The sequence below is a fragment of the Acanthochromis polyacanthus genome, chromosome 18 (genome assembly GCF_021347895.1).
Source record: "Acanthochromis polyacanthus isolate Apoly-LR-REF ecotype Palm Island chromosome 18, KAUST_Apoly_ChrSc, whole genome shotgun sequence".
Lineage (NCBI taxonomy): Eukaryota > Metazoa > Chordata > Actinopteri > Pomacentridae > Acanthochromis > Acanthochromis polyacanthus.
The window spans coordinates 11,262,573-11,334,661 of record NC_067130.1 but is presented as its reverse complement, the minus strand read 5'-3'; the positions used below and the strand labels follow the sequence as shown (position 1 = coordinate 11,334,661).

The 72,089-nt window shown below is 39.7% G+C and overlaps 3 protein-coding genes across 5 annotated transcripts; 2 read left to right on the top strand and 1 right to left on the bottom strand.

Moving 5' to 3' along the window:
• Window positions 1-557: 557 nt before the first annotated feature.
• LOC110957581 (zinc finger and BTB domain-containing protein 7C) lies at window positions 558-21,111 on the top strand. 2 transcript variants are annotated; one of them, XM_022203672.2, is made up of 4 exons: window positions 558-690; window positions 17,266-17,992; window positions 18,099-18,772; window positions 19,237-21,111. In XM_022203672.2, exons 2-4 carry the CDS (start codon window positions 17,276-17,278, stop codon window positions 19,856-19,858), a joined length of 2,013 nt encoding a protein of 670 aa, XP_022059364.2. In that variant the 5' UTR covers window positions 558-690; window positions 17,266-17,275; the 3' UTR covers window positions 19,859-21,111. The 2 variants fall into 2 exon arrangements, with proteins under 2 accessions (XP_022059364.2, XP_022059354.2); XM_022203662.2 differs by lacking the exon at window positions 558-690 and adding an exon at window positions 10,674-11,090.
• A 19,189-nt stretch (window positions 21,112-40,300) lies between these two features.
• Window positions 40,301-43,211, top strand: LOC110957592 (sphingosine 1-phosphate receptor 3). Of its 2 annotated transcripts, none has more exons than XM_051938414.1 (2): window positions 40,301-40,474; window positions 40,915-43,211. In XM_051938414.1, exon 2 carries the CDS (start codon window positions 40,984-40,986, stop codon window positions 42,130-42,132), a length of 1,149 nt encoding a protein of 382 aa, XP_051794374.1. In that variant the 5' UTR covers window positions 40,301-40,474; window positions 40,915-40,983; the 3' UTR covers window positions 42,133-43,211. The 2 variants fall into 2 exon arrangements, with proteins under 2 accessions (XP_051794374.1, XP_022059390.1); XM_022203698.2 differs by having other exon boundaries at window positions 40,303-40,526.
• Window positions 43,212-44,715: 1,504 nt separating this feature from the next.
• shc3 (SHC (Src homology 2 domain containing) transforming protein 3) lies at window positions 44,716-70,672 on the bottom strand. The gene is made up of 12 exons (XM_022203686.2): window positions 68,003-70,672; window positions 62,784-62,854; window positions 59,210-59,273; window positions 57,149-57,268; window positions 55,317-55,370; window positions 53,799-53,850; window positions 53,585-53,714; window positions 53,328-53,481; window positions 52,409-52,499; window positions 52,116-52,307; window positions 48,147-48,472; window positions 44,716-47,975 (listed from the first exon to the last, which is right to left on the bottom strand). The coding sequence occupies exons 1-12, from the start codon at window positions 68,639-68,641 to the stop codon at window positions 47,847-47,849; spliced, it is 2,022 nt and encodes a 673-aa protein (XP_022059378.1). The 5' UTR covers window positions 68,642-70,672; the 3' UTR covers window positions 44,716-47,846.
• Window positions 70,673-72,089: the final 1,417 nt, after the last annotated feature.

Sequence of the window (72,089 nt, the reverse complement as noted above, 5' to 3'; positions counted from 1 at the left end):
AAAGACCCACCCACTGGTTCAACTCTGCATTATGCTGCAGCCACCTCTACCCCACTTTTTCACTCTAACCTGAAACCTCAGCTCAGTCGTGCAGCTGCACATCAGCCTCAGTGTGGCTGTTCTATTACCATCTCCAGTCTCACTGCTTTGATTTTCTAGCCCTCGCTCCTGGCTTGGCCTTTCCCCCAGCTTTGCAGTGCTGTCTCCACCTCCAGACCTTCAGGCAGTGGTCAGGTCTACCAGCCCTCCATCATCTCTGTCCTCGAGTTTTAGCCCCAAGGCTCGGCTCTGTCTATTCTCAGCCATAACCATACCACCCAGTCCAAGCTCTCAAGCAGGTTTTTAGGCTTGGCCTGTGAGTGTTAGTGTGTGTCACTCCCCTCCCCTAAGCACAGGTGGACTTGTAGGGAACGCTGCCAAATACTTTTGGTTTAGAAGGAGGGAGGGGTGTTGGCTGAGGCTGGTAGGTGTAGCAGTTTTTTGTTTTGTTGTGTTTCTTAGATAACCGTTTCGTGGAACGGTACCTATTCACTCCCCCAAATCACTGACACACCTTCAGAGCAAATTTGAGTCTCTAGCTTGCCCGCTCTCACTTTCACAAGTCAGTCAGTGCTGAGACAGTGTTGAGTTTCCTGACAGGGAGTGAGTGCACAAGAGAGGAACTGAAATCAAAACTTCTCTTCTTAAAAGGTCAGTAACATCTTGCTGTCTTTTTCACTCTTACCTTTTCCTGTTTCTTTTTTCCTCTTTGTGATACTAGTATTTCTCATATTCTAAAAAAGCCACAATGAGAAGTTCACATTTTCTCTGTGTTGTGGAAAAAATTTCAAAGCCTGAAAGAACTGTCGGCTGCCCACTGAGCACCAGAATCCAACTAAAGGATGGCTGACCTTTTGTAGAATCTGATTCTTCTGTGTTCCCATTTCAAGCTTCAAATCCAAGTCTCAAACCGTTTTTTTAATAGGACATGAAACGATAAAGGAATGTCCAGCTATTCTCAGTGCTATCCTGAAACTTTCTTGTGCATATCTTGCAACAGATGTGCGCACAGTGAAAGCCTTCCTCCCCCTTCACGTAACAGCCACACACTGAGGAGGAAGCAAGTGAAAGCATGACAAAGCTGGAACAGATTGAAGGACTGAAATCATTTTTACTTGTTAATGTAGCAGCAGCTTGTATAACGACACAAAGATTTATTGCACGTGACTCCTTACTCTATATGTTGGTTTTCCTTGTCGTCCAAGTTCCTGTCATGAAGAGGCTGCACACGTGACCGTAAGATTAAACTGAACACCGTCTGAGTATGTGAGGTCTTTAATTTACAAGGAGGCAATGGGCTATGTAACACACGAGATAACATCTGCCCTCCAGGGATCTATTTAATCAGTTCGTTACCATACGTTCACATTTAACTATGATTTTAACGTCAATTTCAGTTTGTCTGAGCAGCAGATGTGGAGGCAGAGGTGTGACATTCAAATTATATCATTTTATGTGTAACTTCCGATCCAGCGGTAGGAATAACTGTTAACCTTTAACATCATAACTAAAGGGTGATATGTTTCATTTTCAGACCTGACATGGTGTAGCTAAGCGATAGAAACTACTTTAAAATTATCAGAATGTCAGAAGTGTTGTGTGCAAAGGAAGTCTGGGAATATCCTACCTGATGAGGCTTAAGTGATTGATTGAAACGGCTGACTGATTTTAATGACACTTGCAGTCACTTTACATGTAGAACTTCATATCATCTAATTGCAGATATTCACCAGTCATTTCCCAGTAGTGATCTAAAAACAGTCCGTTGTGGTCTAATGCAGCTTCACAGCGTGTGAACCACATCATTATCAAGTTCTTCATTTAGACGCGCTGTTTGTTTCCGTTATCAAACACTTGATGGATGACATGAAAATGATGGGCGAATATTAAATTCCTCAAAATGGAGAGTAAACAGGCCAGAGTAGACTTGTAAGATAATAAAATGTAACATAAATCTGCACTTTCTGTTAACAAATACCACAGCACAGAATGTATACAACAAATGCGCCTCAGCCTGATATCTTATCAGCCTTCATCATAATTGAAAAAAAAAGCAAGCAAAACTTATAGAGCTCTCTTCCTGTTGCTGTGGGGGTTAGATGGGGATAAAGTCAAGTATACACCACCACACCTATTCTCGTCACACACCCTGACTACAGCTCTCTGTCTGCCTCTTTCTCCCTCCAGGATTATCTGAATTGAACCTGATCCTCGCTAGTCTTTTGTTACAGGGCCTCTTTTTGCAGCAGTGTGTTTAACAAACATTACCTGAGGCAGATTTCATTCATGTTTGTACAGTCTCACCTATAGTTCACTGCTGAGTACACGACAAGCCAATATTTGAGTCTTTGTGCAAAGGAAGTCACCGGACGAGTGTGTAAATCCGTGTGAGAGCGTAACTAAGTGCTTGACTGAGAGACTTAAGTGTTGTGGACGAATGTGTCAAATGAATAAGGATGTGGCTTCATAATTGCAAAATTATGCAATGTGTTCATTATGAGACTGACAGAGTGAATGAGTCCACACGCCTTCTTCCCTCCTGACAGCGTGTGGGCATGCCCATGTAACAGCATTTATACAGGGATACACAATCTGATCTTAACCTCCCATGACACAGATGTCATCATGATAGCTGTAAAAAAGAAAAAAAATCGGGTTCACAGTTTTAAGGACTTCTAGGACAAAATCCGATCCGTGCCAAAAGTATTGCCGAATCAGTTTATACGCTCAAAAGCTCTGTTTGTGTTGAAGTTAACGCATGTATGTATGTGTTTGTATGTCTGCAATGGCCGAGCAGTCGTTTGTGTGTGCATGCATGCGTGTCCGCCCTCCTCCGTAGGATCGAGGTCCAGGTTTTGTTGTGTGGAGTTGGGCTGGGTGAGTAAGCCGCCCCTCACAGATGAATAGAGGATGGGAGGAGGCTTGAAGAGGCTGCCGTGGGTGGGAGGCCCGAGCCCTGCCAAAAAAGCTCCTTCTGTGGGATTTGTGTACTTTTGCGTTCCTCACGAAACACAGCGCCTGGCTCCAACGACAAAGCAGCCAGGGAGGCAGGCACTTGGACTCCCAGAGGTCGGCTCGATCGCACCCTCTCTGCTTTTCAAGCTATATTCTTTCTTTCCGTTTACAATTTTCACAACTCTCCACTCATTTTTCTCTTCTTCCCTAGTGCTGCTTTTTTATCACTTTTTTAGTGTTTTTCTTCTTTTACTTTAATAAACTAAGCCACCTAGGAGCTCCTCTTGTTGCCCCACACTAACTGTTTACCGCCCACCCTGATGGAGAACGCAAATCAAAAAAAATTGTAATTGAAATGTGCTCACTTGTTACTGGTTTGCATGATCATTTCTGGAACAATTAGTCATTATTTTGAATTATGTTTTATAATTTTAAAGTTTTGACAAGCTGCAAAACAATCAGATGATAATAGATGGTAACTTTTTACTTGATAGATTATCTCTTATTTAACCTTTTTTTAATGAATTAATTCCTAATAATACTACAGCACTTTATATTTACTAAAACACAGAAGAAATGTGTCTTGCAATCACTTTTGTTTTCCACAATGGGGTCAAAGTCATCAGAGGAATATTTCTTGTCATACATTTCAGCATCTGAAATGTCAGTGGTAATGTGGTTGTGCTGTGAAGCGTTTTACATACAAATTGTGGGTGTTTCCTGAATGTTACCTAGATAATACAAAATAAGCCCCTGTAACCACTGGCAACCCACCTAGCTTTAGCCTAGTGACAAGTACAAAGAGACGTGATGTTCAGCTTGGCAATCAGGCAAAATAATCACTTAGTAAGTTAAAAAATTGGGGCTGTGCTTTATAAAACACAGCTGCAAAGATGTTGCAGGAAACGTATAGAGCCGAATGTCATTCAGCATCAGGGAGTTAGATGAAGAAAAGAAGAAAGAGAAAAAAAGAGCATGATTTCATAATGTCTAAAAGAAAGATCTGGGTTGAATAAGTGGGTCCACCCACCTGTGTGTGAGAGGCAGCGAGAGAGAAAGCAGGGCTGGATGGCAGTTTTAGAGACATGAGTGTGTGGGTTAGGCTAGCTGGCCTGCTTATGCTATCTAATCACTGGGAGAGAAAGGAGAGCAGCATGCCTTGATCCACCCACCCACCCCAGACAAACAGCAGTTAGCCTGCTAAGTACTATATGTGGTCGCCTGCAGCTCTAGGTTGTACATGGGGGAGCGGAGATAAAATGTGACAGAGTCTGCAGGTAACAGACATTCCGCACAATTATGTCTCATTCTGTGCTGGGGAGAAAGAGAGATGTGTCAATCTGGAAGCCACTATGGGTCACGATTGCATGTGAGAGAGTGTGTGAGTGTAAGCCATGCTTCATCGGTGAACACGTTGGTCATAATCCAGCAGGGTTCAGGTAGAAGCAAAACTAACAAGAGTTCACTGTTTTTTTTTAAAACCAAATTAGCCAAATTTGTTTTAACCTAAGGCTAACCGTTGAAAGCAGTAACACATTCAATGATGAAACTAATATATACACTCAGTGGCATCCATGTATGCTAAAATGTTCTTTGTCTTAGAATATTAGCGGCCTCATTAATGGGACTTGCTTCGCAGCTGTGTTGATTTCGCTGCTTCTCGTCTGTCATTTGGGTCAGAAACAGATTAGTTACCTGTGTGATACCTGAGTGGGTGGGATGAGATTGGGTTTGCATCCAAAAATAGCTGACCTACGCATCACACTTGTGTATTTGTGAGTGTGCATGCGGTTCAGTGTGGTCCGCCACCTCGTGCATGTGTGTGTGTGTGTGTGTGTGTGTGTGTGTGTGTGTGTGTGTGTGTGTGTGTGTGTGTGTGTGTGTGTGTGTGTGTGTGTGTGTGTGTGTGTGTGTGTGTGTGTGTGTGTGTGTGTGCATGTGTGTGTCATGACAGGCATCTGTCTCCCCTGCCCTGCAGCCTGACTGGTTTTAATTAGGAGGTGCCAGAGTGCCCGAGGGCTCTCCTGCTGACACACACACGTACACATGCTCTCACACACACATACACACACACAAACATGCATACACACACGCACACACACACTCTACCTGAGGGCAGACAGAGGCTGTCCCACCAAGGCTGGCCTCCTTCTCGTTATCACCATAAGGAGTTGTCCTCATTCACCTGACGACCCTCACAACACTCGCACACGCTCACTCACAAACACCGACACCAAGCCAATCAAATGAACACAGCACAACACTGAAATCCATTGTGAAGCTACATCTTGCTAGCGCTGGTAAGGAGTTTTGACTCCTTGGACATTTTGTTCATAGGTATTTTCACTATTTTAGCGATGGCAGAGAAATAAAAAGAGGCCTCCAATCTAAAAATGAACCATATTCATGTATAAGAAATCATTCCAGCCATTTAAGTTTTCCTCACGTAATACAGCCTCCTGTATAACACTGTATCTCCGTCTCTCGGTACTTGCAGTTCTAAATATGCAGCTTGTGTACTTTACCTCCCTTCTGGCAAAGCTTCCAATACTGATTAGGGTGTTTGAAAAGAAGGCAGACTAGGAGAAAGTTAAAGCACAGACAGACAGGTCAGCAGAAAGGAAACACCCTCACCTCACTCACCCGAATGGCATGCTCCAAGGTGAGTTCTAATGACTTCAGTGCAATGACAGATGGGTGTGTGTCTCTGTGAGTATTTGTCTATGATTGAGCGAAGCAGAGGAGGCCTGCACGCATTTATACATCCCTTTGTGTTTAAGCAACATTGCATCTGTGAGTTCCTATCTGTCCTTGGACCTCTGGAGGCAGGGGTTGTGGACATGGGAGGCTGCTACGATGCCCTATCTCTGGTCTGTGGGGGGAGATGATTGCCTCCCTTTCCTGCTTGTCTCCCACACCAAGCCACACCTGGCCTCGGAGACGCCAGGATAAAGGGTGCAAGTTGGGCTGGTTGTGTTTGTCTGCCTCTACAGTTATTAATCCTGGGAAGGTCTCCTAAGCACTTCTCTGAACTCCCTTTACACGTTATTTGTCCATGGACTCATTGCTACATATTTGTGCACAGTTAGTCAGCATATAATTTCAAACTACCAGTACACCGACTGATACACTTTGTCCGTGTCCAACAATTTCTGCAGCTTTCTGAACCTGAGACTCACTCACAAAGTGCTTGACCACCTGTGTGGAGGTGAGATAAGCTGGATTTAAACTCCTCTCTCAAACTCCCTTTTTTCATTATTTACACTACTTCTATCATATGTATAAGTGAATGCTGCAAATATGAATGTCTTCCAGGAGAGACTGTGTGAAAGTGTGGGCCGGTATTCCAACAATTAAACAACAAAATGTGTTGTTTGTTCGTGGCCTCGAGAATGACAGGGAAACATTTTCGGATCTGATATCATATCGGCATCAACATCATTTCCAAAATTGATGAAAAATACATATGTTTTATGAAATGGTAACATTACAGCTAAACAACTTAGTGAGGTTAGTTCTTTTATAGCCTAACCCTACCTTTATCTATCCTTTGCTTTCGGCTTATTCCATCCCAAAACACCAAATATTCAGGAAGGTGGTTGCAGCACCATCTTCAATTTTACTGTGGGTGCTGGTGGTGAAAGATCATGATTAAAAAAAAAAGCTTTGTGTGCAAAATTACAGGCATCTACTCTCAATAATTTTTGAATTATGGCATTTTCAAATTTTAATAATTTAGGCCAAAATGTCCTCCCTCCAATCCTCGCCTGGAATTTTTAGGTTTTTAAATGCTTATATCTCTGCTTCTGGGTATCACAGAGACTTGAATTTTTTCTCCAAGCTCCCTACATGTTGGTGATGTCCTAGAAACAACACACACACTCAGGAGAAGTCTCTACAGAGCAGGGGGGCTTGCCCAAAATGTATAAATTATTTGTAAAAACACTCGCGAGTAGGGTCAAGGGTGTTAAAAATACCAGAAATTACAGTTACAGACACAGTTACAGATTAGATGCAGTGATGGCTAGAAGTTGGGACTTTGCATGGCTATAGTAAGAGGATAGATGAGTTTCTGTGCAAATTTGCAGATCTCTACCACCTGTGCTACATTGACTTCAGGGTCCTTGAAAATTAGACATTTTTCATGGGGGGCAATGTTCAGCAGTCCATATCTCTCTAAATAATGGGCTTAGAGGGCTCCCCCTGTATAAGTTACAAGCCAGTCTGGTCTAGAGCAATACTAAATGGTGCTAAGACATTAATCTGTAAGATTTCTAGTATTTTTAACACCCTTAACCCTACTCGTGAGTGGTTTTTACAAATAATGTATACATTTTGGGCAAGCCCCCCTGCTCTGGAGAGACTTCTCCTGAGTGTGTGTGTTGTTTCTAGGACATCACCAACATGTAGGGAGCTTGGAGAAAAAAATTTAAGTCTCTGTGATACCCAGAAGCAGAGATATAAGCATTTTAAAACTTAAAAATTCCAGGTGAGGATTGGAGGGAGGGCATTTTTGACTGAATTATTAAAATTTGAAAATGCCATAACTCAAAAACTACTGAGAGTAGATGCCTGTAATTTTGCACATAAAGTTTTTTTATCATGATCTCCCACCACTATCTTCCAAAGCCAAATTGAAAATGGTGCTGCAACCCCCATCTGTGAATTCAGATGGAATCAGTCTTTCTTCTTAAATGTAAAGACACAGTCTGACAAACATTTTAGAGTTGTGAATGTGCAAACAACATTTGAGATACACCATTCATTAAGTAGACAGTCACTAGTTTTTGTGGGCAATGCTGGTGCACTGATGCAGCTCATTACGAAATGACTAGTTCTGATGTTTTGAAAGTGGGAACACTGCAGAATGGGAGAAAGAGAGAGAGGGGGAAATCAACATGAGGGAGTTTGAATAGGTGGATGTGTGTGTGCGCGTGTAGAAAAGTGGTTTATTCAAACAGCAGCGATGGGGCTGGTGTGTGTCAAACAACGAGACCTGACAGTCAAGCAGTCTGGGATCACACAATAGAGCTTTCTGGAGTAAGTGGGGGCTAGTAGGTCTTATAACCTTCAAGGAACTGCACTCATAATAATCAAAGTCTGTAAGTGAGTGTGTCCTTTTGTTCAACTGACACATGCAAATTGGTGCTCTATGATATGCTGCTACAATGAGCTACTGATGAGTTCTTCTCAGAATATTCACCAATTTTAGTCAAGTTCAGATTCAGGATATTTTTCAGTGAGAAATCTGTTTATAATATTGTACAGAAAGCTGAACCGAGTAGGGCATCAAAGTCTTCATGATATCAACTTTATGTAATGATGCTTCACACCCCATCCCCCCTCCAAAGTGCCAATCTGGTGTCCCGGTATCTTGCTGGGAGCAGCAGGTGGCAGTAAACAGGTACGTCGAGACGCCAGTCAGACAGACAGACAAAACAGATGACTCTTACTCAGCCCCTTCAATCCTCATGTCTTGTGGCTGTGAGTATGAAGACTCAGTGTCAAGAGTCGCCACTTCTTCGTGTTGACACGCTCGACACTTGACAAAGACGGAGAGGGGAAATAAATCAGCATTTACACTGATGATTATACTACAAATCTACGAAACACTAAAATATTTGGAGATTTTTTTCGACAACTACTTTTATAATAATAAACTGTGAGCACAATGACAGTTTAATTCTGTGTTTCAGCCTGGCTAAATTGTGTGATTACATTAAATGAAATCGCAAAATGAGCTGCATAGAGAATAGCTGTATTTTACACAGTTGTGTCTGAACCATTAGATGACAGGTTTCCATCAATCGTGGCCTCTGACAGCCTGCAGTACAAAAGCCTGCAGTTGTACCGAGTTTAGAACAAAGAACTCCACACAGGTACCACTTACTGTGTGTTGCTATGACGGCGGCAACGTGTTTAGAACAGATAGCAGATCTTATAGGATGGCAAACGTTGTTTTTCTGGCCGTCTGGCTGGCCTGCTAGCAGTTAGTGGCTAACCCTGTTTATATATACTAGATGCCAATGTGAGCTGGCCTCAGCTCTCACCCCGTACAAAACAGTGTAAACCACCATGGGCATGGGCTGTGGTTTGCTTTAGTCCATGTTTTCCCCAAGGGGAAGTGGGCATAGCAGTCTGATGTACACTCTGATGTCTACTTGTTTGTGGAGGTTAACTCGACACAGTTTGACTGCTTTCACAGTATGATTGTTGGTTATGATATGTGGATGGCTAGACATATTTTAGTAGATCTGAAGGTCCAGTAACCAATAACAAAACAAGTGCTCACAGCATATTCTACCTTATATGATTATTAAATTTAGTTTTATTGCCTGTACAATAACTGACTGTTTTCAGCTCTGTTTGAATCAACACAAAAGCTGCTCTTTTGACGTGCAAAATATATCACTCAGGCGGTAAAACTGAAATTAACAAAAAAAAAAAGTTAAGTATTACAAAGGGAGTGGTTTAATGATGTCATGCAGGAAAGCCCAATGGCTGTTTCAGATCCTGTAAATGTGCTATGTCATAACATTTGGCTTGTCTGAGTGAGCAAAGGAAACACTCATTCCCCCCTTTTCTTTTTCTCTCCTTCCGTTTCTCGCCATCACAAGCACGTCGTGACACAACATAGGAAACAGCTTAATAAGTTACTGTTCAGGTTTTGTTGCGGTAAACTTCTGCGAAATTATCTGTCTGGTTTCCTCATTGTCTTGATGTTGACTGTCTCGTCAAATCTGCTGAAAAACAGGGTTCCTCTTCTCTATTGAAGTCTACATAACATTTCTACACCTTTCTGCATGAACTTCCTCCTCCTCCTCTCCACAGACTGAGGTGGTGGTGTGCTCGCCAACTGCTACCCTGCTTCTGCACTTTCTGACTCAAAAACAGAAATCTAACGTTGGCCTTCTGCTCCTCTTAACCTGGTTTTTGAAACCTTGGTGTAATCAACGGTTCACGAAAGGAGAAAATAAGTCTGTGCTCAGTTGCTTGTGGTATTTCTGTGGTTAAAATTTTCTCTCAGATATAGGCGGCTTTTAAGTAATATTTCCTCTCAGACTGACACCAACGACTGAATCAGCCAGTTTATTGGGTTCTCAATGTAGGGTACGGCGTGCCAGAGTGGGCTTTTTGCTCCGTTTTTCAGTAATTAGTTCTGCACCTCACTGTCTGCTTCAGAACCTATTGTGCCAGAACACATGCACAGAGGTCTCAGTTGCTTGTTAATGTTCATTTTATTACAGGCAATAAAAACTTTTGGGTGATGTGGTATTTAAAAGACAACAAGAGAATAGTAGGGCTCCAATTAAAGCAGGTGTAAGACTGAAACTGACTGCCTCTAAGTTCAGTTGTGTTGCTGCTTATGTACATCTCAGCTTGAGACTAACCAGCGGAGGTGCACAAAACAGTTTTCCAACTTTTCTCTCTCTTTCTCCTTTCCTTTTTTACCCTCCCTCCGTCTCCCCAAACAACCCCTTCGAGTTTCTTTGCCCCGGTCCCTTTATACCAAAATTCACTCTAACACAACTAAAAATTCATTTTGTCTGACCTAAATCAGAGGGTGTCTGCGCCATGGGCTTATTACACACTGCGCTTAAACTTGTGTTGTGGAGGAGGATGGGGTATTATTATCTTCCAGCTACCCACCCTGCTATAAAAACTAGTGGTGCGACATCTCCACAGCGCAGTGCTGCTGCCCTCCCTCCCTTCCTCTCACTCTCTCGCTCGTCCTACATGAGCCACACACAACAGTGAGCCTGACTCTAAACTCCTCACTAGCCACTCTGCTACACAGACAGACCCAAGAATCACACTCTGCTCTCCTCTGTTGCGCCGCTTTGCTTCTCTCCATTGGATATTCTTCCCTGGGTGTTTTTTTTTCTTAAATATTTTTTGTGAATGGGCATCTGTGTCCAGTGTGAGGAGCTTGTGAATGGACTGACTGCTTGGCTGACTGACTGACAGACGGGCAAAGAGAGAGGCAGCTGTGTTTCAATTAAAGAAAGCAATGCTGAGAGGTCAAGTGAGGAGCAACAGAGCCTCTTAGTAGTCTGGAAATACAAAGACACGTGAGGGGAATCGAGAAACTGAAGGTACGGTAGGTGATGGCTGCTGAAAGCTGTGGAATGCTGAGGAACGTATCAAGACATGTGTAAATTTATGTGGATGCCAGACTTGTGGAGCATGCACATGGGTGTGTGTCTGTGTGTATATGTCTGTAATAATTTGTCACAGCGTTATACAGCGTGCATGTGTGTGAACAAGCTTGCACTTGTTCGTTATGTTACAGTGTGCACATGGGCATCACTTAGTGTTTATATGAGTGTTGCAGCTCTCTGTTTAAGACCGTGAAGGCCTGACGAGGTGCATACAGGTCAATAAAATCACTTAACGACGCATGTAATTATTTGGGCTGCAGTGTAAATATTGTGCTATCAAATGCTGAAAATAGCGCAAACATTTATAGCATCACAGCACATCTTGGAAATGTCAAACATAGTAGTTTTAGTGGACTTAAGTGTGTGTTTTGTCTCCAACAGTAATTACACATTTCAGTTTCCGTATCTACACGACATTCTCCTTTAAATCCAAAACAAATACTCAGGTAATTCATAAAGTTACAGGGGGTGTTTGAGAGCGTGGACAAAATCAAAACATGTTATGGATTTCAGGCTAAGCTGTAAATTATTGTTTACAACCATTCAGCTTATGGACCTCTTACCTCATGTAGTTATAAAATGCAATGACCAGTATTACTATTAGAACTGTTTACCAGCTGCTGTTTTCAAGTTTTACGCTTTGTGTGTACTCAGTAAATCCCTTATTGACACTATCAGCAACAAAATATTAATATATATACAGGAGGGTACAATTGAGTAAAAATAGGAATTTAAATACAGGAAATTCATCTGCATAATAAAATGCTAAATAAGGCCCTACTGTATTTTGATATATCTGTCTGTGTCAAATATTTAATCATGTACTAGGTCATTTTAAAGTACACGTAGTTACACACCTTTTCAACAGACTCACAAATTGCCACAGGAAATGAAACACAGATCAGCGTAATATCAATGACATGTTTGCTTAATCACACATTGTTCCTGTCATGTCTCATTGGCTCCTTTCAGTTTTTAATCTACACCTACCTGTGTGCAACAAAAGCATAAAAATGTGTTTTTTAAAAATAGATTTATGGGTCATGTTTATCAGATCTTGCTGTTGTTCTGACCCCCATTTCTGAATATCAAAAAAGTAGAAATTAAGAAGAATAAACCCAAACACAAATAACTAAATTGTAGCAACATTCCTCCTTCACAAATGACGTATTTTTCTTTTTATCTTTACCTCATTCGCTTGTACTACCGACTTCTTTTAATTGTGCGTGTCTTTATTCACAACAAACAAAGACATAGAAAAACACAAGTTGATGTAGAATAAGAAGCAATCTGTCCTGTATTTCGAGTTGAAACAACATTCTTTATTGCTGAACCAATATTCAGCAGTGAATCATAAAGTTTTGTTTACTTTTGGGGTGATGGAGATAATGGTGTGTAGCTGTGGGCCCCCCTGAAGGCTTGAAAGATGACACTCAGTGCAAACAGGCGCTTTAAGGAGCCGAGCGACTTAAATTCACCTCAGACCAGGTCCAGTGTTAACTTCTAACTACATATGATAAACTGTCTATTTAATACAAATTAAATATCAATTAAACACATAAATTGTTGATAATTTCCTGAAGGAATTACGTTAAGTAAATAATGAAATACAACAGTGGATGTTTTGGAATACCTGTTGAAACAATTAGGAATCTCTCTTTTAAAATTTGTTTTACTCTTTCGCAATTGTCTGAAAATATAACAATTCTCAATGTGCATAAGTCTATATTTACAACAAAAATGTGTCCAACTGCACAGTAATTTCCTTAAATCTGTTAAATCTATATCAGTTTAAATTTCCCATGAATAAGTTTGAGGGATCCTCAACTTTTACACAAAACTTACAGTTAAATGCTCAAATCTGCCCCTGACATTTCATCGTTATTGTAAAGAAATATACACCACCCATGTTGTGTAAGTGGCATTATATACCTTCCTCACCTGTTGTAATTGACAGCAATTAAGCTAAAATGATAAGACTCTCCCTATGCGGCCTAAAGGCTCCAAACAAATGACACTCGAAACACTAACCAAGGAAGTGTCTCCTCGAGAAGCAGGTGCACTGGTGTTTTACTGGTGATAATGGACTAGCTTACACAGTAGGTCAAATGAATGTCTTCTCCTAATAAGGGGGTGAATTTTGGCTGTCAATACTATAAATTATTGGCTGTGCAATTGTCCGTCTGTGACAGTTGTTTAGCAGGTGTTTGCTATGGGCAGTTGGTGACAGGGGTAAACTCTTGCTGCTGGTGATTTAGCATGTGGGTCAGGTGGATGCACTGGCCTGACAGGGATAAACTAGGCTTTGGGTGTTGTAGCTTACGGGCCAAATGAGTGTCTGCCCGTGACAAGGGTTGAGATGGACATTAGCTGCTGATTTGTGGCCTGAGCGGTCAGGGTTGGGGACAAGTTAGCCACTCTACTCTGGGCATAATGATGATACAGCTGCAACATGGACAGGGAGAAGAGGAGGAGGAGGAGGAGGCGAGGAGGAAGAGGAGAATGATTAGGAGGAGGTGGTGGTCAGTGCCCGGCAAGCAGATGAAGTTCCCGGGAGAAAGACAACACTGAATGGAGGTGACACATAATTTGGGGTGGGAGTGCTGAGTTGAAAGTGTTGGTGACTAAGTGAAGCATGAGAGGAGATGTGGCCGGTACAGGAAGGAGGAAAGAAAGACAGACAGGAAGGCCTTCACAAGAGGTCAGTTTAATAAATGAGTTGATACTGAGCCTTGTGTGAACAGGCTTCACACAGGTGACAGAAATTCAGAAAAAGCAGTGATGTATGTTTGATAAAAACAGATAATGACTATTGCAAAAAAAAAAAAAAATTACCTTTACTATTTATTTATTCAAATAAAAAACGGTCTCACCTTAAATTAGCAGGTTGGAACAAGCTGACAACTATTTATTGAGTCAGTTTTATTACTAAAATGTCGACTTTGCCTAAAGAAAAGATGGATTATGAGTCAAATAGTTAAATAGTAATTATCAGTGCCCGCACTAAAGGCGTCCCCACCCTGGCTGCTCTGATGAGTGGGTGGGTGGGGTGTGTGTAAAGGGTTAAGACTGTTTGGCTGATGAAATGTCGCTCCAGGACCTTGTGGTGGGAAAGCTGTGCCCTCCTCCCCTCCCTGTCTATGTGGCACATCCTCCTTAGATCCTCTCCACATTGTAATTAGGGGCCGGCCGCTAAGAGCTAGTGCTAGCTAGTGGCAGGCAAACAGTGGGAACAGAGGGGAGTGGTGCTCACTGGGGCACCAGGCGAACAAACAGCAACAGCAGCACGTGTCCCATAGTTCCAGGAGTGGGTGGGATGGATCGAGAGCAAACGAATGACAGTGGGCTCGCCAAGCCCTCCCAGTCAGACTCTTTTTCTCTCCCTCTTATCCACTCTGTGTTGTTCCAAGCTCTGCACTATTGTTTGCCTTGGCAGGCTCTTACAGGGAGGGGCCCCTCCACTGGTGTTTGTGCAACCTGTTAGGGAACTTTTAGGGCCATCTGATCTCTCCCCTGCTCTCTCACTGGAGATTCTCTCACCTTTTTACCCAGGCTATTATTTTTATGGATGTAAAAATATAATAGTAAATGGATATGGTTCCATTCTTTGAAATGTGTAAACTGAATATATAAACTGTGAATCTGGTGTGTGTTGAGTTGATAGTGCAGGGTTTATGCTTCATTGTAGTGTACTTGTGTGATATCTAACACAGACAGAAACCCTTTTTCTTTCATTTTTGATTAGTTTCATGTTGAATATATAATTTAATTAGTTTTCCTGGTCACTGCAACTTTCTCTGTCTCTCTTTTGTTCCCGTTTTCCCATCGAGGTTGGCGCATGGGTCTGGCGTGGGCCTATATCCTATACCACCACCCCCTCTATAGACATTTTAATTATGTCCACACTGTATCAATGGCATGAACATAGCAACAGTTACCTAGCAACAAGATCGACAAGAATAAACTACATGTAAGATTGGTATCCAAGTTGTATACCTGCAGGTGAATTAAGGGATCTTCTGAAATAGTTTTTACTTTTTTTCTTCTCTTTCCTTATTTGCTGCAGCAAGAATGAGAAAGCAAGAGACTCGGTTGTGTGTGTGCGTGTGTGTATGTGTCTGTGTGGCTTTAGCGCTGGCCCATTTAGAGCCAGTCAACAATGCAGCTGTGGTGTGCGGGGCCGCTTCAAAGTATTTATCTACACATGCCTGCAGTGACCACCAAGTGTGGATGGCTAAGTTTAAGCTCTATTCATAGATGTGAATGAATGAGCACCCTGCCAGTGGAAGTTTTATCACTGTAACTGTAAACAACAGCACAGTGAATCAACAGGTAGGAACTCAGGCAGCTGTGGCGAATAGAAACGTTAAGAAAACAGCTACGTGAATAGATGTTCGTCTGTGCATTGAGGCTACGTCTGCTGTATCAGGCTGTTAGTCATTGTGCTGTAAATCAAATGAGTGAGGATAGACTGCAAGTAAGCATTTCGACAGGATACAGTATCTAGAGTACAATCTGACCTCTTTTGTCGTTCTCTTCACTTCTCACCACATCCCAATCGCACACTGTATTGTTCAGACGAAGGTATCGGTTTGCTTTGTGCCCATATCTGGTAGAGAAAGAAAAGAGGGATGAACGTGAAGAACATTATCACAGAACCTCTCACGAACTTATCATCACACCTCAGAGTGTCGAGCTGGAGAAAAAAAAAGTACAAAAAATTCAGATGATGTTTTAGGTCTTTTCATGATGATGGGTTTCCCTAACTCACCCAGTTGCTACACATTTCTACAAGAAATCGTGATAACACATTCAAGAATAAATATTACCCAATGTGATGTTTGCTCAAAATGAGACATGCTGTATTTACCACTTGTTGCCTTTGCTGCACAGATGGCACACAAACAAGCAAGCCTACAGTATATTTTAATAAAGCTTGACTGTCACTCATTGTGTTAACAATATCAGCTTCAGTTAAGAGCCTCCCCTTATTCAGATCTGAGGACTTTCTGAAAATCCTTCTTGTGACACTTCATCTCAAACGGAGGTGCAGGTGTTAGCCGAGCTGTGGCCCACTTGTCGCTCCTGCTGCACTCTTTAAGACGCCGTTTCAGATCCTGTTTCATTACTTTCTCTCATGCCTTCATCATCAGGGCTGGAAGTTTGTTCTCAACAGAATCCCAAATGCAAAGTCAAATGCCGCTCCATCCCTGTGATTACTAAAATGAAGTTTATGAGGTAGATCCTTTGCCTAATGTAGCAAAAAAAAACTACTGTGTGGATTTAAGAGAATTATTATTCACTGCTTTTAGTCACAGTGATAGTAAATGTGACCAATCATCAAATGTCAACCGGAAATCAAACTGAGCCAGCTCAAATTAACGACTGTGTAATCTTCCACACTGTACACTATTATTACATTTATGTAGCAAGACTAAGCATCTGTGCTATTTTCCTTTAAAAGACCCTTTCACAGCATTTTACACTTTTTTGAGGTATTTTCAGATCTCTTCAAGACTTTTCTGGAAATATATTACTTGGCAAGATATTCTAGCTGCTGCACAAGAATGCATAAGAACTATTTTCTTTACCCCTTTTCCAAGCTCTGGCTTTATTGTGTGACTGAGATGGTAGCCGGATGTGACAAATCTTTTTTCAAGATAGTTAGATGTCAATGAGTTTACAAAATAGACCTAATAATACATTGTATAAGAAACGAAATGTAAAATAAATACATTTAAAATGATACTTATTTTGTGCTGTACAAAAAACAAGGAATCACTTAGATTTTTTTGGATAAGTAAACAGTTGTAAATTGTGAAACTATTTAAAAATATAATTTTTGAGCGGTATACAATGTTTTTTATCCAGATATACAGTAAAAATTGTTGTAAATACTAATGTTAAGCCATTGTGGGTTGAAATATTACAAATGCATAGATTTCATCAAAATAAAATGAGAAAAACTTGAGCAAAATTTAACAATGAGACATGGTTTCCAAAAAACGGTACTGTTGAGCATGGAAGGACATTTTTTTATTTCAGTTTGACCTTTTCATTAAGTGTCACTAAATGTTTTACTTTGCCTTTTTATCTCCTTATTCAACAGAGTGAGGAGAATGGTTCATCACAGAGAAGAGGACCTAATTGGGATCCCATTCCCAAATCACAGCAGCGATGTCCTTTGCAGCCTCAATGAGCAGCGTCGCGACGGGCTGCTCTGCGATGTCATCCTCATCGTCCGCGACCAGGAGTACCGCACCCACCGCTCCGTTCTGGCTGCCTGCAGTCAGTACTTCAAGAAGCTCTTCACAGTAGCCACCACTGACGGTGGAGATCACCATCACGCTGCAGCTGTGTACGAAATTGACTTTGTAGCTCCGGAGTCTCTAACAGCCATCCTGGAGTTTGCCTACACTTCCACTCTGACAGTGACAGCGTCCAACGTTAAAGAGATCCTGAACGCAGCTCAGATGCTGGAGATTCCCTGCATCATCAACGTTTGCATGGAGATCATGGACAGTGGCGATGGAGGTGGTGGAGGTGGAGGAGGGAGAGAGGAGGAAGGAGAAGAAGATGAAGATGAGGAGGAGGAAGATGAGGAGGAGGAAGAAGAGGAGGATGAAGAGGAGGACGGGGGGTCGAGAAAGGATGAGCAGGAGGAGGAGGACAACGTCAGTGAAAGGTCCATGCAGTCGTCGGAGAGCAGGGGAGGACAGACGCCTCCAGGGACAGAGGGTTCGCCGCCTCCGAGCACCTCCACGTACCACCAACAGTTTGACCTGCAAAGAGAGTCGTCCCAGTCGCAGTCTCCAGACGCCACGAGAGGAAAACAGGTACAGCTTGTTATACATATTGTTATTTTTGTTCTTTCGCTTGTATTCGTAGCACAAAAAGAAAAGTTTTAAATGGTCAATGCTGATGATGCTGTCTGTTTTGCAGGAAAGCATGGAGAGTCGGGCTCTGAAGGATTTCTCCATTGAATCTCTCCTCCAGGAAGGGCTGTACCCACGCATGTCAACACTGGACCGCAGGGCAAACTTCTCTCCTCTCCTCCCAGGCTTCTACCCCTCCATGTGGGCTGCCGAGTTTCCAGCCTTCCCTCAGCAGCTATTGGACCCTGGTCACCATCAGCATCCTCACGCAGGAGCCTCACCACAAACCAGGCTCCCTCACACCTTCCCTTCTTCTGCACCACTCGAGGCCTCCAGGCCCCTTGATCTAGCTGTGAAAAGAGAGATCGTAAAGGAGGAGATGAAGGAGGAAGTGCCGCCCAGTCTGCTCCAAGGTGACTTCCTGAAGGAGTTTGTCAGCTCGGGTCTGGGCAGCACCATGAACGCTGGGTCAGTGCCATCAGAAGGTCACTCACTGGGTCCGATAAAGGATGAAGCAGACTTCAGGTCGTATCTGAGCTTCCTGAGCTCTGCGTCCCATCTGGGTGCGCTGTTCCCTCCCTGGCAGCTGGAGGAGGAGAGGAAGATGAAACCCAAAGCATCACAGCAGTGTCCGATCTGCAACAAAGTGATCCAAGGTGCTGGGAAACTGCCGCGACACATGAGGACACACACAGGAGAGAAACCATACATGTGCACTATCTGTGAAGTACGATTCACCAGGTAAGTTAAGCAGCACATCTTAACCTCAAGAGTTTCATATTAGTTAACCACACAGAGATAACTCTGAGATGCTGTTTTTCTGTGCGTTTTGCCTACAAAGCAGCAGGTTTTGTAAAACAGCAGAGTTAATGGAAAAGTACCCCATGCTCTTTTGACTGAGGTTAATCTGTTTGAAACTCATCTGAATATCAAAGACTTTCAAGTGGAAAGCCCCCTCCGCTGGTTTCTTTGCATTAGTGGTATCTTACTTACATCCTCCTACTTTGGCATATTTTCCACCTGTATTTTAGAGCAGAGCTTAAATGTAGACACTGAAGACAAATCATCTTTATTGGCTTTAAAAATCTGTTGTTTCTACGGCACAGGATCTAAAAGTGCAAAGGAATGCAGAAGTGTATTTTTTGTGTTAACCTTTACACCCACAACATATTGTGTGAAAGCATGTGGTTTGTTTTTTCTTTCAGACAAGACAAACTGAAGATCCACATGCGAAAGCACACAGGTGAGCGCCCCTACATCTGCCTTCACTGCAACTCCAAGTTTGTGCACAACTACGACCTGAAGAACCACCTGCGCATCCACACGGGCGTCCGTCCTTACCAGTGCGAGCACTGCTATAAAAGTTTCACGCGGTCCGACCACCTACATCGACACATCAAGAGGCAGAGCTGCCGCATCTCCCGTCCCCGACGAGGACGAAAGCCAGCTGCTTGGAGGTCCACACCTACCAGCAACTTCCTGTGCCCCCCTGCTGCTGCAACCAACCGGTTTGAGGAGAACGGGTTAAGCCCTGCATACCAGGGGGTCAAGAGTCACGGACTTGGAGAATTGCTCAGCCTCAGCAACAGGAGTCTGGGATTTAAGAGCGTGGACGGTGTGAGCAGGGAGAGCAGGGAGGAACGGCGAGCAGAGGGGAAGCACGTCGCAGAGGAGGAGAAAGCAGGCGCAGGGAGGCAGAGGGGAGTGTTTGCCTTCGCCCTGGCTGGAGAAGAAGTGCTTACCCACTCTCCATTTTATGCTCCGAGCTCTGACCCCTGGACCATGAGACTGGAGCGTGCTCCACCCATCCCCGAGCCGGCCAAATGAACTCTGGTTCTGTAGAAGAGAGAGGGAAAAAAAAGACAAGAAAATCTCTTTAATCTCTGTGTCTGTTCTGCTCCAGGAAGCTAAAGCACCTTTTAAAAAGTGAAAGAGTGACATCGACGAACATTCTGAAGCCTGCTGATGTGGCAGTGGTTAAACAGACATTTTTCTAAAAACACAGTCCAATTCCATAGTTAAATTAAACTATTGTTTTAGCCCAGAAAATGTTTACAAATACTTCCATAGCATTTAAGAAAAGGCCAACAATTTGACACTGCTAATGAATAAAACATATCGGAATGCTGTTTTAGATATATTATTTGCATTATTTACTTACAAAACTATAAAGTGGTATTCATGGAAAACTGATGTAATTTCTATGTTTTTCATTCGCAGCAAAATGAGGGTTTTGAAATTAAATGCACGAAAATCTAAATCTACACTCAGAGCAGGGCCTCTCAACTGCTACAATTCTGAATTAGTGACAAAGATGAATGTAAAACAAATGATAACATGTAGAAAAATAATCAAGATTTTAATGTATAAAAATGGCCTTTTACCAGTTCAGCCACACTGTAAAGGAAATTGAAGTAGACATAATTAATTCAGTGATTTATATTTTGAATAGTTGTGTTTGTGTTGAAAATAACCAGTGCTTTAGAAAAAAAAAAAGCCATTCAAAATGGCTGGATTATTTCATTGTTATTTAATAATTTTCCAAAACAATGGGAACCCACTTGAAGTCAGAATCAGGATAATTGATAATGTGTTATTATTCTTCCACTGCCTTGTTCTGATTTAAGCTCCTTGTCTGCACTATTGTACATAGACACAAACCTTTGGCCATGGTGGTGTTAATTACGGTTCCGTTGCTGATGATGTAAACAAATATACAAATATATTGCTCTTTAATGACTTCCATCCAAAGATGTGTACTTTGATATTTCACAGACTTGAAAAAGACTTTGTTTTAATGTTTATGAATATGTGTCTTCAGAGGATGTATATTTCTGACTAAATCAATTGCCGCTTTAGCTACACAGTATGCTTGTGTTTTTTCTGCTGCAACAAATCAAGAGGGTTTCGGCCCCATTTTTCATATAATGTTCATCTCTGATTTGTGTATAAAGAAGTTCAAAAATTATTTGAATTGAAATGGGAAAGTATTTTCTTGCTATTTATGCGTATTTAAATGAATGAGCCTTGGCTATATTTTGCAAATCTTGTTTTATAAAGACACTAAGTGTTGAACTTTGCTCTTGTCTGGCCGTATAATTTTGTAAAAATGATAAAATAGTGTGTCCGAGTGTGTGTGTGTGTGTGTGTGTGTGTGTGTGTGCGCGCGCGCACAAATAAGTTCGGCCTTTTCCTTGCCTGGATTGTGAGGGCATTTTAATTAAGTGAGGACATTTTGGTCACAGTTCTTTAAAATGAAGATGTGGCTTTAAAGTTAAGATTAGCATTTAGTTTAGGTGGGAGCTTAAGTTTGCGCTTAGACATGTAGTTATGTTGGTAAAAGTCAGGAGCAAGAGAACGCAGCCCAATGTGTGAATGAGGGTCTTTACATTTCTGGGACAAATATGTGTGTCTGTGTTTGAATAACAGCCTTTATATAATGATAGACACAACATTAAAACCACTGGCAGGTGAAGTGAATGACACTGATTATCTCTTCACAATGCACCATTCTGCTGGGAAACCTTGGGTCCTGATATTCATGTAGAAGTTGATTTGGCACATACCACCCACCTAGATATTGTTGCAGACCAAAGCACATCACCCAAAGCCACTGGTCTCCCCCATCAGACAAACGCACCCTGCCATACTGCAATAACAGCTCGGGAATGACTAAAAGAACATGACAAAAGCTCCAAAATCCCCAATCTGCTGGCACATCTCTAGGATCCACAGAGACCCCATCTTACAACCCACAGGACTTCGATTTCCAACATCTCGGTGCCAGATACCACAAAGTCACACTACATAATATTAGCCAGATAACTAGATAGTTAGATAAACGGATTATTAGAATGTATATACTAAATGAGGTGATGAACTCTAGAATTTGTTTTTTTTTTTGCTTGGGACAGAAAGAAAGAAAGAAAGAAAGAAAGAAAGAAAGAAAGAAAGAAAGAAAGAAAGAAAGAAAGAAAATTATTCAATCAAAAATCATTAAATTTAACAACAAAAATCTCTTGATCTTTTGTGAAAATGATCTAATTCCAGATCCATTTTGAATACTGTCGGTAAAAGTGGCACATACTGTGTTTATTTATTTTTAAAAAAGGTACTTTACAGTTCCCCAGAGACGCTAGAAACCAAGGCACCACCACGTCACCGAGCATTTTAGAAGCCTGGTTATTCAGGCACTCATGAACAAGTTTGATAGCTTATTTAAACAAATTCAAATTTAGCTACTGAAGAACATCACAGTGGCCTGTGCCCAAAAAGGTCCACAACAATTTAAATGTTTTTATTTGCACGAAAATGTTTGTAAAATTAGTTTCATACAATAAAATCAAGTGCATAAGCTCCATTACATGCTATCAGCTCTTTCCAATACCTGCCACTATGCTGTTTATTATTCACACCCACACAAATAACACCACAGAGCTCCTCAGCTGGAGGCTTATAGGTAGGCAGCATTTGCTGTAATGTTGGGTCACACAGTAGTCATATCCCTACTGAGGTCAATCAAGCTTTTCCACCATGAATGCTACACATGAAATACAAATTTGTCATTAATGAGAGTGAGGGTTAATTCATTATAACATCAGAAGTATATAGGAAAAATCACAGAAAAAAGGGAGAGAAAAAAGGCTTAGACAGACAGAGCGACACTGAGCTATGATTGATTGAGCAAATCTGATTTGTTAAACGTGTTACAGAATCAAATAAAATATCAGAGAAAATCTAAACCCAACAAACTCTGAACACCGTGTTTAAAATAAATCCAGTCTGCTTTTTCTGTGCCATTTTACAGTAAGGCAACTCTACTTTAGACAGTGTATGAGAGCTATGTTTAACTGGTTTTAGCTACAAAACAAACCTAAAATGCCAATTACGTGATTTTATCATTAAGTTGAATAAAAAAACATAAAAAGCACACCACAGTGTGAGACATAAATAATATTTCAGTTAACAGACATAAGGTGCAAAGAGGTGGATTAACGGACCAATTAATTAATAAACAGTACTGGTATTGCTGCTGAGTCATAGTGACCCTGTGTATTTTATCATTGTGTATCACATAATCGTACAGTTCATTCACAGTGGTGTTTTCTCTTTTAAATGCATGAATACCACAAAGAAGGTGCTGTGGCCTCTCACAAACTGAAAAACGCATTTAATTCCAGCATTTGGTTACAACCTCAACTTGTTTTCTCATGAAAAACCTTTTCATGACTTCAAGTGCTAATTTCATTAGCTGTGCCTCAGACAGTACAGTTCTCTTCTGTTTCTTTGCCCTGACCTCTAGTGGAAAGTAAAATGTACTGAAACTGACTTGTTTTTGACAGTGCCTGACACAGTATCCTCCAGAGGGCGCCAAAGATTTAAATTTAGTTTCAGGCCCTGTGACACACAATGGGTTTAGAATTAATGGAAGAGGTAATGAATGATGGCTCCTGCATAAGGAACATTATAATGTCCGTCAATTTGTTTAAAAATGCTCTTGTGCAACATTTTCAAAATGTTTGTAATTGTTTTTGAATTTAGTTTTGCTCGTTGAATGCGTTTATCTATGTATGTGTGTATGTATTTTATTTTATTTTTTTAAATTTTTGTACTAACCTATTTTTCTTTATTCAGTTATTATTATTATTATTATTATTATTATTATTAATAATAATAATTTTTTATTAACTTTGAGGAGAGTTAATAGCCCCGTGGGAGTGTGTGTGGGGGTGTGAATGTTTATACGCATGGTGTGTATGTTGTGTGTGGTAGGTGTCTGCTTGTGTGTTGAATAAACTTAAAACTTTATTTTATATGTTTTTCACTTGTTGCAATCTGTACTGTGCAATGCATGTACTGTCTCTGTCTTATTATTTTGTTTAATGATTAGGACCCCCTCGAAAACGAGATGATTCATCTCAAGGGGTTATCCTGTGAATAAAGAATAAAGAATAAATCACATAATATTATTTTGAAAGTAAAGGGAGGGATATTTTTTATGGCAAAGTTTTGGTAGAATACTAAAAAGCTTAACAAAGCACATTAAGTAAGGAGATGCGGTTGATGCTTTTAATGGGACACACAAACCACATCCTCCCAATGTGGGGCAGCGACCATCTGCAGCAGCTGCTTCAAGATGTTTTTTTTTAAATATATTTTTACACGGTTTGTTGAGGAAATGAATGATGTTTTAAACTGTTCAATTACGGTCTAGTAAAGGAGAGGTGATGACTCCGAAAATAACACAGTAAGCATTAGCTTGAAAGTAAGCTTCACAGGTATCTTTACCCCATAAATGAAATCCCATGCAGTAGATTTTTTTTTTTAAAGTTTGCAAACTTTTTTTAAGATGTCTACGGATGTTGACTGACTGAATTGTTCTGATGGAAAATTTTGAAAAGACATTAATGCAATCTGATGCTTCCCTTAAACTTGTATAACTAACACAAGATAACTGCAGATGCTTTAATAAACTACTGGCCGGAATATGTAAATAATTTCAAAAACACTGACGTGTGGTTCAGTTTGGAGGTGATGCTCACAAGATATTTTAAGAAGTGTAACTCATTTCTAGTGTGTTACTGTACTGCAAGTACTGTTATCTTGTCTCTGTTTTAAGTTTCAGTTCTTCATCTGTCTTTTGTCAGCTGTTAAATGTCAACATGTGTCCTGTTTGATTGCAAAGTGAGCTTAATCAAACAAGTCCTAATTCAAACACTTTTTCAAGTGCCGCAAATAAGCAGCCAGCATCATGACAGCAGCGCACTGACAACTTTTTCAAAAGCACAGATGCAGACAGCTGGGTTTCAGATGTAACAAATGTAAAGAAACGATCCTGTCATTTTGTGAGGTGAGGCTTTCTGTACTATTCAGGGATGGAATCAGCAAGTTCTGATTTTAGCGGAAAGTTGTTGACGGGGGGGGGGGCAGTGACTTCCAATCGCTGGGCCGTTTACAAGCGTCGTTAACAAGCTATCGTTAACGTCGTTACCATCGCACGGGAGTATCAGCAACAATAAAGTGTTCAAACTTGTGAAATCAGCGTTCAAATAAATGAAATCCGCGGATCCGCGGTAAATTCCCATCCCTGAAAAAAGCGGAATTCCGCGAGGGGGGGGGGGGGGGATTCCCAATGCTGAACATTTTTGAAGAAGCAACGATGAGATGGCATTTTAAGGCACAAAGAGGAAAAATGTCACTTTGATATACAGAAATGCGATTTAGGATTTTAACCAATGACCGAATGTGGACTTTAAACAAAATAGCAAAAGAAAGCTGAAACGTATCAAGTTACTTCCTTGCTCAAGGCCGTCACTCCGAGCAGCACAACCAGGTGCTAAAGTGGCCTGGCACTAGTGCTGGAAACACAGCAGATGAGTGCTAACGCCCTTCCGCTCACGTCGATGGCAAGAAAAACATTTGTCTGGGAGGGCGAGGGTTGAGCCTCTCGCCACCTCAAGATCAGATCCTGTTCAGTTGAAAGGGGCTTACGATTAGAGGATGCTGGTAGATCTGGACCAAAAGCTCTGCTTCCCACATGAGATCGCATCCACCAACCTACGACCAGACCAATGCTATGGTCAGCTTCACTTAGGCACATCTACATCATTGAGCTCACTGTGCCCTAGAAGAGCTCAGTAGAGGACGCCTATGAGCGCAAGAAGCTGAGATATATGGAGATTGCCGCCAATGCAAAACAGTAAGTCTGGAAGGTGAGAATCTGACCAGTCGAAGTAGGCTGCAGAGGCTTCATAGCCACCTTGACATCCAGGCTTCTCTGGGAGATGGGAGTATGCAGGAAGGCCCACGGCAGGCAATCAAGGACCTCTCCAGAGCCGCTGAAAAGGGACGTCAGAGGGTGTGGATGAAGAGAAAGGACTCCACCTGGGCCTTCAGGTGAGTAGACGACATCTAGGGGGTGAACCTGAGATGCTGGGATTCACTGCTGAACCCTCTGGTGGTGTCGTGAGCCAATCAGCAAAACACCAAGGAAGGAGGGCGCTCACTTGATAACCCAGATGATGCCCTCACTCACTTGAACATCCCACAGGGTCTTAGGTGTCCCATATATGCAAGAAGGGATATCAACATCTAGTCCTACACAACAGAGAAATGAAGATCCAATCTAGAAACTAAAATCTTTGTCTGTGTGGATGGAAGCTTGAGTTCAGTAAAGCTGCACATCCTTTAAGCTGCTCCAATCAATGTTTTTACAATTCATCATGACTTTGTGTAATGTGAAGTGTCTCTCATAATGACAGACTCACAGATAATTATAATCAAACTATGCAGCTGCCCTCAGGTTTACCAAGCTTTTTAGCACCTTCCTGCATGCAGTTCTCTTCACAGATATTTCTGATGTACCACAGCAGGAAAAGCACAGGTGTAAATTATAAGATTAATTGTGGCTGAATTCTATTTGCAGCTCCAGTTTCAGGGTCACTCACACTGTCATGGTTTACTAGAACACGTGAACTGACCAGAACCACTGATTGTGTTACTTGTAAAACCGAAGCTATCCTTCAACGTCCCTGTTGTGAAAAATAACTATTATTTAGCTTTTGAGGTTTACTGTTCTGGTCACACTTACTAAAAATAAAACAAAAAAGAAGAAGAAGAAAAGAACAACCTCCAAAACAGCACCAAACAGCAAACAGAAAAGGACAGTGAGTAGCTGGTGAACATAGTGGAGCTTTTAGCTGCCAAGGCAGCCAAATATTTCCCCCAGGAGTTGGCGGAAACCAAAATAAGGGTAAGATGAGAGGGAATAATGGACTTGCATTCAATCAAGTTGCCTGTAACATTACTCCAAATGAACACCAGTGTTGCTCAGTGTCTGCTGGAAACTGTTTGGCGATAAAGACATTAGCTTTATATCGTGTTTATAGTGTAAACATTATACACTCAGGTATCAGTTAATAGGTGCAGGGTTAAGTTTCTTTTACACCATCATTTATATAAATGAGCGAGACAAAATACAAGGATGCTCTGAAACAAATTACACAAAAGCTGAATACTGTGAAGGTAGGATTGTTTCAGAACTGTCCTAGACTGGATAGGTTTTACTATATACAGCTGGATGTATTTATCTTTACATAGAAAAGATTGTGCATGTCTGTTTTCTGGGATTAAAAAAAAAGACTAATTTAATAGTAAAACTTTTAGTCTCATGTAGTTAGAAAAGCATTAGTGTTAAAATTAATATAACTAATGGTTCTATTCTATTCAACCTTCCATGTCAAGGTGGCAGTGAGCCGGCATGCACCAGGACTCTGAAACTTTCGTTACTGAACAGAATTTAGACGTTATTAATTTCCTACTGTGAAAAGTGAAACTGTCTCCTGTGAAAATTGTTTAGTTTGACATTGACCAGCATAATAATATTAAATTACAGCTGGAGCAAAGTCAGGTTTTACATTGCTTAGATCTATTTTCTGAAATGAACACATATTACTGAAGATGGATTACAGTAAATGCAACTACAGTGTCAGTAATACAGGGGTGGGAAACTGACACCCAGAAGAAACAGTTTAAAATGTACATGCATGTCTGTATGTGTGTGCCTGACTTCCTGAGAACCCAACCCTCCAGAGGTGTAAATTCCTGACCCAATAACCCACAGTCCTTGCTGGGTTCCTCTCCCTGGCTTCACTCAGTCATCACCCTGCCGTTCCTCTGAGGCCTGCGTTGACATACACACACTGGTTTGTTTTGTGTGCGGTTGTGAATGTGTGTGCATTATGCTTGCACACACAAAGCCCTTCTAATGGGACATCCTCTGAGGAAGCGGCGTGACAATGCAGCCACACAATGCAGCTACGAGTTAGACAACAGGGACTGCTGAAGGTAGCACGGTCTGATGTTCTCTGTGGGGTTTCTGAGAGGCCGATGAGGAAACACCTTCAAAACAAAGAGCCTTGAAAAAGCAGTTTTTTTTCCTCTCAAATGCAGGGAACAATATGTACGACATAATCAGAAAGTAGCCCAGTGACATCCACATCAATGACTCCAAATTTACCAAACACTCCAAACATTTTAGTGTCGATAGAAGTCCTTAGAGCAGTATCATTAATGTTATTTAAAGGATTTATTAGCAGAGCATGAGAGGTAATGAATGACTTGCAGAGTGCAGGGAAGTGTGTGCAAAGACTCTTTGTGTGTTGCCAAAAGGCCGCAGCCACTTCCCTTTTGAAACACTTGTAAATAAATCTAAAAAAAAAATGCTTTGTTGCAACAGTCTGATGACGGATGTCAAATTAAAGAAAGCATAAAATATCTGTCCAAACATCTACAAAAGGTGCTTCTTAAAAAGTTGATAAGAAAGGTGACATACTCTTTTTTTTTAACAGAGTTGTTTATCCAGGATATGCAAAGACATATTAGCATTCATTTCAAGTATTTTCTTTGCAAATGTGTCAAATTTTAATTCTCCTTAGAGCTTCACTTTTATTATTCAGCTTAAAATAATCCACTTTCTTTACCAACTGAGCATATAGTTTACTAGTGCTGCAAATTTTCAAAGCGTTTTGCTGAAAGAAAAAAAAACTCCTTGGGAATGCAAAGCAGTAAAGTTGGCTGTAAAAGTGCAACAATGTCCTAAAACATCTGACAGCAAAATAACAGAATAATAATCTCTCAGTGTAAATCACTATCAGCGATGACTTTCAGATCAGATTTATTCAAATGTTAAAAGAAAAATACTGACAACAACCACGTTAACCTATGCAAATGAGGCATTCAGTGAATCTCTTCAGTTTATCTATGATATAATATTAGTCTTGGTTCTCATTTTGCACAAACTCACCAAGAGATTATGCAATGGGATTGTTATATATTGTGCTTTTAAAGTTCTTTGATACCAACTGCTGATCACTTCAAAAGGGCAAACAGATGTCCTTTTTCCATCCTCTCAGTTTTGATGAGCAGGTGGCAAATATGCTGGTAGTATTTAAACCGTTTTATCTCTAAGGAACATATCTTACTATACTGAAGAAAAAGCCAGCCACAGTTTCCTAGACGTCAGATTTGGGTTTCAAAAACTGTTTTATCAAGAAACTCAAGTTGCAGATCAGTTTCCTGACAGTGCCAAAAAAGGTTGTGTTTCTGTCTTTTGCATTTCCTGCGACACGCCTTGTAATAAATTTGCCAAGACATACTAGGAAATTGCCTCACACTAAAATGATCAGTGAAATATAACATGCGATGCTCAAGGTTCCTCTTTTTTTGACTTTTATTTCATACCAATGTCAAAGAGGCTGGTTAAAATGCAGGAATAACACAGTTAGTTTTGACAGGTAGAGAATCCGATAATTTTACAACAGCAGACACAAAGCAAGTTGAATGTTGTTGCTTTTTCTCATAAACTATTAAAACAGTGTTGGGAAAGTGAATTGGCTTAACTGTTTAATGACTGGCATTAAATTCAGAGAAGCTGATAAGTGTTAGATCAGTACATTTGCAGTTGTCTTGCTTTTTTAAAAAAAGGCCCTGTGGAAGGAAGCAGTAAAACGTCAAGTGCTTCTGATTCCTGACATCTGAGGACGGTGGATTATATAAATATTACAGATTAAGCTGTTATATGTAACATACTCCACTCCCTTAACACCTCTAACTTACTGCACATTCTGCATTTTTCTCAGCTGCAGACAGTTTGTCAGCTGCCCGCTCAGGCTTTTGCTCAGACAATCACTCTGACTCTGAGACGACCCTTCTACAGTCATCAATGAAAGGCTGGACTAAAACGTGTGTGAGTGAGTGAGTGTGTGTGTGTGTGTCCTGAGAGAGTCACAGTCAGAAAGGCACCAGTCATACAACTTCTCATGAAATATGTAATACTATACTGTAAGGTTTTACTTCATGGAGCAGCTTTGCAGTATTTACTAATGAGATCAAAGTCTCATTTAACGTATCAACACAAATCACTGCAAAGCTTGCAGCACATAAAGCCACAGCGTAGATATCTACAAGAAAATAATAATATTAAATGAATGTGTTGGTGAGGACTACTACCATTTTAATAGTTTAATCATAACTATTTTTAAAAATGAAGCCATGGAGTCATCTTCACTGACAACACTGTGTGAGGTATTGTGCTCTTTCAGGGAACTGGGCTTAATTTTACCACCTGTATAAAATTGGATTTTTCAAAGAATTAAATTGGACATTTTGATCCACACAAACTCACAAATCGCTCAGGTGAAGTTTAACACCACAGAGTGACATGATTGTCAGATGAAAGAGCGTAAATGGTGGTCTATATATTTGTTTATATCACTTTGTGTCAGCATATACAAAGTAGACTATCTTGTCTTACCCGTGTTCAGAAGGTAGGTGGCGTTCTCCCAGTCTCTGAAAGAAAAACAGTCAAAACATAAGATACAATTAGTATTTTGTAATGTACCACTTTTCTCACTTTGTAGATAAATGCCAAGTGATGTTTAGAAAATCAGCATTTAATAATTATACGTTATATCTTGCGATCAGTGTCCTTATTTCTTTTGAAGTGATTTCAAACCAAACATAAGGGGGGAGGTGCAGGAAATGTGCACACAGATCAAACCACTTGAACATCATTCTGTCTTTTCCAAGTATTCCCCAAAAGATGACAAAAATAAGGCATCTGTTCTACTAAAGTACTAAAGCTGTCAATTCTAGGTAGCATTTTCTTACTTTTTTTCTTGTCATCAGCAGCAGCTTTAAAGCCCACTCAGTGTCTGTTTGAAAGTCTGTGGACATGCAAGGATCATATATTGGCCTGGATGCACAGCTGCTTTGTCGGAAAAATGTATACCTACATTCAATCAGACAGGCTATAATGGTTTCCTGTACACTTACTATGCATCATGGCAAGTTTATAGCAAGCATAAGAGCAGTTTTATTGATTACACCAACAGGAAGAAACACATGACTAATATTTTTTATCTCTCTTAAGAAGAGCCAGCCTACTAGCATACTGGTAATATATTTGAGTTTAAATGAGAAATGAACTTCTACTGTCCCGTGACTTGTGAAAACAGACCAAGGAAAATTTAAATAAAAGAACTGCACACCTTGCAGGCTGTTATCACATCCTGACGTCTGGTGGATGCAAATGGAGATACAGAACATTGATCCAAAAGAACCTTTGCTCGCAATAATCTTATTATATGAAACTAATGTTGTCTGTCTTGTGCAGAAATGCAATATACAGATGCTAACTGAGGCTTTCACTTGTGCATTTCAGACATAACTGGTTTCAAATATGCTCCTAATAGCACTTAGGTTATGAGAAATTAATAAAAAATAAACAGTACTGATGACGGAAATATTGATTTGAAGTGCATTTTAAGCCAAGCAAACAATTCCATGTAGCTCCTTAGCATTTCTTCGCCTGCAGTGAGAGTGCTGAACTTTTTAATGTTAGCACTGGACAGTTTCAGAAGTGGTTGAGGATTAAACTGTCTTGCTATATGACACGAGGAACCAGTTGAGATGTCCGTTGACCTAATTCTGAACCTAGTTTTTGAGATGAGTGGTTTGTGCTGTAGCAATGTGACCTACAGACAACAAAAAGTAACCAACAATAGAGGTTTTTTTCTCACACAGCAGAGGAGCAGAACAGAAAGTGCTGGCTGTAGGTCTAATGTCAAATTTAAAAGAGGAAAATAGAGCTTCTTAAGCCTTTGAAAACAGGTTCTCTATAGATATTCACATTTATTATCCTTTATGTGTTTTTGGATTGTTTTTAAATAAATATGTTTATGTAATGCATTCAAGTTGCAAAGAAGAGAGCTTCAAATAATAAATGAAATGTAAGTACTGTGATATTAAAGGTTCTATATGAACTTAGCTCCACGGTCTACAAACTCCAAATTCCTTTCTGGTTCACGACAACATAATAGCCATCCATCCAGCAGTGAGTCAGGTAATGAATGAACAATGACTGCTGTACATCAATATAACATGCTCTGACTAATGTAGATCTAATGGGCCTGAGAAAAAAAAGCACTGCTCAGCCCAGTGATCAATGGACTCTTGCTACAAACCCACATTAACTGTCTGGGAGGCCGATGCAACTGCACTCAACAAACATTATAGGAAGTTGCTCTGGTCGCTACCTGATGCAGTGGAGGGATAGTAACCTAACTGACAACTTACCAGGCTCAAAATAAAGTTTCAGCGTAAGGTGGAGACAGTGTTAAAAGAAATAGCATGGGCTGTATTTAGAGTATAAAACACTTCTTAAGAAGTAGTAGTAAATCTCAGTATTTGTCTGAGTACAATGTTAAGATATAACTGGGTGAAGTTCTCACGAAATTCTAAAAACCAGAGTCTATTTTTGGCCGACACAGGAAGCAACTACGTGCTACAAGACAGAATAGGTGTACGGAGAATTACTACTTCCCTATAAGTTGAATTAACTCAAGATCATAATATCTTGTCACAAGGTGATGACATATTTTACAGTGATTGTATCAAACAGAAAAAAAAGTACTAGTCTCCAATAAGGATCAGGGTTTGAACTTATGACAGCCTAAGTCATGGTGTAAAAACAATAAAACTATTTTACTTGTTTGTTTTTTTACTTAAAATATTGAACCGAAGCCTGATTTAAATCTGCATTTTGAGAATTATTTTTCATAATTTAGTATAAAATGTATAAAGCAATAATTTGCTTCATAATTTAAGGAAATGTTAATATGAGCTGAATATATGGAATCATCAGGGCCACTGGTAAATTACTATAGGCTTTCCCAGGTGTAAGTACAGCAGTGCCTCGCCATACCGCAGCTCACTTTTTGCAGTCTCACTGTATCACGCATTTTTAAATTGCATTTGGATTTTTCGCTATATTGCGGGATTTTGCAGTATATAGGTATTTTTATACAGTTTTTATTGTGGCAAGTTACATTGAAGAACCCTGCTCGAATAAAGGATTTCTGCCTTTTATATACTCTCCAACTGCCAGATGCTTTTATTTTGACACACAAAGAGAACATCAATATAGAAAATATGGCAGGAAGTCATCAAACACTTCACACTCACGTTCTTGACAATATAGCACTTAACCAAACTAACTAGGCTGGCTAAACCACAAAAACACAATAAACCACAAACACTAATAACACTATAGCACTAACATAAACCGCAAAAATGACATTTAAACCCCCACCACCCCAAACTCCCATGATGCTTTGCAGCACAACAGTTCAGTCATAGTGACAGGCTCTACAATCACTACATTATTTAAACTATTTCTTGCAATTAATATAGTCACTACTTCGCGGATTTTTGCGCATCGCGAGAGAGTCTGGAACGTAACCCCCGCGATAGATGAGAGACCGCTGTATATGATGACAGTCGGCATCATCTGGCTGAGCTGCTACCTGCTGAGATGATGAGCAGGTCTCACAAAACCACTGGAACAGTTGCCAATTCACTCTTTTTTCTATTTTGGTGTCATTCGCTTCCTCTGTCCTCCCTGATGCTCTGAATGGACATGTGCCTCAGCCCTGCTCTCCAATCAAACTGTTCAACTGTCACTGCTTTTCTGGTTTTAGATGCTAGTTTGGCTGCTGGAGGTTGTTCCAGGTTGTAAAGCTTAGACAAATGCTTTTGCCACACTAAATAGTTTCAATTTTAACTATTTGGCCTGACTAGAGCTCGGTGTCGTACTCTTTGTGGTTAATTGCTTTAACCGGCGTATGCAAGTCTGCACAGCATTTCCTTTGCTAAGACAGAATAAGCAAGAGTGTTTAAAAATTGTATTTGAAAGTGTTCCTTTTGTTTTTATTTATTTCTTTGATTTGAGTAGCATCCGTTCCTCTTTTTGTGTCCTGTGCCTATTTATAATGTTACTCTAAAACCCCTGCTCATTAAAATGCATGGAAGTGGACAAATTGTAGACGTGTGCGTTGTCATATAAGGGGCATCAGGGAGGGGTTAAATCAAGACTTAAAATGGACAGTGTTAAGGAACAATTGTAGGTAATGGGTCATTTTGGACCAACATACAGAAAGTCATCCCTTGACTCCAATTGGAGACACACAGAAGCACACCAACTGCTCAGACAGACAACTATTTGCTGATATAGCAACAACAACAAGGTTAGATCCTGCCTCTTTTCCCTTTCAGACAGTATAAACCCTGCAAGGACAGAGAGACTCCTCAGAGTTGATACTGACAATGCACTTGTTATGTCAATTCTCCTGAATTCAGTAAAGCATTTTTCTCTACATCAGTCATCTGAGTGTTCCTGAGTTCGCCTCCGGTGTTTCCTCACCTGACATCGCAGAAATTCCCTAACAGACAGATGTTCAATTTTTGTTTCTGCTTTTTGCTTAGAACTGCAGTGAATAGATAAAATCAGAATGACCCCACTTAATGTAAGATAACTGGCTTGATTTTAGAAGGGAAATGTTTGCACGGAAAACAAACTCAATAATTTAAAAAATAATTAAGTAACTTTAAAATTGACTTTATAGAAAATTTACTATTTTCCATATTCATATTGCAGATTAATTTATATATTCTATACAATTGACTATTGTAATGGATTACACCTTTCATAATGTCTTTTTAAGTGATTAATATTGAATACTTTAAGGCATCATATATACCCTGTCTGTTAAGCATTGGTTAATAATTTATTCAGCATTATTATTGCCTTTCATTGTTATGTATAAGCTCTTTATGAAGGGTACCTTGTTAGACAGCAGTATGCCAAAAAGATATACTGCTAAAAGAGTTTAATCTATACTGTAATCAAAGCAAAAATATTAAAAAAAATATTGCTTTCAGATTTTGGGTGGTGTTGCATTGGATCCTATTCCATTAAACTGCATTTCTAATATTTTGTTGCTTATGTGGAGTTGGGCCAGCAGAGAGCAGGCACTAACCTTGGCTGGGAACCATGCAATTATCACGGAAGCCTTTGAAATGAGTCTGCTGCAGAACAACTAGGGCTTCTGGGTTTCTTCCATGTTCAGTGTTAAGCGATTTCAGTCCATTACAGTTACGCTCTTATGGTAATGTCAGACAGTTTGACACCGGAGACTCCGTTGAGGAGCGACTGATGTCTGATCCATTGGCAGAATCTCAAAAAACCAACATCATGTGATCAACCTCCCAGCTGGAAACAAATGAAATGGAAAATGAAAAGCGCTGCACTTAACAGTTAAAGAACTAAAGGTAAGAGCACTAAATATCGCTGCAGCCAAGGAAATGACAGAATTAAAGACTATTTCTGTTTGTGTGGCCTTCTGAAGTTGGCAGATCTCAAACTAAACTGTGCCACAGCTGAAATTATGCCCTAGAAACATCTCTGAGGCCTTGTTCTGTTGAGCTGCATGCAAGAGACCGCCATGCCTAGAAATACTGCCACCACAAAGCCACAGGGCAGGAGGGGACTGTCCGCCTCAGATTTGTAGCCCAGGCTCACGGGGTGTGTTTTTGCCTCAAAATGGCGAGGGTGAAATTAAAGGCAGCATTTTCGTGTAATTGCACATGGATGTGCCCACTGCCCACGGATCTGACCCCGGCTCTTGCACTCTAATGAAGGGTTGAGAGCACAGATTGTATAGCTTGAACAAGGCAAACCCTGGTAAAGTAATATAGAGCGATGTCGGCCAAATAGATTTGTAGAATTGCTATAGAAGTAACACACAGGGCCCTTATCTTTATTCTATCCGGTCAATCTCATTTAACCATTAGTTCCCTGTTTCAGATGAGAGGTTATCAAGTTACAAGTTATGCAGCCTGCATAACAATCAACTATAATACCTTATACAGATGGGTATATGTTGGTGCGCTTTGCTTTTATGATGCATTATGATTAATAATAAATATCTTGATGTGCTTATGCTCTGAGTCACAAGCTGTTAAATGCTTTTATATCGTTCAGCAGGTTGATCCTGTACAAGGCTATTAAACAGAAAGTCAGATATTTCATCTTCAAATTAACTGAATTGTTTTTAATGTATATTATTTCAATCCAACACATCTCAGGTGAACATATGACATTTACTTGACAGCTGAGAATATTGGTTATTATACAGATTTCTAAACAAAAAATATGATCAATTTGATAATAGATATGAATTTTTGTGCTACAGAATAAATCCACTTTGATCAGCTGCAACATTAAACCGCTGATGTCACTGTCATAGCAGAAGAATAATGTAATTTACACTAATAATATGCCACCAATAGGGGACACTTTCAACATAATGACTACTTTTTGGTTTAATTCCTAAGTACATTTTGCAGAAAATACATCCATCCTTTTACTTAGGGACATTCTGAATGCAGGACTGGAGTAACAGAACAGTGTGGTATTGCTGTGTATACTTAAAAGAAAGGATGTGAATGCCTCGCCCTGACAATATCACATAAAAGCTGTATACTGTAAAATGTCTGGGGCAGGCTGTAGCTAATGCTGTGGAAACTTTCCCTGTGGAATGGTTTTACCATCTGTAAGGTCAGCTAGACTGAGGGTAGGAAGGTTATATAGCACAGTGCTTTCAAATGAAGGGTTGCAGCTTGTAGGCTATACTTAAATAATATAGCAATATAATGGCAGGAAATCACACATATGGTGCATTGATGATTTAGGAGAGTCTTACAACATCTGATGCTGAAATACAACCGCGACAGAGGGCTTTAATTACTGTCCTGCTGACAAAGATGACAGGAAAATTCAGCCTCGCTTAAACCAAAGACGTGGCTGCCTACAAAGTAACGTTTTAGTGAGGGTGGTCCTGCAAAAGTGAAAACCCTCCACCCATGCTCCTCTTCAGTAGTCTATGAATACACATAGACATAGACTTACTCTGACCACATATTATGGGTTAGTACTTGCTGATGGTTTCATATTTGGCCTGAAGTGTATGTAAACGCAGATGCGAGCCCCACATCACTGCAGTTTGCAAAAAAACCAAGGTTTTTCCAACCATGTTCCCAGTCTGTTAATCCAGCTGCCTTTACGTAGACCCACTCCGTGATTGGTCCCAGATTTGCTGTGGGTCCGGAGTAACTATTTGGCTCTTTCCCTGAAATTTTCCCATTGCTGCTGGCACAGTGCGACCTGCAGGAAATGACTGAGAATTGTGACTGTAACAATGCTAATGGACCAGTGCCAGACCACAGCTGTTTATTCAACCACACAAAACATTCCTCCGGGTTAATAACCACAGACACTGGAATATATCTACTATTTAACGATTCGGTCTGTGACACAGTACAGTATGTGCTTTGTTTGGGGAAAACTGCAAGCAGCTAAATGTGTGGCACAATAAAGCAAACCAATAAGATTCTTAGCATTCAAGTCTGTGACTCATTTTTTCTGGGCTGAAGCTCTGGATTTTGTTTGAAAATGAAGTTTATTGTTTCAGTCTCGCTTGGGTTATTTTATGTTTAGATTTTGTCAGGGAAGTTTTAAAATCTCCTCAGAGCGTGGATTCCACTTTGTCACATCTATTTTAAAGAGTCATCATCTGTCTTTCTGCCTCTCAGACTCCTTGCTGCCCGCCCTGCCCATCCTTCCTGGATATGAGGTCACAACAGACGAACCAGAACAAAGGATGGGCTGCAGTCATCTTAACTTAAATTCTTAGAGCATACTATATGCTCTCTCTTACTGCTCTTGCTCATTTTTGCCTATGTACAGTAGAAATGCAGTAGGAAAAATGCACTGAAGACTATAGACTTTTGTTATAATCAGCTATATTTATGATGTGTAGATTAAAATACAGAGACAAAATTGTTGTTACATGGTATTTTTTCAAGTAATTGCTTGAATTTCTTCATAATGTTTCTGAGCAGTTTGAGTTTATTTTAAAGATTATTAGTTTTTTGTTAAATTTTGTTTCTGTTCTAAATTTTTAATAGGGCTCAAGCAATTGTTATTATTTTAGTAGTAGTTATTAGGGATAGAATAATCATTGGTTTGGTCGATAATCAGATCTGATATTCAACATTATCTGCATGCTGTTTTAACTGATTCCCAATACAATACATTGATTTCAAAATGCCCTACTTTGGCTCTGATGCAGCTGCCTTTCTTGATCTATAGTCGCAACTCTGTGGTCTATCATTGGGGCCCTTAGTTGGTGTACAAATAAAACAAATACTCCTGCGATCATTTAACAACACAAACAACTCTCTCTGCCTCAGAGAAAAAGGCTCTTATTACTCACGAATCCAAGATGCATTGCAGGTCTGAAGAGTTGACTGTGAAGATGAAGCAGAAGCAGCAGGCCAGATGCAACAGGTGTCGTCCGTGTGTCTGCAAGTTCAGCAGCGGGGTCCCTCCTCACAACAGTTGCAACAGGCTAATTAGCATGCACGGTCCTCCTCAGTGAAAGTGGTGGCTGGTGTTTATAACAAATTTTCTCTGATAGTAATATGCGCTGAAATGTCCAGGTTTGAGTTCATGCCTAGACTTTTTCAAGCGAATAAAAAAAACAATAACCGCAGCTAGCGACTAGCCTAGCTGCACTTCACTTTGAACTTCGGTACAGTGAGACGCTAAACTGCAAGTTTCACGAGACAGAAATCTGCTAAATAATAGCTGGGCCGATACTTAAAGTATGCAGGTGTACAACTTTAGTCACCTCTGCATTAAACTTTGTTTTCTCTGCTCGTCGTCTGCTGTTCTCTTCAACCGCGTTCGCACTCTTCTATCCCTCTTTCACCAAACCCCCAAGGTCGCTCGCACGTCGCGCCACATTCCCACTCACCAACAAAATGAGTCCTGATTGGCTAAGAGTGCAGCTTGACCGAAAACCCTGTTGGTTTACGTATACATCACTCAAACACCTTGAAAATACACTGGCGGAGTAAACAAAACTATACAATAAAAGAATCATGGGCAACGTCGTTCTCACTACTTATACATATTGTAGAACACGTCTTTTAACTATCTGCATTTTGCAGGTTGTTACAAAGCTATTTTAAGTTATTTACCATAGACTGTATATAAAGTGGACGTAGCATCTGGCTCCTAAATTGAAGCCCACCCGGAAGTGTCAAAAACTTGCAATATCACGCCGTCCGCTAGGGTTGGCTCCAAAAAGCTTTTTATTTGACAGACTGATTTCTACAGCTCAGGATTTTTTCCCGTTAGTTTTCATGGTCAAAATGAGAGCTCAGGTGGCCGATCTTAAAATAAATCAATACTGAATTTTAAATAAAGTTAAAGTTGGCGGAGCCAGGGGGCGTGGCTATACTTGACAGACAGCAACAGAAGCCTCTGCGGTAAAATGTGGGCGGGATAAGACAGTCTTCAGCCAATCCTGCCCCTAGCTGCTCTCCGGTTCAGCCTGTTTGATGATACTTTTTACTTCACTGGCTCTAAAAAATCCAAAAACGGCGACTTGGAAGTAGCAAAATCCGGGCTTCTTTTTCTCAGCGTTGAAACCAACGGGTGACATCACGGTTAGTTCATGCCTGTTATTTACATTTGTCTACTCAAAAGACCTTGAGGCAAAAGACCCAAAGTTGCTTTCATGTGTTTGTGTAGAAAAATTGTGTGAAATTACTTACTTACCTTATTTGATAAAGTAATTTTTGAAACTTAAGGTTCATAAGTATTAATAAAATACTAATTTTAACTCTCTTTTATGCTCGAGAGTTTAGCTAACTAGAAATCGTTAAGCTAGCTTTAAGCAACATAACGTATTTTAAAGTATCTACATTTGTCTACTATAGACTGTATAAAAATCTTTATATACAGTCTATGTTGTCTACTCAAAAGTCCTTTATTGGATTTTGTATGTTTAGAAAAATTACAAGATATTTTGCATCCTCCCTACCATATTTGTTGTGCTAATGAATTAATAAAGTACTATTGTCAGGTGCAGTTTCTGTGCTAGTGAGCTAGCCAGCTATCCTTTAGATACCTAAGCCTGTTAAAATTATAAATATTTCACTCCTCAAAAGCCCTTTTAGCAAAACAAGGATTAATGAAGCAACTTCTGACTTGTGTATGTGTGGGGAATTGATAAGAGAACATTATTTTCTTTGGATAAAAGAAATTCTGGCTAACAAAAGAAACCTGCTAGCATCTATAGGTACAGGTAATTAACTGTCCTGCTAATCCTGCTTTGTGACTGTATTTCAGTAAAAAAAAAAAAAAAAAGTAAAACAATCCTTACATGTGTACTTACAGATAACCATATCAGGGAGGAAAATGTGAGAATGAATGATTGCGGGATGTCTGAGTTTCCTCCAGGCTTTGATATTGCTGCTGGATTGGACTGACCCCTCCGCCGCCTCTCGGCTCTGCCTGCCCGGGCTGCAGGAGGGAGGGAGGGGTGTGACTTCCAGGCAAGCGTCCACAGCTCCGGAGTTTTCAGATCAGTAAAAGATGAGGAGCTGCTCTCTCCCACCAAGCGGTGAAGAAGGACCTCCAAATCATCGCCAAATCTAGGAATTAACGGAGAATGGACTACTCAGCAGTGAAATGTATGTCTTCCGGTGTTGGTTTAACTTTGATGTGAAGTGCGAGCGTCCAGCGGTAAGTTTGTGTTCAGGCTGGAAAAACTAACCTCAGCTCAATTTAAATAGGTGAAGTCAGACAAAAGTAGACTTGTATAATGTTTGAAAACCAGAGGAAGATATTATTTGTGTTTTTAAATGTGCTTCTTGATAGGTTTTATTTTCAAAATCCTATGTAAACAAACAGCATCAGTTTATTTTAAGGATTTAACTCATTTGTTTAAAAAAAAAAAAACTTCTCAGCTTTTTTGGGCAGATATTTGCTAGACTCAAACACATTTTGTTTCCATAGAAATTCTCAATAAATCAGACAAAACCTTAAACTCTCTGCCGTATTAATTTGATAATAGCAACAAGATGACCTATAAAGCTGCTCTCTGTATTAAAGCTCACATCTTGTGCTGTAGATGAACACATTGGACACTGGACTCCCTGCTCAAGTCTGACCTCCAGTGTCAGCAGCCGGTGTTTCCAAGATGATCAGCCCTCAGATATACCTCCACTACAACTACACGGGAAAGCTGGACCACCGGCCCAACGTTGGCATGAGCTCCGGCACCGTGGACACTAAAACCATCGTGTTCCTCATCATATGCAGCTTCATCGTCCTGGAGAACCTCACCGTGCTGGTGGCCATATGGAGGAACCACCGCTTTCACAACCGAATGTACTTCTTCATCGCCAACCTGGCACTGTGCGACATGCTGGCCGGGGTCGCCTACCTGGTCAACCTGCTCCTGTCGGGAGAGAAGACCCTGCAGCTGTCTCCTGCTCTCTGGTTTGTCAGGGAGGGCAGCATGTTCGTGGCACTTGGTGCCTCCATTTTCAGCCTCCTGGCGATTGCAATAGAGAGACACCTGACCATGATCAAAATGAGGCCTTATGACGCCAACAAGAACTACAGAGTGTTTCTCCTCATAGGGGCCTGCTGGCTCATTGCGATATCTCTTGGAGCTTTGCCTATCCTGGGCTGGAACTGCCTGGACAACCTCCCTGATTGCTCCACAGTCCTCCCTCTCTATTCCAAGAAATATGTAGCTTTCTGCATCACCGTGTTCATGGTTTTGCTCTTAGCCATGTCAGTCCTTTATGCCCGCATCTACATACTGGTTAAGTCCAGCAGCAGAAAGGTGAGCAAGCACAGCAACTCTGAGCACGCCATGTCCCTCCTGCGCACTGTCATCATCGTAGTCGGGGTCTTCATCGCTTGCTGGACGCCCATCTTCGTCCTGCTCCTGGTGGACGTGGCGTGCGAGCAGCGCTGCGACATCCTCTACAAGGCCGACTGGTTCATCGCCGTGGCCGTGCTCAACTCCGCCATGAACCCGGTCATCTACACTCTGGCCAGTCGTGAGATGAGACGGGCCTTCCTGGGTCTGGTTTGCGGCGTTTGCTACAGGGGGAAGGTTTCTGTCAACGGCAGCGGGAACAAGCAGTCTCTGGAGCCCAGCCGCAGCCGGAGCAAGTCGTGGGGCAGCCAGAACATCCCCAACCAGAACCAGCAGAGCTCCAGGCAGGCGGAGAAGGGAGAAGAGGTGGACGGTGGCCATGGAGAGGTGGCGGTGGTGGCTGGAGCAAGCAGAGGTGCTGCTGAGGCTGTCCTGGAGGGTGACAGGAAAGACTGAAAGAAGGGAGCAAGGAATCTGCAGAGTGGTGGTGTGTTTACTGCTTGGTGGAGAACATCGGTGACAAAAAGAGTTTTGCTCCAATTAGAATGAAGGATTTCCTGAATGAAGGATAGATTCAGACATTTGCTGCAGGGCAGTAGTCTCTCCTTTGTGCTTGATAATGACATATATGCATCTTCTATAATTGAGAAGTTAATTCATATGCTCACACTTAAAACAGATTAATAAATGAGGCCAACAAGTAAGTTCTGCCTCTTTGTCAAGTCAGTTGTCGAGTGAGCGCTAAGTATCTCCAAATCTGCTCATTTTACAGTTAACTCGGCAACCTTTTATCTGAAAAATGCACTCTCACAAACCTAAAACAGGGCAGCTCATGGAAAACTCACATTTTTGGAGGGTCGGAACAATGATTTGCACAAATGAATGGTGCTCTTACCCTTGACAGAAAAGACATGTGCCTCCATGGTTACATTTGTGACCATCCAAGACAAATAGAAACTGAAAATTCACCTGTAATCAATGAAAGTGCAATTATAGTACTGCAAAAATAATGTAACGAAGAATGATTGTAGACAAAACATTATTGTAATGAGATACAGCTGGAGGTATTTATTATTATTCTGTGTATTCTGTCATTTTGTATTTACCCATTAATGCTACAGTATGCTGTGCAGTTACTGTAATCTGCATTGTACATTGTATACTTGAGGTCAGAGTCACAAACATGCTCAAACTGCTACGTTTTTGTTATATTAGTAGCATCTTGTTCAAAATGAAAGAACTGCATTTGTTACGCAGTAAAAGAAAATGCAACTGATGCGTAATTCAGCAGCAGTAGTTGTAGTGATACCAGGTCTCCATCTGCTGGTTTGTATTCAGTACTGCTGCATGTTCAGTTCACAGTGGCTTCACTCGTCCTGTGTGTAAAGTTTCTATCAACCGTAAAAGCATGAAGTTGGTAAACTGAGTCTTGAAACAAGTCTTGAGAGGCATGTGTATGCAGCATGTGAAACATAAACTGAATACAGATGCAAAACTATGAGCTTTGGCACAATAAAGTAAAAACAGTAAAACTACTGAGTAAGGATGTTTCATACGTGATGAGCAGAGTGTAGTTCTGCACTGTTTTGAGGAAAAGAGTTTTAGAAATAATCATTATTCCCTTATTTACTGGGACATCTGGTCATTCTGATAGTTTAGATTTTGCAGGTCAAGAATTAGAGATATTAGTTTCTGAGATACTTGCAGTCTGCATGTAATTTGAATCATGTTTGTGTTGCTCGAAGCATTTAAAAAAATCAAGATCTCACTGTTCTGTTTTCATGGGAACTCATTTATTATCGTATTTTAAGCCAATGCCATGGTAGGTTTAACAGCTCTGGATTATCCAGTTCAACAAGGGCACTGTTTATGGAGGCTTTAATGCTGTGGCCATCAGAAACAATTCACTTCACCTACACTGTGAGGATTCAGAAGAAAAAAAAATCTCAGATTGGTGTCAGAATCAGAAACTGTAAAACAGTCTGTCTGCTGGACACCATATCAGTAAATGAGGAGAACGTTTTTCAAAGGCGCCCTCTGGTGAAAATTAAGGTTTTTACCTAGATAACGTGTCCAAATGGTGGTGTTTATATGCTGGAGCCAACGCCATGCCTGTCTTCTTGGAGGATGGGGCTTTTCCTCTTAACTCCTTTTCAGAATTGGGGTGCATTCCAATATCCATGGCACCATCCTGCAAAATGTGCAGGAAGAAGATTTAAATATATGTCAAATGTAGTACATATGCGGTCAGATTTTATAGTTTGCAAGCCGGTGTACTGCATGTGCTTTAAGGGCAGCTGTAATACACATAGCTGGTTTTTGGTTTGAGCATCCATCCACCAATCATCAATACACCGTTTAATCCTCATTAGGGTTGCAAGGGGATGGAGTCTATCTCAGCTGATTTAGAGTGAAGGCAGAGGACAACGCAGACAGGCCGCCAGTCCATCGCAGGGCTACATATGCAGACAATCACACTCACAGTCACACCTATGGACAATTTTGAATAAGCCAGAGTACCTGGCGAAAACCCACACATGCAAAGGAAGAACATGTAAACTCCATGCAGAAAGATCCCAGGCCCAGACCACGACACAAACTGGAGCTCTTCTAGCTGCAAGGCAACAGCGCTAACCACTGCAGCCCCGGTTTAAACATGCATATCTAAATGGCATCCTGTTATTGTGTGGCATGTAGTCGTCTTACAGTGGTTTAATAGTCCCAGGTGACCTGGTGTGCTTGAGCTGCAGAGCGTGGTGCAGAAATGAGAGAATATAGAGGCAGAGACTTGCAAGATCCATAACTTCTCGAGGAAATTTTAAGTCATTTCACAGCAGAAATTAACTATTATCAGAGAAAATAACTTCTAAATCTGCAATCTAATACAAAGAAATGACTTTTTAGGGATTTAATGATTTAGATTACCCAAACCTGTAAAGTTTTGGAGGGAAACTGTGACGACATTGTGTGTAAACGCTGCATGTACCATAAGCTGAAATACAACACTGGTTACTGCTGTGGCACAGACAACAACAGAGATTCTACACATTCACGGTTTTATTGCCAACAGTCATACAGAATAATGATAAACCCATACAACCAAAAGATTAAATCTGTAAACATCATTTGGACTTCTTGTTTCTATGTTTTTATTTCTTTTTAAGTTATTTTATTTCTTTTTTTTTACTATACCTGTCCCAAAATAGTGAGTTTCTGTGATTTTTCCCCTCTGACAAAGATTTATATTTAGAATCTGGAAATGATACATTTATAATATATAATAGAGAGGGAGGGAGGGAAAGAGACAGAGATAGAGAGAGAAAACAGTAGTCTCAAGCAGCAACACGCAGCAGGGCGAAACACAACCTCTAGTGAACAGGCATGCCCCATCGAAGATCAGCTATTGCACTTTGAAGGGAGAGAGAAAGAGAAATAAAACACCATTTGTACAAATAAAAGGCACATTTTCATCAACAGAAATCTGGAAAGACACCGTGTTCTTATTTGTGTCCCGGTATGTTTGGTTGGAGAATTTTCTTTACGTCTGATCGTCACGTGATCCGATAGCTTCAAGTATGGAGTCGTTTGCACATTTGGCCAAAGTGATTCTACAAATTTATTCCTCAGAAATGAAGACTCAAAAGACTTTTTTGAAATTAGCGTGGTGCTTTTTGAAAAATTTAGCGCGCTATTCCTTCTCCCGAGATATTACATTTGATGAAATTTCGTCACAAATACTCAGACAACGTAAAAGTAAATGTCGGAAAACTCCTCAGTGACTCTTTGTGCCTGTTTTCTTCTCACTTTTCTTTTTGAAAATAATTCCTCTCTCCTCTAATGAATCCTGAGAAGCAAACCAGGATATGGGACACGAGGAATCAAGAAAAGTCAAAGTGGATGTAGTGGATATTTACTAGAATGATCCCAATACTGCTCACTTTTTGCTAAATGTGTGTTGTTGTGAGATGCATGTACTGTACACTCCCTCTTGCAGCAAAACACAGGCACGTTATATTACATTGCATCTGTCTTGTCAAACTCATTGAACACATGCTGATTTTGGTTCAATTGAAGTGGTCCAGTGCATATCAAATACAATGCCCCATTCATTTGGTATCCATCAGAGTCCTGACAATAGTAAGGATGAGAGCATTTTTTTTAAAAGGCTGTTTTTCTAGAACTGCTGTGTACTATTTCTATAAGCCATTTCAAAATGTGGATTCCTTCTCTACAAAAACAGTCTGTATAATTTAAATACTTAACTGTTCAGAGGAACGATTGTGTGCAGTGGACTGTAAAATGAAACGATGCTTGATTTACCCTCAGCTGTAGCACTTTAATCCTCCTGTTGTCCTCATTTACAGGCACCAAAACATATTGTTTCCTTGTCTGAAAAAAATCCAAAAATTCAGCAAAAAAAAATCCACAAATTTCTGAAAATTTGCAAAACCTTCAGGAAGAAAATTCCAATAATTCCTTAAAAGTTTCCCTTAAAAGTTTTATTTAAAAAAAAAATCACCCAAATTTGGCAAGAAAGTTCTTGTAAACATTTTCAAAAAATGAGTAAAAATCTTCCAAAAAATCCTAAAAAATATCTAAAGTGATTACATAAATATCAGTAAAACTTCTAATATTTTCTTTAAGAACTTTCACAAAAAAAAATCAACCAAAATCCAGTGAAATTTGCTGGATTTTGGTTGATTATTTTTAAGAATGTTCATAAGAAACATTTTAACATTTCTTTTTTTCCACCCAAAAAAGTTCAAAGACTTCCAAAAATGTTGAAAATGTGAACATCAGAAGTTTCACTGTGAAAATAGATCTTTTTCCCCACATTTTAACCTTAAAACGGGTCAATTCTGACCAGCAGGACAACACGAGGGTGAAAGCAACACACAGCGACATTCTCCTTCCCTGCTAAGAAAACAACAGAACGGAAGTGACTGACAGGTAGAAAAGCGTTTCTATGATGACATCTAGTGGCGAGACAGTCGCTCTGCCATTAGATGTCATCACAATCAAATAAAAATCCATCTATCATCAGTAACTGAACGTGATCTAACATTTAACATTCTGGATTGAGTGCACACAGTGTGAACACGTTTGTCAGATTCAAAAAGTGTAAATTACGTCTCAACACATTGGTAATCGGTGCAACTGACACAGACGATCTAAGTGGTCAGACTTCTTGATTGTGCTATTCATTTGTGATCCTTCAAAAATAATAAACTTTTAAAAGTTCATCTATAAAGAAAGAAGATGAAAATGTTAATTAAGAACGTGAGAATATCCATTGTGTGACTCAAGCCCCGAAACTAATCACCGACAACACACCTAAACGAATTCAGAGAAAACCAATTCAGAAATCATCACTGGTTGAAAAGCATAAATATTTTACAGTGTCAGCATACACAAGCACCTCTTTCAAATAAAGGGGTATCAAGGTCTACGAACATGGCCACAAGAACAGTTGATTTTAAGTCATGCGACTGCAGTGACACAAGAAAATACTTCATAAAAAAGTTGATCTTTAAAGCCATTGACAGCACTATGAAGGGCGTCTGTTTGCACCCCAACACTTTGTGACAACTGCAAAGCAAAACACATTCAGTTCTAATCTCCAATAAAAGCAGGTTTCATATAGTGACTAATTGAGTAAGCTGTCACACTATTGGTGAGATTAAAGGACATTTTTTTCTAATGTAACTCATTATAAACAGCATTTCTGTTTCCTCAACATCTTAGCCAACAGTTCCTGTAGAAATGTGGTTGTGCTTGACAGACAAAACTAAAATTTTAGATTTTTATTCTAAAATACTCTTGTTAACACCTCTTTGAGGTTTGATTTGCACTTCATCTAAACTACAAGAACAATTGTCTTTTTTTTAATCTTTTAAAACACCAAATCAAGATATTATGTCCAAATGCACCTATGTCTTCTCAAAAATATAGCATTTCAGTCATCACAACAAAATAATAACAGTTCTATAAATAATTATTTATCTTAAACAAATCTTCCAGTGGCTCCACTGAAGTAACCGCAGGTCAGTTTTCCTAAAAACTCTGTCAGCACAAAGAGCCTTGAGGCATCTTCTTCTCATGTTTCATCTTCAACTCCCAGGATGGGAGACCGATAACAGCTTCCTGTTTCCCATCAGGCTTTGCAAGCATCACTGTTTCCTTCCAACAGGCTGTAGGAGACACAGTTCACTCCCGGCTGACACGATCGGCAGATTGTTGTCACGGTGATGCCCAATAAGGTGGCTAATGCTGTCAAATACATGATCTTTTGTCCGTACCTTTGAAAAGAGGAACAGGGATATTAAAAGTTAGTTTTGGTCTGATAACAATTGAGTCTTTTTGACTTGCACAATGGAAAATGTGTCTTTTTATGCATTCACAAATCAGTCTTTTTTATCTAGAGGATCTCCCTGAAACACGGTCTTCATGCCCTTTTACGCTGCTCTTACCGTTCCCTCAGGGTCCACCAGCAGCAGGTGTTTGGCAAGTCCATTGTGCATGCCCGTCAGTACGTAGGACCCTGGGTTGGTAGTGCTCTTACGGACGAGGAAATCCCCGTCGTCTCTCAGCAGTTTCTCAGCGTCGCGGCGGCTCATTTTGCCGTGGTACCACGTCTGGCCCTCCAGCTCCTCCTGCGCCCGGAAGGCCAGCGAGCGCACAAGAAGCGGGCTTGAGTTGTCCACAGATGCCGCCTTGTGGAGACCCGACATCTGTGACTGGACCTGCCCCTGGGAGGGAGGCTGAGACTGGGACTGAATGGCATCCTCGAAGGGCTCTGGCATGGGTGATGGCAGTGCCACAATGATTCATTAGAAGGAGAACAGTAAGTACAGCACGTTAAAATGATCACTATGGCTGTCCATTAATTCTTTAGCTTGAGAAAAATTTATTTGTATTTCCACAAGAAGGCAGAGATTGTTAATGTCAGAAAAATAATGTGCATCTAGTTGCCTCTTCTATTCATCCTATTCTCATTCATTTCCTACATTAAGAGACACATTACAGAGAGAGCAAAAGTCATGGTGTCATGTCTGAGCTAGCCTCATGTAGTATTTCTTTTGTCTGTCTTTCTCAGAAACAGACACATTTTGCTGGGGTTTACTCAAAATGTTATATATTTTATATATGTTATACACACCTTAGAATCTACAGCAGTACTTGTATTTAAATTCTGAGACCTTTGTGACCTTAAAGTTAAATGACATTTTCCTTGTGAGCACACAATAACTACAGTTTCCGATATCATTCATCAGCTCTGTAGGAACCAGACGCCTTCATAATATTCACCATAACTCTCTTCTAAGGTCATTTTCACAAATTCTTAGATTAAACCTGCAGTGCAGAGCTGTTGTCTCCCCCATCTGGAAGTGACAGTAATTACACAAACACTGCTGACTCATGATTATGACAAATATTTCACCGTTTATCACTTTTTAGGCTGCAATCCTTTCTCTGAATGCCTAGTTTTCTTAAATGGTGAATCAGAAACTTCTTTCTGAAGCTGTAACCTATTCCATCTCCATGTGGGAATTTCGCTACAGAACCACATGTAAGCTTCTGCATACTGCAAAAAAAAGAAAAGGAGATTTACCTGGCACTTATTGGCCTTCCCAGCACTGTGGGAAATAGGTTGGTAAGGGATTGAATCTAAGTCTCACACTCTAACAGTGCAGCACCTTAACCCTCGTGTCGTCCTGCGGGTCAAAATTGACCCGTTTTAAGATATGAAATGTCCATCCATTCTCTATACACCGCTTTATCCTCACTAGGGTCGCGAGGGGGGTGCTGGAGTCTATCCCAGCTGACTCGGGCGAAGGCAGGGGACACCCTGGACAGGTCGCCAGTCTGTCGCAGGGCTACATATACAGACAAACAATCACACTCACACCTACGGGCAATTTAGAGTAATCAATTAACCTCAGGATATTTTTGGACTGTGGGAGGAAGCCGGAGTACCCGGAAAAAACCCATGCATGCACAGGGAGAACATGCAAACTCCATACGGAAAGATCCCAGGCACAAGCCGGGATTTGAACCGGGGATCTTCTTGCTGTAAGGCAAAAGTGCTAACCACTGCCTCACTGTGCAGCCCAAAATGAAATGTGGAAAAAAAAATATTTTCACAGTGAAACTTCTGATGTCCACATTTTTAACATTTTTGGGAAATCTTTGAACATTTTTGGAGAAAAGAAATGTTAAAAATGTTTCTTTAAGAACATTCACAAAAAATCAACCAAAATCCAGTGAATTTTTAAAGATATATATGTAATCACTTTAGATATTTTTAGGATTTCTTTGGAAGATTTTTACTCATTTTTTGAAAATATTTGCAAGAATTTTCTTGCCAAATTTGGGGGCTTTTTAAAAAAAACTTTAAGGGAGTATTTTTAAGGAATTATTGGAATTTTCTTCCTGAAGGTTTTGCAAATTTTCAAAAATTTGGGGAATTTTTTTGCTGAATTTTTTTCAGACAAGGTAGCAATATTTTTTGGTGCCTGTGAATGAGGACAACAAGAGGGTTAAAGTAAATGTGTAAGAATAATTTCTTCATATGTCCTAACTTTCTTTACCTCTACTTATATTTTATGTCATATATTTTGGCCACTGATGTAATGATATGAAGACGTCACAGTGTTGTAAGTATGATGGTTTCATTCACTGCTTTATCCTCTGTCGATATATTTCCTTTATGAGCATGTATGTTGTTATTCTGTCCCATTTATTTGGGTTGCCAGTGGCCCTTGGTGCACACAGGACTTGGAAGTAAACAAAAACTGTTTAAATTTTACAAAGAAAGACCTGAACTATTATTCAGACCCTAGGACATAAGACAGCAGACTGCAGTCATCAGAAAAAAATCTACTTTTGAGTACTACATCACCATTGGAAAAAGCAGTAGCACTGGTTTTGTTATTAGAGACATTCAGTAAAATATGACTGTACAGTTAGAAATTTCTTAACTGTATCTCCCACGCCTGACATGTAATTTGTACCATGACTTCCTCTGCATGGTTGCACACATATTCATGTAAACGATCTTCCATGTCTAATAATAGCAAAGCTGAGGTCGAAGTTGAAAGGAGGAAGGAGTAAACCTAAACACCGACATTAACGCTGTCCTCCTTTTGTCTTCACACCGACAAAAAGCTATTATAACGCCACACCAAAGTCACTGGGAAACAAAAGGTAGGAAACCTCTATAATTAAGGAATCCCATTTTAAAGTCATCCTGCAGTGTTAAAATGAAAGCAAGGTGCAGATTCTGTTCAAGTACTTGGTGTTGTTTTAACAGGTGAATCTTAACCCTCTCAACTGCAAAATCCCATCGGCAGGTTTGAAAAGCATCTTATATTAACCCTCGTGTTGTACTGCCGATCAAAATTGACTCGTTTTAAAGTCTGAAAATGTGACAAAAAATATAGATTTTCACAGTGAAACTTCTGATGTCCACATTTTCAACATTTCTGGGAAATCTTTGAACATTTTTTAATGGAAAAAATAAATATTAAAAATGTTTCTTAAGAACATTCACAAAAAAATCAACCAAAATCCAGCGAATTTCGCTGGATTTTGGTTGATTTTTTTTGTGAATGTTCTTAAAGAAAGTATTATAAGTTTTACTGATATATATGGAATCACTTTGGGTATTTTTAGGATTTTTTTACTCATTTTTTGAAAATATTTACAAGAATTTTCTTGCCAAATTTGGGTGATTTTCAAAAATAAAACTTTTACAGGAAACTTAAAATTATTACATCTATCAGGCTAGAAACTGCCTAACCCTAACTGAAAGAATTTGATTTTAGCTTTCCAATATCTGTGAAGTGCAGTTCTGTCGGTAAATTTTGCCAAATCACTCTAAAAATTGTGATATTTCATCGAAATCACCTCACCCTACATGTCTCATTCATACATTTTAAAACAGATTACGTGAAAAGCAAAAAAAACTTTGTTCCTTCCGCAAATGAAAAGTAAGATTGGCTGAGCTGTGACCAAAAATCATAATACAAATTCAGACTTTTTGGCTGAACTGCAGGCTGTGTTTACACAGAGCAGATAGCAGACAAGTATGAAAAAATATTAGAAACAGAAAATACTTGGTACGGTATGTAGATTTTTGCAGTACTTAAAACACATGTCGGCACTTGGACAAACGTCATACATTTCGATTCTTGGATTGCTTTTTTTTTTTTCATTTTTTGTAAAATGCATAATCAAAGAAAGTCAACTTTCATGTGGGCTATATGTGGGACATTATAATGCAGTGAAATGTGGCAAGTGGCGAGTTCAGAGGGTCAAATTCAGTCTGCCTGCAATTCATGATAGAAACACAATAGATTGAATAAAATGTGCTCATATTCATACTTATTAAAATCAATGACTGCTTTCAAATCCAGTATAAGTCAGCCAAGCCTTACTCATGTCAAACAGGTCCTTCTGTGGGCTCTCCTTGGCGGCGGCCGCCATGCCCTTTGTCACGTTTTCCGCCTCTGCCTGGAGCGCTGCGAGCACCTGGGCGTCAATCTGCTGCGTGTTCACATACGTGGGCATCTCTCCGCTTTTCGGTGCCTGACTTTTACTCTCTGGCAGACTGTTTATATCAAATGATCCTAAACATGAGAAAGGAGAAACAATCACAGTCACACCGCTGAAATGAGAAACGTCTGCTGAATCAATTCTCACATGCGGTGGACTGAACGGGTTTTCTCACCCTGTTGCATGAAGAAGGCCCTCCTGTCATCGCCCCAGTTTTCACAATGCCGCCCCTGGTAATAAGTCTGATCCACTGATCCTGGACCCATCTGTTGGCAGCCAGAAAAACAGTGAGATATTCATGAATTACAAAACGAAGATCAGATTGAAAAATAACCGAACATATATTATGAAAACTCTAAAATTGACGGGTGGAAAATTTTTGTAGATCTGTGATTTTAGCAGAATTTCAAAAACTTCAAACTTCCATCTGCCACCTGTTTTCTGTTAATCTGACAGCCATCTGTGTGAGCCATGTATACAGTCATGCAATTAATACGACAACCACGGTGACACATATGCATGTGAGTGGAGTCATTTTCCAGCATCAGTCAGACAGTCAAGTGTATCCTATTTGTATAATTAAAATTATCATTAAAAAGTATAGCACAGCAATCCCTCGGTAATAAGATAAAAATAATGCTGTTGAATATTATCATGTAATGTCATATAATGTCTCACAATGTGCAATAAGTACCTTTGCAAACAAGTATTTTATTGATTGTTGTGTTTTTTTAATCTATTTATGCTAATATCTGCACTGATAATGTGCTTTAGTGTGATTTATTTCGGGGTTCTTGTTTTTTTTAACTGCTGCTACATAATTTTTTGACTCATGTACAAGAATTCCAATGTACCTGTACTGTGATGTCCCTGTGCAAATGGCAAAAACTTCTATTCTATTGTATTATATTCTATTCAGTCTGTATATCTTGGTTTATGAACAGTCATTACGAACACAAACCAAACCTCAACTAATATTCAAAAATAATGTAAGATGTTTTCCTTTGGTCCAGACAAAATTAACCACACAAGTGAGAAAGTCGACATTATTCTTCTCATGTGTCCGAGATAAATCCAGATAAACCGAGTTGTACCTGGCATCCATCTGTTGCTGCATTCTGATTCGTCAGCCGGGTGTCGATGAAGCCTCCAGGGGGAGGCATCTTGCCGGGGATGTTGTTGTAGTAAGGATGCTCTGCTGACTCCTCCTCTTCCTCTGTCCACGGCAACTCCTCCATGTTTAATACCCTAAGAAGAAAGGACACATTGATCAAAATGCGGCATTGCACTATTATAATTATTGTTTTTATTATAATCATTTCCATCTATATGTTTGCTATCAGCTCCCCACCTGTCATGTGTGGAGGACAGCTTGCTTGAGGGACACTGCAGGTACTGCTGGAAGCGAAGGTCAAAGGCCTGGCCGATGGTGCTGATGACGTCCTGGGCGAGTCCATCAGAGCACTCCAGGATGTGACATGCTGACAAGCATCAGAGCAACAAATGTTTGTTAGCATGTTGCCTAGGAGACAATCTATAGAGCATTAGTAAAAGAAAATGCTCACCTCTTCTGTTAACAGGGTCCTTTGCTACATAGGCAACATAATCTGTTGTCTCCTAAAACAAAAGGTGCATTTTGTAAAATTATACTTGAATCACACAAATAGTATATAGTTACATAACACAGTAAAGACAGATAAATATCTTTATGAAGCCTCTGGATAACAGTGTACAGCATGCCAGACAGTGATGAAGCCTATTTTCATTACATTATATACGTATGGTCCACAATATGTTGTCATCATCTATTCTGCTGCGCTGCAAATAAAACATTCCTTTAAGGTTGAAAATCAGTTTTTCTTGTGTTATGTGGATGTTATAAACTTGGAAGCGTAAAGTAAAAACTGTTTCGATATGAAGATGTTTCTAAAGGCCTCAGTCCTTAGTGTTAGCCAGGCGTGAACTAACCGTGACGTCTCCCGTTGGTTTCAACGCCGAGAAAATGAAGCCTGGATTTTGCTACTTCCTGGTCGCCGTTTTGGATTTTTTAGAGCCGGTGACATAAAAAGCTTCATCAAACAGGCTGAACCGGAGAGCAACTCGGGGCAGGATTGGCTGAGAACTCTCTTATCCCGCCCACATTTTACTGCAGAGGCTTCTGTTGCTGTCTATCAAGTATAGCCACGCCCCCTGGCTCCGCCAACTTTAACGATTTATTTAAAATTCAGTATTGATTTATTTTAAGATCGGCCACCTGAGCTCTCATTTTGACCATGAAAACTAACGGGGAAAAAAATCCTGAGCTGTAGAAAATCAGTCTGTCAAATTTTATTTTTTCCACAAATGAATTCGGGTCTATGGAGCAAAAGCTTTTTGGAGCCAACCCTAGTGGACGGCGTGATATTGCAAGTTTTTGACACTTCCGGGTTGGCTTCAATTCTGGAGCCAGATGCTACGTCCACTTTATATACAGTCTATGGTGTTAGCATATTGTGCAGCTAATGTGGCTAACGTTACCTTTATCTTTGATCATACATCCACAGGTCAGAGCTCTGTGGAAACTGTAACGCTGAGGGACTTTCAGAGATGATAGAAACTTTAAGACTAATTTGAAACCAATAAACAAGAACTGGGTGAGTTACTATGTTTCCATGTTGAATCTTGTGCCTCACTGCAACCTAAACTCACCAGTATTAGCTTCCCTCCTGCTCTCTGTGCTCACATATGCTGCATTTTAATACCATCAAAATGACGAATAAAGCGGTCGTCATTTGTATAACTTTTTGTTTCTGTAGTCAGACAGTGGAATAAGTATGAAAAAGTGAGTAAAACATAGCCCATTAGGACTGCATGTTAATGTTAATCAGCAGTCACTTTAGAGCCATTTCCAAGCTGCTGCTCTACACCGCTAAACTACTGCTTTTACAACCATGTCATCTGACAAACTTTAGTTGAAAATAGCAGTTCTGTGAATAATTGTATTAATAAACAATACAATAAATCACTCACTCATCATTTAACCAACTTTGCTGTTCATATTATACGATTTTTTACATTATAGGACGATTCTTTGGGTTACTTACAGGGTCTCCACCTGATGCAAAGGAGATGGACTGCATGTGATGGTTGGCTATGATCTGTCAGGAAGAAAGGAACGATGAATTAACCATGTGCTTCTGCATACAAAAACATTTAGTCATTATATCTGTCTACACAGTTTAAAGTGTGTATCAGAATTGGGTTAAATTCAATCACATATGCTCCGCTTTCAACTGTCCTTTTATTAGATAAACCTCAAAGAAACACCCAAAACCTAAAATAATGTTTCCTTTAGTGCAGCAGCCTACATGGGGAAACAAATCTCCTCCTTTTCTAAATTAAGAGTGATGAGAAAAACTGTCCAGCCTGACTGATAGCAGAAATGGACAAAAACAGTTTGCACGTAGACTAAAGGAGGACGAAATCAACAGTGTTTGTGTTGTGGCTATTAGTGCTTCTCGTTTTGGACAACTTCATTAAATAATCCCAACGCGATGCACGTTTTCTGCTGTCCACTTTCTGCAGTGGCCAGTCAATTGTCAAACAGCTGTCAGTTCAGATGCTCAGATATACGTTGAGTTTCTTGAGTTCTGTGTCATTATATCAGTCTAATCTGAGTATCTGCCTCTGTGCTGTTCATGCTTTCACTGATTGTTAGTGATATCAAGTCTTTTAGTTTGTACAGGTGTTTCCTTGTCATCAGTTGGTGGCCATTTCTCTGTTAAGCTTCCCTGCTATCTGGGCACATTTTAGTGCAGAATTTTCTCCTTGTATTAAGATACTATAAGTATTTTGCACTCTGTTTGCACAATTACATTGTAAAATGATAAAAGCTTGGCTCGGATTTGAAGGAAATTGCAACATGCTTATTGTTTCTCATAGATTTGGTACATTTTACTTGGAATTTGAGGACAGAAGTGTTCAAATTCTTTAAAGAGAAGATATGTGGTTTGGGAGAGGAGTGAAGGAAGTCATCTATTTTAAACTGGAACAACAAACTCTGAACAGAGGAATGGGTCTATGGCATCACTTATCAGGTAGTTACAATGCAGTCTTAAGATCTCAACCCAGAAAGTTTCACCATCAATAACACTTTTTGAGTCATCCCTGATCTCTGAGCAAGTGAATCTTGGATTAATTAATGGGCCTTTAGCCATGTGACTGAACTGACAACATATATCTGACAGATGAGCGATAAAATGCAATCAAGAACCATAAAACCAACTCTATTTTTTCCTCATCCACATGATCTGGATGATTGACAATCTACAGAAACATTTATTCTAAAATATTTCCTTTGAATCTTCACACTGTTAACATCTTGTTAAATGTTTATCTGAGACATGCTAGCACTTCTCACATGAAAATGCTTTTGCTAGAATTCAATCAGAATTGCATTTTAGAGTTTTTCCCCCACGCCAAGACACATCAGCATGTTTCTTTATGTTCATCTAAGAGTACTAGTAAGGAATACTATTGAATTGTACATGAGAATAGAAGGCCTTGTTAGCATTCAAATTGCAACATGTTTGTTTTGTTGCTCTTTCAGGATGGTGGCCTGCAGTGGTTCTGTTGTTCTTGGGGGTTCTAATATGCACCTTGCCAATACTTATTAAGCAGTAATTTTGAACTGGGGGTTAGCTTTTTGTGAAATAAGTTTCAATGAGATCTCCCTCAAATATCAGAGTCTTTTCAGTGAAATCTGACAGTAAAGGTACTTGTTAAAAATGGCCTCTTACGTCACATGTTCCTCTGACTCAGGAAGCTCAGATCTATTGTATAGAGTGGATACTGGGAGATCCTCTGAATATATTATGGTAGCAGTATGAACAGTATCATTCATTTTATCACATGCTCAGTAATTGTTGCAACTGACCTGTTTGCAGTCGGGCGTCATCAGGTTGAGACTACTGGTGGAGATATTCAGGTTGATTGACATACCAGCAAACTGCAGATTACTTTTCCCCAAAATGCTGGACAAAGCTTTGGATGGTGGCTGCGAGGATCAGAGGAAGACACAGCAAGACACAAATGAAACAGCACTGGAAACAGCCTGTGCAAAAGTAACAAAAACACCAGCACCTTGCCAGCAGACCTCCACAGTATCTATTTCCCCAGCACTCTGACTTACTGGAATATCTACTGGTTTGCCAGCAGGATGCCGAGGGGGAAAAGCTAGTTGTTTCCCACTGTTTCCAAATGTTTATGCTGAACTTAGATAACAATCTGAAAGCTGATGGCCCTTTAATCATTAAACTCTCAAATAAGACTTTCTGAATTGTAGAACCATGACTTCAACTCTCTGACACTAAAGTCCCAAATCTTTATGGACACACCACCACCATGGGTAGAAGCAGTTCTGTACTGTAGCACACAGTTATAATGCCAAAAATCATTAAAAAATAGAGTATTTTTTATTTAACAAAAAATGTTAAAGAATCTAATCAACAAGTACAACATTTGTCAAAGTGCCCACAAGTGTTATCAATATTGTGGCAAAAAATAGTGAATATATGTGCTAGAGTTAATTTACTGATAACATATTTAATTTGTCTTTATTTATATGGACTTCAACCAAAAACTCCACAATTTTTAGGTCACATGACTGCTGGTCATGGCTTCATGACTGTGCCAGGAGCACAGAATTTTTAGCACAAGATGCGATTTTTTTGGCAATTTTTTAAATGAGATATGTAGAATAAAGGGATTTTTATGAAATACCAGTTGTAAGCTTAGACTTTGTTAAGCTGTTTGATGGAGCAGTACGGTGCAGATTATTTACTCAAGAACCGCTGGAAAGGTGGAAAAACAAACAATTTCCATGTACAGTTTCTGGCTGATGGTTGTGGAGTTTTTAAAAGATAAACACCTTTTAAACACACTGGTGGGTTTTCGGAGTTCGACGGGTTAAAGAATACTGTTCATTCATTATTCACTGATGCAATTTCACCACGACTGGATGAATACAGCGGCAGCATCGTTGTTCATTACACAAAACATGTGCTTCTCCTGCACTAAAATTCAGCCGGTTGTGCTGCCATTAAAAAAAAACAACTATCCAGAACATAGTGAGGATTTTTCATCATAAAAAGAACAGCAACATAACCGCTAAATGCATTGTTCTTTAGGTGGATTTATTTACAGTGAAACTGATATTAATATTTGTACTGATTATAGCATGGGCCTCATAAATGATATCTAGTATTTGGCCTGTGGAGTGTTGGACATTTTAAGAACGGCTGAAGAAGAGAGGATTCAAGAGGGCCGATAAAATTAGCCAAACCCATTCAAAATTCTCAGTATGAGGTTGATGTCATCGCAGTGTGTTTGTCGCACAGCCAAAATAACATTATCTTATATCTTACATCTATTCCGAGAAAGTCGTCTGCGCTGATTCCGTGTTATATACTCTTCCCTGACATTTGAACAAGCTCTAGAGAGCAGAGTAATGCTTCATTTCACACCCCACATTAAGACACAGTCTCCTCACACACCATGTGAACACACACACTAGCTCAGCCTCCTGATCACAGATATTGTGCACTACATGAGTCACTAAGCACTGTGTGCGGTGTGCAATGCATCGTGGGCTGGAGCTACACCCACGCACATACAGTCCCATACCTCTTCATCTCTTCTCAGCCTCTCTCTCCCCTAAGTACAATCTCTCTCTCATCATTTCTTCCTCTCTCCCTGTCTCCATTTTCCCTCTCTTTTTACATAAAGGAAGGAAGAGAGAAAAAAAACATACAGAGGGAGTGCTATATATAAACCGTGGAAGGGTAAATGAATATCTAATGCTGTTTCCTCTTTTTCCATCTACTGTACATTTCACCAACATTCATTTTTCAGGTCTTGCAGTGCGGGCATCACTTTTCCCATGATCACTCCATCGTTTCATCCCTCAATCTTTTTTCCTTTCGGTCCATCCATGTACCTTTCTCTTTCGCAGTGCTCCTTTGGTCCCTGGAACAGCCTCACACACCAGGCTGATGGCTTCCCTAGAGGGAGGGCGAGACAGGAGGATGAAGCCAAGATGGTGACCACAGACAGACACAGAATCACAGTCATTTTGGCATTAAGTTGGGCTATATTTACAGTCACTAATCATGACTAAATTCTTTAAAAAAAAAATGCATTTTGTCATCTTGAGGAGAAGTAACAGAGTCAGGCACAACAGAACTTTCAGCTAAAAAGCTAACGTCAGCAGGGTGGGTGGTTAAGGTGGTAGATCGGGATGCCCACTAATCGCAAGGTTAGCGGTTCAAGCTAATGCTCGATGGCAGGGAAGCACCTAGTACGGCAGCTCTGCAACCGTTGGTGTGTGAGTGTGGGAATAAGGAAGACATTGTAAAGCGCTTTGTAGAATAAAGGTGGTATGTCAATGGTTTTCTTTACTGATTGAGAAAACAAATCTCTCGTTTCTATTGTTATGGTTAGAAAAGAGCTAAATCTAGCCAACTGTAGATTGAGTTAATCCACACCCGTGTCAGGCGTGACTTTTTAAGGACGATGATCAGTTAGCATTACCATTAAAAGGCACTCCATTGACCAGTGACCAAAAAAAGCCACTTTAAAATGCAGATTAAATTTGCGATTAATTGACATGTTAACATGCTAAAAAGTAACTCCATTTCAGCTCAAACCACATCTGTGAATACTGCCTTAGCAGAACTGTTAGCATGACTGTAAACTTTTGTTTCTGATCTGAGAATTGATGCAACCTTATCGATTTAAAACATTGACTGGATGGAAGTCCATGTTGGTTCCAAATTTTTAATACTAGACTTGAGATGTGTTATTGCCATGTTTTAATTTCATCTCAATATACGTTAAGCTTTCCTTTAGTTATGAGAATCATTTATTTTATTTACTCATTTATGTTTTGTGTGGGATAAAAAAGGGTGCACTGGAATGGCTATACTCATTTGTTTGAATTCTGTGGATGTTCAAAAATGACTTATTCACAATAAATACAAGATAAACACATAAATAAACAATTAAACACTCAAAAAATGTTAGATACAATATGGCTGAACTATTAACAAAAGAATGCATCTCTTAAAAAACATATTACATGCCATACATTACAGAGAAAAATCTATTTTATCCACATCCGCCATCACTGCGCTGGGATTGTTACGTAAAAGACAATATGTGGATTAAATCGTAGCTAAAGATAGAGCTGCTTTGATGCAAAAAGTCAAACTCCCCTCTGAGACAAATCGAATATTGGTTTCATGACAGTTCCAGAAATGTTACTGTCTTTCTAGGTGGATAAATCCCACACAGCTGTAGGTTCTTTAAAAAAATGAGAGGTCTAATAATAGAGGAACACCTTCTCTCTTTCTTTTGCTATCTTTCTCTTTTTTAGAAAGAAACATATACACACAGTGACAGAGAGAGCGAGTGCAGGCCTACTGCTGTGTGGCCTTGCGAGCTGAAGTTACTGACTTCAGGAAGTCAAGCAGAAAAGTGAACATGACACAAACCGATTCACTGCTGGCCTTTGGCTTGCTGCACACTGGTCAATGATTTCAGAGATACTCGTGGAGTCACAGAAAACTCCATGCAAACAAATTGCAACAAGAGGCAGGCATAATGTAAATTCAAGTGGAGGCAAAGTCATATCACATTTGTTTTTGTTTATCTGTGCAAAAGCATGGCAGAAAGTAACCATTTTCTTCACAAATATTTGGTATATTATATTTGCTGAGAGGCTGCCATTCAGCAGCTGGAATGATTATTTTTAATGTTAATTAGCCTGTCGGTTATTTTAAAAATGAATCGATTAGTTGTTTGGTATGTCAGAAAATACAGAAAATGTAATTCTTTGTTTCCCAAAGATGACATCCTCAAATGTCCTGTTTTGTCCAGAACCAAAATAAATTCAGTTTATTATCGTAGACGAATAAAGAAAGCAGAAAGTATTTAATTTTCAAAAGATTCAATCTGAAAAGTTCGACGTTGATAATTAAAATGCTGGCAATTAATTAAATAATTCACAACTAACTGATTAATCATTGCAGCTCTCAGCTCTGCAAATATCCGCTGCTCTTCTTGTTTGACATTGTTTTTCTGTTTCCTTCGCTGTTTTGGGGGGGATTTTTTCTGTTCACAAGGTTTTTTTTTTGTCTTTTTCTACCCGGACACACTATTGAGTCATTGTCAGTCTCTGAGTCACTATCATTATTGTGTGTCTGTGTCAATAGACAAGAAGGCATACAGAGACACAACTAGGAGCTCGGCAGAACTGAGCCTCACACAATCAAGATGTTCAGTAATTTAGAAACCCAACAAGCAAAATTAGTCTCAGATTTGTTTATGTTAAATACATTATTTGGTATCATGTCTAAAATAGTCACATTAATTTGTTGCTTATAATGGTAATAGCTGTAATGTTACTGTTAGCATGAGATGTATTATTAATCTAAGCAAGTGAGCTATCTTGATGTCTAGCATGTTGTCTGATGGTGAAAATCAGAAAGAGAAATAATTTTAGGTTTGATTATTGCCAAAGATTTTCTAGTTAAGAGGTGCAGGTCAAAAGTTATGACTTTGATATTTCAATTCAAGACATAAAAATAATGCAAAATCAGCAGCGATGTTTAGCTTGCAGCAGCAAAGAATTCCAAGTAGCTAGTGCTACAGCAAGCTAATATAGCATACTGTCTTTAGTGTAACCCAAAGACAGCTCGTCAGCCTTTTAGACAGATGGTAACACATGTTTTCACTGCAGGATAGCACTAATGCTTTTGCTGTAGGTGATATCATGCATATTTTAGCAAAAATTTAACATTAGTGAGGCAACGGTTTTGAAAATCATTGATGCGGGGCAGCGTCTTCCTTCAAAACTCCAGCTCTTGCATTTTCCCACCTTATTATCATTTAAAGCAAAATATTAGGAACGCTCTTAAATATAATGTGATGGACAACAGTACAACTTCGTCACCTCTATGATCTTAACAATGAACATACAGTAGAATCAGCACTTTTTTAAAAGCATCAACAAAAATTCCAAATGTAGAGGATTTGCAAGGATAGGTGTTTCTAATGAAGGGACTGGCCTACACAGTATATTTATTTTCAGAGAATATAATTACTTTGAATACAGTTTAAACACTCGTCACTGAATGCCCGAATGTTGAAGAGGTAACTTTTATGCAACTGAATCCACACATAACATATTTACATCTGCAATGTTATAAATGGATAAAGCATAACCAAAAGGGAAGTATTTGGGTTTTTTTTCCATTAAATACACAAGAAAATTTATGTGCTTGAGTGACTGTTGAAAAATCCCTACCTGGTTTTGACATAAACTGGCATTTCTTTGAGGTTTTGTCTTAGTATTGAACAAATGATAATGAAAAATAACTAGAACTTCAAATACAATAACATTCAATAACTTTTATCTCATCAAAGGTGTGTGTGTGTTATTTTTGGTTGGTCTCAAAAGCCTTAAAATCGAGCGACTTCTGGTTAGAAAACTACATTGTCTGTGAACATACCTTGTTATTTGTGACCTCGTGGTAAAATCCAGAGATCTCATCGACCGAAGGACTTCTATACAGCCCAGATACTGCAAAGCAAGAATGAAAAATCTGTATTATAGAAACAAAGATTATACATCATTATTTACATGGTATCACATTGGATTCCTTTGTCTTACCACTCCAACCTTACTAAAAATAACTGCTGTCCTTCAGTGTAGACCAAATCACGACACACACAACATCAACTTATTATTAGACAGAAAGGGTTCTAAAAGGGAAAAAGCTTTAGCAAAAAAAAAAGCAAGCTTTGTTTAACATCTGACATGACAGCTGTTTAAAGTTGTGCACATGAATGATTCGCAACTTCTTGGGAACTACTTATTTGTTAGGCGATATTATGATGATTTTCTGAAATCTTTGTCAGTGTCAATGCTTTCTCCCTCTTTTGACCTGCACTCTTAATTCAACTTTACATGTCTCTCTAATCTTATTTAGATTCTCATAATTAAAATTAGAGTTAATGGTGAAAATGCTGAAAATTATATTGGGGTCAAGGTATATGTTGCCCAATAAAGGCTGAAATGAAAACTTGTTTTTACAGAAGATATACTGACCAAGATTCTTTCAATAGCTTGCAAACTGTGTCATTATATGTTGTATGGAGCGTACTGCGACTCCATTGTTTCATAGCAGAACATGCCTCTTACTTCGTCTTCATAGTAAGTTGCTAATTTGCTTGCAAAATCGCAAAACATTGCTGGAAAGTTAGTAACCGAGACCCCATCATTTTCTCTATTCAGCATATTTCTAGCACATAAATATGTATAAAAACAATATTGGCTGGAATATTGACATTACAATTTCTCATTCCCTAAAATCTGTATCAGCCCAAACAGTCCAGCATCGGTCAAGCTCTCTAAAAAATGTTACCCTGCCAAGAGACACTGTTCACTTTCTGATTATATTCCAATAATCGTTGCTGTCCCAGGGTGTGTCTGAGTGAGTCAAAGTGTTTAATATTAAGTCTGTACAGAATACACTAAGTGCAAATTTGTCTAATAACCATTACACTGATCTTATAAATTGGGACTAAAGTGACTGAACATTAAATTGGTAGTCTGAGTTGTACTTCTTTTCCCTCACCTCCATCTGTTCATGCAGGTGTGAACCAGAGTTGCAAGCAGACCTAAAATGTGTCACAATAGAAGTTGTGTTTTCATAATCTTGCTAACATCGGATTTTTCTACACTATAAAGCACAAAAGTAATTCAGGGGATCGATCTATTCCCACCACCTCATTAAATGCATACTTACAAAATAAAAAATATCTAACTTACTGATTTAGATAAATCTTAAAAGTTACAAACATTATTTTAACAGAATGGGTTGACAGTAATGTTAGCAACTGCATCAGTTTAATATTATGTGTAACTTTAATTGAAATTTCTGCATGAGTTGATTTAAGACTAAATTCAAGTTGTTGTAATTTAACAAAACTGGCTCGATAACTTACTTTTTCTGGATTTTCAGGATTGAATATGTGGTACTACTGCTCATAGTTTATGCTAGTTATGTTTAGCAGTGAATCCTACCCTTGAGTTTAGCAAACTAGAGAATAAAATGAAGAAGCTACATTTGACAAATCTGCTCAGCCACAGAGAGCTTTTTGTGTTTACTTATAATTCCTGTGGCAATTTAAATTTGTGTTTTTCATTTTGTTCTTAAGATTTGAATATTGTGGGCTCAAATACAAAAGAATTCCAGCAATTTAGCTGTTGATTTAAATTTGAATTCCCCAAAAGCTACTACATAAACAAAAACAGGAAAAAGGCAAAAACTTGCCGAAGAAACTCTAAATGAAACAAGTAAAGCTTTTTTATGCTTGCCAACTTGATAATAATTATAGCAACTAAGTTCATAATGTAAAAAATTCTTTTAAATAATGTGATTTGTCGGTTTAACACAATTTCAACAGAAATTGTTTGTTCTTCTGAGCCCAAACATGATTTTTTAGAGTTTAGTTCATGGTTTAAAATAGAGAAATCTACTTAGACAAGGAGTTCACATTGCCAAATTCTGACACAAAGGTGACATAAAAACTTAGAAAACAACCCAGTTGATGTTTATTCACAATAAAATGTGATGTAAAAAGAATGCTACTACGGCATGTGAAGCGACTCCTCCTGTGCCATCAGTAGCAGCACAGCTACTCACATTACAACACCTCCTCTGATTAATACTGCAGACCAGGAACATTTTGTGCTGACGAGTTCCTATCGTTATGAGAATCACATTCATAATCTAGCTGTAAACAAAACAGGCATCCAGACACACTCACACTCCTCTTCATACAAGCACTGACTTATTAGAATAATACATTTCACATTATGACTCCTTGTCTCTCCAGCGAGCATTTTGCAAGCTCTGAAAAACAAGTTCGATTTTTGTCTACATGACGTTGGCAAATTTGTAATGTTAACTATTTTTAGAACAATGAGTTTGGAGTGTACAATTCAGCAGGGACAAAAATATATCAAACGGTTCTAAAATTGGTGGAGACCTATTCTGAGCACGACATGGACAGCGTCCGTCTCTCATGCTGTGCGATAAACACGCGCATGATTCACAACGTAAAATTGAACCTCAGATCAATTATGAAAATCTATGTGAGGCCAGCTCTAAAGAGCCCATTAATGACCCAGTAAACAACACAACTTGTAAGTGATCGCATTTACAGCTACATCAGAGCAAAGGCTTTCTGAAACATCAAGTTATGTATTACGCTGGCTGCAGTTTTGTTTGCTGCTTGTGCACATGAATCTAAAAATGCTTGTTTTTAGATCATTTAGTTAGAGATATCACAGAACTTGCAGCAGTGAGCACCACACTGTGCTACTGTAGCTAGATTGCTGTGATGTGTAGAGGCAGAATCATCATGTACTGTACACCATGCAGTTCTGTGCAGTCTAGACAGCACAGTTCAGGTCTAAAAGATAACACACTTGGTTAACAAATGGATGGAATAACATTAACCCTCCTGTTGTCCTCATTTACAGGCACCAAAAAATATTGTTTCTTCGTCTGAAAAAAAAAATCCAAAAATTCAGCAAAATAAAAAAATCCCCAAATTTCTGAAAATTTGCAAAACCATCAGGAAGAAATTCCAATAATTCCTTCAAAGTTTCTGTTCAAGGTTGCATTTTTTTTAAAAATCCCCCAAATTTGGCAAGAAAATTCTTGTAAATATTTTCAAAAAATGAGTAAAAATCTTCCAAAAAAAATCCTTAAAATATCTAAAGTGATTACATAAATATCAGTGACATTTCTAATATTTTCTTAAGGAACATTCACAAAAAAAATCAACCAAAATCCAGTGAAAAATGTTCAAAGATTTCCCAAAAATGTTAAAAATGTGGACATCAGAAGTTTCACTGTGAAAATATTCTTTCCCCCACATTTTCAAACTTCAAAACGGGTCAATTTTGACCCGCAGAACAACACGAGGGTTAAATTCAACTAGTTGATCAACAGAAAATGAATTGCAAACTGTTGTGATCAAAGAAAACACGCTAAACATTTACGGGCTTCTGTAATGTGAAGATGTGGTGTTTTGCTGTTATAAACACAGAAATCACTGCTAATGTTGCTCTGTATCTCCTATGTGTCAATGAGAAAATGTTTGCTAACAAGTTCAGCTTTATAGAGTAATTGTGAAGTGGGCCAGAAATCAGCTATTGTAGACTGAGGACGTCAATTAGTTTTAGAAATCTGACTTGGAGCATAAAATACAGATGCTCTGCACCACCTGGAAACACAAAGTCTTGCAAAATGGCTTGACCTATAATCTCCATTAAAACAAACAAACAACTGAAATAGTGGCAAAACTTCCTGTTTTACACGCTGGGGGGATAAAATAATAACAGTTAGAGAACAAAGAAAGAACAACAAAATCTGGTGTGAATGTACAATTGCACAAGCATATACAGTAGCTACCATGGGTTAAAAGTGTGATTGTAAACAGTGTCACTGTCAGTCAATGTCCCTTTAGAGTAATGGTGCATGATGTGCGAGGAGTGACCACATGACGCTAATTAAAAGTGCTGTGAGCAGAACACCACATTGAGCTCGATACACGCTGGACTCAAACCACAGGAAAAGCTGGGGGTGAGGGAGCACAGAGCGGACCCATTTCCCCTCTCACAGTGTGGATGCTTTCAGCAGCATTGACTGGACAAATAAGCACTCTCTGCCTTAATGCAGTTAATGGAATGTCATGCTGGTCACAGATACTGTAGGCTTTGTTCAGGCGAGTTGTAGTAGGTGTCATATGATGGCAATCATACTGTGTAACTTGATTTGGAATATAACACATTTCAACTGGCGAGGCTGTTCTGCGTGTTCATTCTATCCAAAAAACTGCATTTTGCTTTTTGTTTAATGTGCTGCACAAATAAAAGAAAGACTGAAAAAAATGTATCCTCAGTCAAATCAACAGTTTACTGTTATTTTGTGCTTTCAGTGAAAATGGTTTCTTCCATTTTTTTTTTCATTCATTTCACACCTCGAAGAGCCAGGGCTCAGCATCATCACTCCTTATGCTAGTGACTCATTGCCGGAATGGTGACATTCACAGCTCCTGTAGTTGTGCGCCAACTTGTCCTCCTTTAAATGATGTATGATGGCTGAACAACATTAACAAAAAAACACAGGTGTGACGAAACAAACATGCACTGGATGTCGTTTTTCATTCAACCGTTCCACTATCTGCGAGCTAAACCAGTCATAGAGCTCATAGAGGTGCACAATGTACAGAAATAACACATCACCATGGTTACAAAAGCATAACGCTGTGGTTCCACATACACAAGACAGACACAAATGCAGTGGAAAATGTAATGTTTACAGTGTGTTTAAACCGACACTGATAATTCCTGTTTTTTGCCATCAGAGGTTTTTCCTCTGTTTTTTCTCACTGTTGACCTTCTCCATTTCCTGAATTATTCAATGTCTATTTTCTGGTTGCTGCTCCTTCGCTCAGCCTTCTGCTCTAGCCAACCTACATACACCCACTCAAGGGCATGTTGTGATGTGCAAGTGAAACTCCATTATCTCTCTTTTATCACCCCTTGCAGGTAGCTAAACTCAAGTCATTGAAAGAAAATAGAGAATGGGTAACGAGAGAGGGGGATTACAAAGACCAAAATGAGACAAGGGGGGACAGTAATTCCACCAACCTTCACTATGTATGTCACTCCTGGACCAGAGATCTTCTCGTTTGAGTGTAGCCATCCTCTGGAGGGTTTGCTCACCAGTCCACCACCTCCACCTGAATTCCAGTCCTCTCCACTGGCCTGGAGCTCATCCAGCCTGCTCTTCTTGCTCATGCTAACAGCTGGCTCCAGCTGCGAGCAGGGGCTTGAATGGGAGGCCAAACTGCACAAAGAGCCGCCCACACCAGAGGCTGCTGCCGCCGCTGCTGTCGCTGCGCTGGGGCTCTGGCCACTGGAGCTGCCCGAGCCTGATCCCCCACCCCCCTGCAGCTTAGACACAGCCAGGTCCTTGACTGCCGAGGGCAGACCCTTGATGCCGAGCAAGCTGCCTGAGTTGCTGAATTTCAGGCTGGACACCTTGTTGATGAGGGTACAGAGGGTGGTGCCTCCATCTTCCAGGTGGTCAGAGCCGTGGCTGGTGGGGGTGCTGGAGGAAGTGGTGGTGGAGGAGGGCTGAACCTCAGTCGGAGGTGTATAAGATGTCTCGGCTGCAGACTGGGGGGTGGCCGAGACCTTGGGGTTCATGGACAGGCCGTGGAGAAGCTCATCGACGGATGTTACTGACTCATTCCTGAAGCGGTTGTATTTGGTACGGTGAAGCATACCCTTCTCTCTCTTGCTCTCTCCCCTCTCTCCACCAACCAACACGCACAGCCTGCCTCGTTCACAAGTGTGCTGGCAGACGTGGCCGAGCCGTGCTGATTATCCTCTCTTGTAACATAGCAGCAACGGTACAGGCAGCAAAACGCCTTTTAGAAATCACAGGCCACCTGACTGTAATTTTCTCTATTGAGGTTACAGTGGTGGTTGTGTTGAGCTGCTGCTGCTGCTGCTGTCGCCAAAGTCCAATCTGCTGTCAGTGAAATCCAGAGCTGCAATCCAATCCGTCAGAGAGAAATATACAGACACAATCCATGGATACACAACACTGAAGCAGAGGAAGAAGAGGATAAAAGGCTGCCAGTGTTGTGGTGCACCTTTTTTGGTTTCCAGCGGTGATGCTGCTGCTGTTGCTGCTGCTGTTGAATTCTAGCCTCAAAATCCAAAAAGTAAGAGAACAGAAAAAGGTCTGTGTTGTTGATGATCACGGACACTGCGAGGGAAGAGCAAATACTCTGCTGACTGCTGCCTGCCGGCTCAGAGCTAAAGCATGACTCACTGATCTGAGAAAACCTTCTCAACAAAAGGCTTGCTGAACACTGCAAATCACTTCCTGTTGGAGGGAGAAAAAAACCTCCCACTTACAGCACACTAGAGCCAATCAATTTTTAAATTCTCCAGTCTCATATTTATTTACCATAACTCTTCTCCCCTTATTTGTTTTTCAGAGAAAAGGAAATGAAGAATGAGAGGTAGCTCGATTATCTAGCTTACTGAAATACGTATTCATAACAATTCACTTGAAATCATGTTTTAAACAATTAATGTCAAAAATCGATGATCTGATACAAGCTGCGATCAAGAGATGACACACTAGAAACTAATCACAGAGTTGCCAATAAATAAAGTAAAATAAGTACTGAAAACTAACATTAATATAAACTGACAGCTACAATTAAAGTGACTGCCAAAATCTTGTGCAACAAACAATACAGATTTCTTTAATTTAAGGATAAAACCTTGAGTTAAATGGATAATTAAGATTTACCTTAAATGGCTGTAAAAGAAACCTCCCTTAATCTTCGAAAGAAACAATACAGTAACATTCTAGCATGAACGGGAATATGTAACATTATTACCATACTGGTAATGATCATTTATAAACGCTGCAGAACATGAGCAGGCATCACTCTTGTACCACAGGTTTGTACCGTCCAAAATCTACGACCAGTTAACGCACTTGTTGTTTCTCCATGAAATTCTTAGAAATAAGCATTAATTACAGAAAAGAATAAAGCATTTTTTTCCCATTTTTAACAAAAAAAAAAACAGCTGTTTGGATACAATGTGTCTAACATGTAGCACTAATTCTGTATAAGTATTCTGCAGCAAAGGAATAAAATATTCAGTTCCACAACTAGGAAGCAGATACGGATTCACAGTCAGTCTAAAATCTCCAGCAATTGGTCCAGGTTGAACTACATGAATGATACAAGTCAAAAAACACACATAAGGAACGACATGTTTCTCAGGCAGATGAGTCAATGAAACAAGCAAAAGGATAACAGAAAAAGCTCAAGAGTCTCCTTGAAACCAGCAGCAATGAAGCATCTCTGTCTCCCCGATAGCGGAAAGCACACATTCATATAAAATGTCCTCAGGAGCATCTAGCAAAGCCGAGAGACTGACACTCATTCATAAGCAGCTTCCGCTCTCACTGTGCTGCAGATTTCGCACTGCAGTCCCTCCCAATATCTCTCTTTCCTGCCTGGCAAAAGAAAAAAAAAAAAAAAAAAAAGACCGCACGTCTGCCTTCTCTCCTCAGAAACAAAGGCAAACACAACAGAAGAGGCAGCCCCTCGCAAATCAACAGAGGAGGCAAAAAGACAAAGGAGGAAAGAGCGGAGGGCAAAAAAAGCATGCAATATTTAGTCTTTTATGTGAATGAAATAGCAGGCTGGCATACCAGTGTTTCTGTGAATGGAAGCAAGGCCTTTCTGCCTCTGCAAGGCAATCCCTAGGGATGGCATGGTCTTATCCAATGAGAAGCCAGCTGGATGACTCATTCAGGGGAGGCTTGCAGAATAGTGGAAGAGACCATTCCGGACACAGGTGTACATTTTGTTTTCTTTAACTGCACCCTAAAAATGCAACGAACATTATCAGATATGAGATGTTTGCATAACTTGATATGATGATGCTCTGTTAAAAAAAAAAAATAAACGAGAAAAATGGGCAGGATATAAAATAGAAGAAATAACGACACCCCCGCGATTTTGATTGTCACCATTATCACCTTTTCTCTCCACATTCATGTGAACGATTACCACCTACACATTTAATTAGTAATTTACTGTTTATATGTATGAGGGAAGATAGTAAAATGCACTAGAAAAACACATATATTTTAAGCTGACAGATATATTTGGATATTGAACATTTACCATTTAAAACACATAATTACCACCCGATATATATATATTTGGGCATCAGTTCTGGCACTAGAATAACAATATATGTATGATAGTATTTTAGATTTCTTACCTGGGAAGTTAAATCATATGATTTATTTGCCACTAATCTGGTTAAATAATTGATAATTGCTATTGGTCAAGCACAAGCTCTTATTTTTGACTCATTTGAACAAGCAAAAATGTGTGGGAAATAAAGCCTTCACGTTTCCACTTTAGGGTCCTATCTAACAGCTATTCTTTCTATTAACTGTAATATTTGCCAGACCGGCTTTCAATTAATAAACACCAACATCAAAAAGCAATTATTCAATAATTATTTGGCAACCCTACCTAGGCAAGACATGCCCGCCAACCTCTGGATTTATCCCATGTGTATTACGAATACTGGATTTGGCAACTTAGCCTTGTAAACAGTTAGTCCCTGTGGCTAACAGCAGTACAGCAATGAAAAAATAAATAAATCCTTTGCAGCCATAGAACCATTTTCCTCATAAAAGAGCAATATAAAAGATTCATCTTTGAAATTGTTGAAAGGACATCTCCGTCTATTACCAAGGTCAATTAAACAAAGTATGCAAAACCTTGTATCTGTAACCTAGAAAAGCATTTTTATGTAAACGCCACACCCCAATTTGGCTTTTGGATATGATATTACAAAAAAAGACTCCTTCATGTCAAAGTGAGATTAATTCCAATTAATTAAATATGTAAAAATTCAAAGAAATGGCTCCATAAGTATCCACCCCCTTTAAAGTGAGTCATCACATCCAGCTCAGGTGCAGCCAATTGATGCTACAAGTCACAAAATTAGTGAAACGAATCATCTCAGTGCAGTGAATGTGTCTTCAGTGAGTGTAGCATAAAGAAACCTGTATCTGGAAGATCCACTCTCTGGTAAATCAGCAGTCCTCTCTGTAAGTACACCACGAAGAACACTAAAGCAACTCTGTAAAAAAACAAAATATTAATTAGGGAAA

Coding starts and splice junctions, on each gene's coding strand:
- shc3 (XM_022203686.2), bottom strand. CDS start 68,641: ATGCTTCACCGTACCAAATACAACCGCTTCAGGAATGAGTCAGTAACA. Junction 53,715..53,798: donor GGACCCTGTTAACAGAAGAG/GTGAGCATTTTC, acceptor GATGCTTGTCAG/CATGTCACATCCTGGAGTGC. Junction 47,976..48,146: donor TGGTGGACCCTGAGGGAACG/GTAAGAGCAGCG, acceptor CTCTTTTCAAAG/GTACGGACAAAAGATCATGT.
- LOC110957592 (XM_051938414.1), top strand. CDS start 40,984: ATGATCAGCCCTCAGATATACCTCCACTACAACTACACGGGAAAGCTG.
- LOC110957581 (XM_022203672.2), top strand. CDS start 17,276: ATGGTTCATCACAGAGAAGAGGACCTAATTGGGATCCCATTCCCAAAT. Junction 17,993..18,098: donor ACGCCACGAGAGGAAAACAG/GTACAGCTTGTT, acceptor TCTGTTTTGCAG/GAAAGCATGGAGAGTCGGGC. Junction 18,773..19,236: donor TGTGAAGTACGATTCACCAG/GTAAGTTAAGCA, acceptor TTTTTCTTTCAG/ACAAGACAAACTGAAGATCC.